The sequence below is a fragment of the Equus caballus genome, chromosome 2 (assembly GCF_041296265.1).
Source record: "Equus caballus isolate H_3958 breed thoroughbred chromosome 2, TB-T2T, whole genome shotgun sequence".
NCBI lineage: Eukaryota > Metazoa > Chordata > Mammalia > Perissodactyla > Equidae > Equus > Equus caballus.
This window is the reverse complement of record NC_091685.1, coordinates 75,841,264-75,913,352: the sequence shown is the minus strand read 5'-3', so window position 1 is coordinate 75,913,352 and position 72,089 is coordinate 75,841,264. Positions and strand designations below refer to the sequence as shown.

General features: G+C 40.6%; 1 protein-coding gene across 2 annotated transcripts; it reads right to left on the bottom strand.

Moving 5' to 3' along the window:
* Window positions 1–12,962: 12,962 nt before the first annotated feature.
* On the bottom strand, window positions 12,963–40,918 carry TMEM192 (transmembrane protein 192). 2 transcript variants are annotated; one of them, XM_005607745.4, is made up of 6 exons: window positions 40,747–40,918; window positions 33,150–33,296; window positions 28,234–28,498; window positions 21,612–21,746; window positions 14,606–14,708; window positions 12,963–14,291 (listed from the first exon to the last, which is right to left on the bottom strand). In XM_005607745.4, exons 1-6 carry the CDS (start codon window positions 40,771–40,773, stop codon window positions 14,153–14,155), a joined length of 816 nt encoding a protein of 271 aa, XP_005607802.2. In that variant the 5' UTR covers window positions 40,774–40,918; the 3' UTR covers window positions 12,963–14,152. The 2 variants fall into 2 exon arrangements, with proteins under 2 accessions (XP_005607802.2, XP_005607803.2); XM_005607746.4 differs by lacking the exon at window positions 21,612–21,746.
* Between the last annotated feature and the right edge of the window lie 31,171 nt (window positions 40,919–72,089).

Here is a 72,089-nt window from a genome sequence, read left to right as displayed (position 1 = left end):
ATTGGAATTGGCCACCTGAAGACATGTCTCTTTGGCATGAGGATTATTTTGGGCTGCTTACTATTAAAAACAGCAGACATGAAACTGTGAAAAGTAGAAGTTACCCTTTGTTAAGAGACATTTACATTGTAAAGGAAATCTCCATCTATAAAGGTGTCTCCCTCTCTGCACCAGGAAGAAGGGGGGATGACCTTATCTCTAGAAACTCTCATCAATGTGGAAGGCAAGGACTTAAGTCTGCATAATAACCTGACCCTCGTTTACTGTACTTGTCTGGTAATCTCCCATAACTGACTCCCCCCACCCCCAAAATCCTCCTTTGTAGCTGATGATGGTATTTAAGATGAGAACCTCTGCTATTTTGGCGAGTTACTGAGTTTGCCTGAATCTCTCCCATGTATACATGTTATAAAGCTTTGTTTAATTTTCTCCTGTTATTCTGTCTCTTGTCAATTTAATTCATCGTCTGGCCAGAAGGACCTAGAGTGGGTTGAGGAAATGTCTTCCTCCCCTACAACTACAAATGTAAGGGGTCCTGAGATTAAAAAGTGAGAACTGGGCCAGCCCGGTGGTGCAGTGGTTAAGTTCACATGTTCTGCTTCGGTGGCCCAGGGTTCGCCAGTTCGGATCCCGGGTGTGAACCTATGCACCACTTGTCAAGCCATGCTGTGGCAGGCGTCCCACACATAAAGTAGAGGAAGATGGGCATGGTTGTTAGCCCAGGGCCAATCTTCCTCAGCAAAAAGAGGAGGATTGGCAGCAGATGTCAGCTCAGAGCTAATCTTCCTAAAAAATAAATAAATAAAAAGTGAGAACCACTGCCTTAAAGTTTAGAAGGAAAGAGGATGGAGTTCAGATCACAAGAGGAATGTTTAGCCTTTGAGGTGAAGAGGTAACTCCTTAACTTAAAAAGAAGGTGAAGAGGATGGATGATACGAGATTAGGGTCTTCTAATTCATTATAAGAGGTGGAGGGCTTTCCCCACCTGATAGACTCTATTCTTTAATCTACTTATTTATATATTTATCTACATATTTATTCACTTAAAAATTTTCTTCTTGGTATAGGGCCAGCCCTGGTGGCCTGGTGGTTAAGTTCGGTGCCGTCTGCTTCAGGCGGCCCAGGTTCCTGGGTGTGGGCCTACGTCATTGTCCATCAGTGGTCATGCCATGTGGCAGCTCACATACAAAAAGAGGCAGATTGGCAACAGATGTTAGCTCAGAGCCAGTCTTCCTCAGCAAAAGGAGGAGGATTGGCAGCAGATGTTAGCTTGGGGCTAACCTTCCTCAAAAAAAAAAATCCCTATGAAGTCCCAGACAGCTCCTGAGTGGCTCATGCAAGAGGCAGATCCAAACATATAAAGAACTCTTAACAATCAACAATAAGCAAACAAATCAATAAAAAATGAATAAGTGATTAGACATTTAATCACAGAAGAGAATCAGATGGCAAATAAGCTCATGAAAAAATGCTCAACCTCCTAGCCATTGGTGAACTGCAAATGAAAAACACAGTAAGAGGCTACTACATACCTATTAGAATAGCTAAAATTTTAAAAAAGTGACAATGTCAAGTGCTGGTCAGTATGCAGAGAAACTGGAACTCATATGTTGCTGGTAGGAATGCCAAGCGGTACAGTTACTTTGGAAAACAGTTTGGCAGTTTCCTTTAAAGTTAAAGGTACACTCACCATATGACTCAGCAACCCCACTCCTAGGTACTCACTCAAATAAAATGAAAACTTCACTGGAGTGAAGGTCACACAAAAACTTTTATGCAAATGTTTATAACAGATCTATTTATCATAACTCCAAACTGAAGCAACCCAAATGTCCTTCAACTGGGAAATGGATAAACCAACTGGCACATCTGTGGAATACTATTCAGCAACGAAAAGGAATGAACTATTGGTACTGACCACACGGATGGGTCTCCAATGTATTATACTGAGTGAAAGAGGACAGACTTAAAAGGCTGCATACTGTAAGACTCCATTTATATGACATTCTGGAAAAGACAAGACTGTACAGATGCAGAACAGATCAATCCGTACCAGCAGGTAAGAGCTGCGGGAGGGTAGACTACAAAGGGGATGTAGAACTAGGATATTTTGGGAGAAAGGGCTGATGAAACTGTTATCTCAATTGCTCTACTAGTGTCCTACTGCTGCTATAACACAAATTTGTGGCTTAAGACAACAAAATTGGGGCTGGCCTGGTGGCATAGTGGTTAAGTTTGCGCTCTCCGCTTCAGCAGCTCAGATCCTGGGCATGGACCTATGCACTGCTTATCAAGCCATGCTGTGGCAGGCATCCCATGTATAAAATAGAGGAAGATGGGCACAGATGTTAGCTTAGGGCCAGTCTTCCTCAGCAAAAAGAGGAGGATTGGCAGCAGATGGTAGCTCAGGGTTAATCTTCCTCAAAAAAAAAAAGTTATCTTACAGTTCAGAGGTCGATTGTCCTAAAATCAAAGTGTTGGCAGGGCCACATTCCTTCTAGAGGCTCTAGGAAGGAAATGGATTATTTCCTTCTTGCCTTTTCTAGCCTGTAGACGCCACCTTGGCTCATGGTCCCTTCCTCCATCTTCAAGGCCAGCAGTGTAGCTTCTTCAAATGTGACTTCCACTTCCCTGGTCATATCTCCTTCACTGACTCTGACTCTTCTGCCTTCCTTTATCCCTTATAAGGACACTTGTGATTACACTGGACCCACCCAAGCACTTTGAGATGATCTCCCCATCTTTCATGGTACTTAATCACACCTGCAAAATCCCTTTTGCCATGTAAGGTAACATACTCACAGGTTCTTGGGGTTAGACACGAAAATCTTTGGGGCGGGGGTGCGCATTATCTTGTCCACCACAGCCTGTCCTCGGGCACCACATACAAAGATTCGCATCTGCCCCACATGCAAAATACATGATTCACCTCATCCGAACCTCCCCCAAGTCTCACCCTATCACTATAGTGGAATTGGTTACGTAACGTGATCTGCACATTGTTCACAAGTCATGGAACTGCATCTCCACAGTGAATTTTACTGAATATAAATGTTAAAACTGGGTATAGAAAAAGAGGAAACAGCAAAGGAGACTGAGGAGAAATCACCAGTAAGGTGGGAAGAAAACTAAAGATAGCGGTGACCTGGAAGCCAAGTAAAGAAAGCAAATCAAGGAGGGTGTGATAAACTTGGATGCTGCTGAGATCCAGGACAACGAGGGGTGAGAACTGGCTTAGCAGCCTGGAGGCCTCTAGTGACCTTGACGACAGTAGTTTCTGTGGAGCAGTGGAGGAAAAAGGCAGATAGAAATGTGAGTTTAAGAGAGAATTGGAGGAGAGGGTAGCCTAGAGACAGTTAACACAGACCAGTGCTATTCAGGCAGCCAGTCCTTGACTATCTGTTACTGGCCCTCCAGGAGATAAGGCGTTTGCACCAGAATGTAGACCAACACATCGCTTCCTTTACTGGGAAATCTTATTATGAGAAAAAAGTCAGCCGGATCTCAATGAGGCTTAGTGACAGAGTTGATTTACTTCTGGCTCAAGACTTGCCTTATCTTCCCATGGACTGGTGGCAGTTTGCCGAGCTGCACCAGGCCAGAGACCACACCTTGGGTGGGACTGGCAGCCTCCAGAAGTGCTTTGTTACTTTACAATCTCCACATTTTTTTTACAGTTGCTTCCTCTCCTTTCATTGTGAGTTTATACCTTAAAAAAATTCTTTACTATGATTTTAGTGGGGTTTAAGGAAGAAACAGTAGTAAATTTGTATATTCGATCCACCACCATCTTTTCTGGCAAATATCCTTTTCTTTGTATGTATGGCATATATTATTACTTAAAAAGCAGTTGTACTAAATATGAATTGTTACTTACATTTTTTATTTAATATATGTTGAACATTTATTAATTAGAAAATAATACACGGTCACTGTAAAAGTTTTAAATAATAGAGAAATAGAATAAAAAGCCCCAAATCCTTCAATTTTATTTTCTTCTCCTTGTTCAACACTTCCACCTTTCATTCTCCCACTCCATAGTTACGTACTCTTTCCAGTGTGAACTACTGTTTGTTTCATACGCTTCTGGACTTCCTTCTATCAATTTACACGCACATACACACACACACACCATTTTTAACTTAAGTGAGATGTCATGAAATTACACAAATATATTCAACAATCTTTTTTCACTTAATATTAGAGGCATTATTTCATGTTGGTATATATATATAAATATCTACATCAGTTTTTAAAATGCTGCAGCGTGTTTCATGCCATGAATCTGCCGTAACTTCTTTAAGGATTCACCTCCTGAATCTATATGCTATTCCATGTGCTTAATATGAAACAATAACGGAGTAAACCTTCACTCATAACTTTTCACGCATCAATACTTTTGTAGGAAAGATTGTTGGAGTCAAAATTACTGGGTCAAATTACCAATTATATGCCCACTGGCACATATCCACATGTCTATCTGTGCACACTCCTCCCAAACTGGATATAACTAATCTCTTCACTCCTGCTACTCTGGCTCGCAAAAACACCCGGTTTAACTTGTATTTCCCTGATGGATAATAAAGTGGCACATCTTCCTCATATATTTTTTGGCCACTGTGTTTCATTTATGAGCTGCATGTATTTATCCTTTGCTTATTGATTTTTTTTTTGGAAGATTAGCCCTGAGCTAACATCTGCGCCAATCCTCCTCTTTTTGCTGAGGAAGACTGGCCCTGAGCTAACATCCGCACCCATCTTTTTCCACTTTATACGTGGGATGCCTGCCACAGCATGCCAGCGGACCCCGGGCTGCCAAAGCGGAATGTGTGAACTTACCCGCTGCACCACCAGGCTGGCCCCCTATCCTTTGCTTATTTTCCTTTGCTTTTTTAAATCTCAAATTTAAAACAGTCAAGTTTCAAAATTCAAAAGGTAGAAAGGGATATACAATGAAGTCTCACTCCCACCCGTCTCCTAGCCACTCATTCCCTTTCTCAGAGGCAGCCAAAGAAAGAGACTAGCTTTTATAGTTTCAGTTTTTATAGTACAGTGCATATAGAAGGAAACGCATATATAAGGAAAATGTACACATATCTTCTCTTTTTACCCAAACGATAGCATGCTCTCCAGTGTGTACCCTGTTTTTACTTTTTTTAAAACATATTTGGAGCTTATTTCTTCTCAGTAAAAAGAAAGCTGCCTCATTCTTTTTGATGGTGTTATTTAACCAATCCTCCACGGATGGACATTGAATTTGCATTCCGATTTGGGCTATTACAAAGAATCATGTAATTAATGCTTTAGCATAAGTGGGAATATATCCCTAGGATAAATTCCTGGAAGTGGAATTGCTGGGTCAAAGGACATACCCATTGGTGATTTTGACAGATGTTTCTAAATTTGCCTTCCACAGGGGTCACCAATTTACATGTCCCAATAGGACACACGAGAGAGTGCTGGTTTACACAAATCCTTGCTCACAGGGAGTAGCAACACTTCCACATATCTGGTTTGCTATCTCACTGTAGGTCAACTGGCATCTCTCTTACTATGACTGAGGTTTATCATCTCAAAGGCCTATGAAGCATTTGCATTTCCTTTCCTGTGAACTCTGTCCATATATTTGGCCCTTTTGCTGGCAGTTTGTTCTTTTTCTTAGGATTTGTAGGAACGTTTATATTAGAGAATTCTGCTCTTGTCTGTGTAAGGGAAAACACACTTCCTCCTGTTTCTTCTCTACTCTCAATTCTCTACTACAACACTACTTCACTTCTGGCATCAGATGTGTGGGTTTTCCACACGTACAACAATTCTGCAACATCAAGTGGGTGTCCTACAATTTAACTCAATTCTGAAACCATCTACCTGGAGATAGTGTCAGATCCCACAGGTTAAGGGTTCAGTCCTACAAGACTGCCACCCTCGCCCCCACACACATTTCTGAAGCCAACTGCAAGTCCTGTTTGTTACCTGTGATTCCCAGGACCCCTTCCTTGGGTTCGATTAATTTCCTAGAGCGGCTCACAGAACTCAGGAAAACGTTTTACTTACTAAATTACCAGTTTATTATAAAGGGATGTAACAGGAACAGCCAGATGGAAGAGAAGCATAAGGCAAGGTATGGGGAAGGGATGCAGAGCTTCCATGCCTCCTCTGGGCACGCCAGCCTCTCCCCATCTCCAGATGTTCACCAGGAACACCTGGAGGCTCTCCAAACCCCATCCTTTGGGGTTTCTATGGAGGCTTCATCACACAGGCATGACTGATTGGACCACTGTCCATGGCTAACTGCTTCAACCTCCAGCCTCCTCCTCTCTCCCCTCCCTGGGGATGGTGGAAGAGGGGCTGTAAGTTCCAACACTCTCATCGTATGGCTGGTTCTCCTGGCAACCAACCCCATCCTTAAGGACTTTTCCAAAAGTCACCTCATTAACAGAAACTCGAGTGTGGTTGAAAGGGCTTACTATGAACAACTCTCCTTTTGGTGTTATGGCTCTGGAGCTATTTCAGGAATTGATGACAAAAGACCAAACATTACATCAAAAGATGCTCCCATTGCTCGTATCACTTAGGAAATTCCAAGGGTTTTAGGAGCTCTGTGCCAAATACATATTTATTATAAATCACAATATCACAGTCTGTGAAATGAATTGTAAATATTTTTTACCCAGTTCCTTATTTGTTTTATAACTTTTGTCTTGTTCATCTTATAACTGTGTTTGCCAAGGGGAAATTTTGATTTTTATGTAGTTAAATATACCAGGCTTTTCATTTATAGCTTCTGTGCAATCTTAGAAAGAGTTCCCTCACTGAAATGATTTTAAAAACCTCTCCTATTGTTTATTCTAATACTTTAATAGTCTCATTTTAAACAGTGAAATCTTTGAATCAGCTAGGGTTTAGGAGAGATGCACTGTCAGGGAGAGATATAACCTAAGTTTTTTCCCCTTGATGCTGTGCCCAGTTGTCTTAAGACCATTTACGGAATGAGCTAACTTTTCTGTGATTTGAAATGTCACCTTTTTTATACCAAATTCCTATATATAGTTTGGTTTATTTCTGTATTTCCTATTTTGTTTCATTGAGCTGATTATTCATGAACATTATCTCACTGTTTTAATTATTACTGTAATTACAATATGCCTAACACCTTATAGCATTAGTCCTTTCATAGGTCGATTAACTGAGGGAGAACCGCCAGCTTTGTGATGTAAGTTTCTAGTCGAGGACATGTCAAGCCTTTTTAAGTCTTCTTTCGCATCCTTCAGTAGTGTTTTTAACTTTTCTTCAGAAAGATCTGGGTATTTCATCTTTTTTGTTGTTATAAATGAGGCCTTTTCTTCAATTGTATCTTCTAACTGGCAGTGGTTTGTATTAAGCAACGGATTTTTATATACTAACTTTGCACCCAGCCACCTCACTGAATTCTCTTATTTCTGTATTTTTTGTAAGAGTTTTTCCAGTAGGTTCCTCTGGAGTTATTTGTGGACTCAATCATATTATCTGCAAATAACAGTAACTCTGTCATTCCCTTGTCAATCTAGCTAGCTCCACATTCTTTTTCTAATGCTTTGTTGGAACCTCCAGAACAGTCAGGGGGGACACACACATCTTGTTCCCGATGTTAATGGGAACATGTCTGATGTTTCCTACTAACTGTGTTTTCTGTTGCATTCTTTCTTTTGAAAAGAAATTCTTACATATGAATGCTTGACTCTGATATTCGAAATATTCTCCCATACTATTAGGCTTAGTCTTAATTTTGTATATGGTACTGAACATCTATGTCAGTATATAGAGACACACATTCTTTTTTTTATTTTTAAAGATTGGCACCTGAGCTAACAACTGTTGCCAATCTTCTTTTATTTATTTATTTTTAAAAATTTTTCTCTCCAAAGCCCCCTTGTACACAGTTGTATATTTTTAGTTGTGGGTCCTTCCAGTTGTGGCATGTGGGACCTGATGAGCAGTGCCATGTCCGTGCCCAGGATCCGAACCAGTGAAACCCTGGGCTGCCGAAGCAGAGTGCTGGAACTTAACTACTCGGCCACGGGGCTGGACTCTACACACATTCTTTTTTTTTGAGGAAGATTAGCCCTGAGCTAACTACTGCAAATCCTCCTCCTTTTGCTGAGGAAGACTGGCCCTGAGCTAACATCCATGCCCATCTTCCTCTACTTTATACATGGGACGCCTACCACAGCATGGCTTTTGCCAAGCAGTGCCATGTCCGCACCCAGGATCCAAACTGGTGAACCCCAGGCCACAGAGAAGCCGAACGTGTGAATTTAACCGCTGTGCCACCTGGCTGGCCCCTACGCACATTCTTTTTAATCACCTGAAACTACTCCAGTGTTTGTATTATTAAATCCACTTATCATATTGAAATATTTGCCCCTCCCTCATTTTTCACTATTATAATCATTACCGCCATGATTCTCTTATGTCTTTGGGTAGCTGTGTATTATGCCAGAGAATGCTTTCATTTTTTTACTTTTAAATCTTTGCTACATCTGAAATTGATATTATATTCTAGTCAGGGGAGAAAGAAATAAAGTCAGTCAATTATATAATATGGTGAGTGGTAAGTGCAATGGAGAACAAATTAAATAGGGTAAGGGAGATGGAAAGTGCCAAGTGTGCCGAAGGCTGAAGTTGTAAACAGTGGTCAGAGCAGGCCTCACTGAGAAAGTAACATTTGAACAAAGACTTGAAGGAGATAAAGGATATGTGGGAAGTGATCATTCCAGGCAGCGGGAAAAGCAAGTACAAAGGTCCTGAGGTGGGATGTGTCTCACAATCCAAAAAATAACATTGTGACTGAAGCAAAGTAAGCAAAGGAAGAGTGAGAAGAGATGAAATAGGGGTGAGAGGTGGAGCAGATTTTCTAGAGCCCTGGAGGTCACTGTCAGGACTTGGCTTTTCACAAAGATAAGGAACCATTAGAGTAACATGATTTGATGTACGTTTTAGAAGGATCTCTTTGGCTGCTGTGTTAAACATTGATGCTTTTTGTTTTGGGGTGTTTTTTTTTTTTTGCTGAGGAAGATTAGCTCTGAGCTAACATCTATGCCAATCTTACTCTACTTTATATGTGGGTCCACCACAGCATGGCTGACGAGTAGTGTAGGTCTGCACCCAGGATCTGAACCTGCAAATCCGGGCCACTGAAGTGGAGCATGCTGAACTTAACCACTATACCATGGGGCCAGCTCCTAGACATTGATGTTTTTTATGTGTGTGTGTCAGGGGGAGGTAGGGGTGACTAGAAGCTGAAAGACCACTTAAGAGACTATTACCATAATTCATGTGAAGATGACGGATTCTGGATCTATTTTAAAGGAAAAGCTAGCAGGATTTGCTGATAAGATGGTATCTGAGTGTGAGAGGAAAGGAGCTACCACAGTGGAGATGGAGAAGGCTATGGAAGATAGCTCAGCTCTGGATGTATTATGTTTGAGATGTTTTTAGACAACCAAGTAGAGATCTAGAGGGGACAGCCGGGTAAATGAGTCTGGAGTTCAAGGAGAAGACCTAGCTGGAGATGCACATTTGGGAGTGGACAGCTTGTAGACTGTATTAAAGCCATGAGACTGTGTGAGATCACCAAGGGAGTGAGTGTGGATGGAGAAGAGAGAGGCCCAGGGTTGAGCCCTGGAGCACACTAACATTAAGAAGAAAAGGAACCTGCAAAGGATACAAAACAAGAAGCCAGTGAGGGTGGAGGAAAACCAAGAGACAGTAGTGAACTGGGAGCCCGCATGAAGAAATTAATCAAGGAGGGAGTGATCACCGGAGATGAACGCTGCTGATCAGTGAAGAGAGAGGAAACTACGCACTCACCTCTCCCTTAAGCAATATGGAAGGAAGGTAACTGGTAACCTTGACAAGACCAGTTTCAGTGCAGCAGGAGGGTAAAAAGCTAAACTGGATTAGAGAGCCCAGGAGGAGAAGAACCAGAGACAGGCTTCCCTGGTTTACAAATAAACCATTCTCCTTAGGAAACCTAGGGAATGTTTTGAGATTTTTGTGATTTGTGATTGTCATATATTCAAGGTTTGTTTCCTCAAGAATTCAAGATCTAGCAGACGGGAGTTTTGTATTCAAGACTTTAAAAAGCCTCTGATCAGGCTGTGAGATCATTAAAGTAACAGTCTTTTCTGTAAAAATGATAGGGAAAGGAGAACATAAAGGTCATTTCATTTGCCATTTGATTTTCTGAATGGTTATAATACATAAGTTAATTTTTTCCATAAGTCACATTAACATAAGAGTTCTCTATGAGGTTGAACTTACAGAAGAAGAATCAAATTTATTAAGCCCAGTCGTTGGTTTATTTGTCTCTTGCGTTCACTTCCATTCTCCCTCTACTCCCCCCACCCCCTGCTTCCCTGCACCGTAAGAATGTAGATTCTATGAGAACATGAACCTTCTCTGTCTTATTGACTCCTGTATTCCCAGCACCTACAACACTCTCTAGAACATGGTCAGCTCTCCATTAAATGTTAAATGTTACATGAAATGAAATGAATGTGTATGGAGACATTTTTCGTTGTTAGAACTGGGGGCTGCTCTGGGCATCCTAGTAGCCAGAAATACTGCTAAACATCCTAAAATTCACAGGACAGCCCCCCATAACAGATTATCTGACCCAAAGTGTCAATAGTGCCAGGGTTGGGGAACCGTGCCTTAGAGGAAAAAAAGAGAAAGAATTAACTTAAGTCCTCTAAGACTTTGGTTTGAATGCCTGGAAGAAGAAAAAAGGCCTCCAGCAGAAGCCTGGGTATATTAAAATTCACTCGAGCCCCTGCTGGCTCTCATCTGATATGGCTTCAGGGACTCATTTGTGTGAACATCTTCACCAGCGCTGAAGTGTTCGAAGAGCCATGGAAAAGAACTCAAAACCAACCAGGAAGTGTGTGCAACACATATGAACTGAGGACTGTCCCTATATATTAAGGAAGACTAAGTTTAAGAAAAAGAATAGCCTAGGAGAACAATAAGCAAAACGCTTGAATATGCACATCACAAAAGATTTATAAAGGCCAAAGAATATGGGAAAAAAGGCTCAACCTCATTAATATTCAAAGAAATGCAATTTGAAACAATGACTGACTTTTTTTAATCCATCAGATGGGCTAGGATTAAAAAGACTCATAACACCCTCAGTCGATAAGGGCATGGGACAACAAGCAGTATAAATTAGTGCAATCTCTTGGTGATGGGATTTCAAATAATTTTTTCCTTTATATTTTTCAATATTGCCATTAAAAAATAACGAGCTTTTAACTTAATAAGTCATGATGCTATCTTCATTTGAAATAAAATCCCAAAATTAACAATATAGAAATATACACATATACACACATATTTACTTTTAATAAAATGTTACTATGCCCGCCTGAGTTCAGGGCCGTACCTTTGTGCCGCCCACCTTTCCCCCACATTGTGCTACAGTCTGAGCTCTGCCACTTCCTTGCTTGAAACTCCTCAGTGGCTCCCCCTCCAGTGCAGGCCCTTCAGCACAGACAGCGTCGAGGCCCTCCAAGATCTGACACTGTCCACCTCTCCTCCACGTCCTGCCTCACACTTTTGGTTCAAGCTGTCTCCCATGCTTATGTCCGGTTTACAGCTGTTTACCTTCTTTCCTCATTAATTTGCATGGAAATCCTGCAGCCCCCTTCCTCCCTAGGGCACTGTGCAACCTGGAGCTCCTACAGCACCTTGGTCTGACTGCCATTATTTCACTTAGCACAGATCCTAGAAATCTTAGTCCTCTCCCTCCTTAGAATGGAAACTATAAACCAGGTTCTGTCTTACTAATTTTTGTATCCACTGTGCTAGCATAGTACCTGACTGATGAATAGAAAGCTTAACATTTAAATTGTTTTATTCATTTTTCTTTTTTGCTAGTTCTAATACTTACTTTCATTTTCTTTTATTGTTTGACTTGTTCAATATTGAGTTTAGAAAAGAGTACTGGTGGGGCCGGCCAGGTGATGCAGCGGTTAAGTTCACATAATCCGCTTCTGGCGGCCCGGGGTTTGCCCATTCGGATCCCGGGCGCGGACATGGCACCACTTGGCACGCCATGCTGTGGTAGGCGTCCCACATATAAAGTAGAGGAAGACGGGCACGGATGTTAGCTCAGGGCCAGTCTTCCTCAGCAAAAAGAGGAGGATCGGAAGCAGTTAGATCAGGGCTAATCTTCCTCAAAAAAAAAAAAAAAGAGTACTGGAGGTTATACAGACACCACATCACAACTATACTTTTCTCTATAAACCAAAGTTCACCCCATAAACCTTGGAAACTAAGGTCCAAATTGAATTTAAAAATAAATAAGAATTAATTATCGGTCACCAGTGCTTTCCTCTTGAAACAGAAAACGGCTGAAGGGAAAGTTTATAGGCTCTTCCAGAACATAGACACAGATTTCTGGAAAGCAATAGCTTTGAAATGTACTCATTAAAAAAGGAGGAAAGAAGAAGGGAGGGAGGGAGTAAAAGTCAGGAAACTTGAATACAATCTGAATTATAAAAATACAATTTTGGGTATGGTTTGTGACTGCTGTCATCTTGGGGATTCAATAGTATTACCTGTAGAGGACACGCCATCGCCTTTATTTTAGTAGAAAACTTCCAGAATGCCCCAGCAATGGCTGTAGCTAATGTTTGCCCTCCATAACAGTGGATGTGACCAAGTGAATAACATCCCTTGCTAAACAGTTGTGTCTAGCTCAAGAGTTTTCAAATCACATATTGACCATTCAGCTAACGACCAAATACAATTAGCAGCATACATTCTCACAAGATCCCCTCCCCTCGTCATGTTAAGCTTTCAACCAAAAGTCTTTCTAAGGCAGCATGTGAAGGTGCCAATAGCAAATTGATCACTTAAAGGGGCAACCAGGAAAACTGGAGAAATAATGCCATTTACTCATAGAATGTTGCACTGTATCTGGAGAATTAGACATGTTTAATATCTGCATATAAGTTGATATGACAGTTTATTTCCACCGTAATTTTTAAATATAATCGAAGACTAAAAAAGGTGTCCCTTTTTTTCTTTTTAGACAAACTTAAAGCCTCAAAAGATCCCTTTCCTATAACTGAACTTACAGATCCAGTGAGGTTTAGTCAATACTGAAATACAGGGCAACTTTTTGAAGAAGGGTGAAAATAAAGAGAAAGTTTAAAGTCTTCTCTAAGTATTTCAGTTGTTGCCAATGGAAAGTGCTGCTGATGTAACAAGCAGCACTGGTCAGTCTAACGCTGGTCCGAGTCATTTCCATCTCTTATTTCTGGAGAATGGGAAGCTGTAGGAGTTTGCATAGTAAATCACCTAGTGACACCCTGTCCTAAGTGAGGAAATTCTTTTTTTTTTTTTTTTTAAAGATTTTATTTTTTCCTTTTTCTCCCCAAAGCCCCCCGGTACATAGTTGTGCATTCTTCGTTGTGGGTTCTTCTAGTTGTGGCATGTGGGACGCTGCCTCAGCGCGGTCTGATGAGCAGTGCCATGTCCGCGCCCAGGATTCGAACTAACGAAACACTGGGCCGCCTGCAGCGGAGCGCGCGAACTTAACCACTCGGCCACGGGGCCAGCCCCAGGAAATTCTTTATAAAAGCTACACAGGCCAGGCTGTCCTCCGACACCACACAAGCATATAAAACACACGACAAGGCTCCATGGGAAAAAACATTAACCACAAGAAATAATGACTTCTCTCCTCAGTTTAAAAGTGGGAAGATCTTATTTGATCACAGCCCTGTTTTAAATAGATTGTCATGTCAGACTTCCTCTAGCAATAGCCAAATTGTTAGAGGGTTCAAATGTCATGTGAAAGAAGTGTTGGCCAAGGAGATGTTTAAACGATACTTTTGATCTTAGGATAAACCAAGAGTTAAATAATTTCAAAATGTGCAAAACACTGTCCTTGAGTTATCAAGGCTCTACAAAGTATCTTTCAAATGATCCGCAAGCCCTTACATATTAAACAGCCACATAGGTGAGAACCAAATTCAGGTTTCCAGCAAAAGCTGTAAAATGCTACTTGGCAGAAGCTGCAATTCCCTATGACAGCTTGTCAGGTAGTCAGTCTTAAATTCCTCTGGCTTCCTCTGCGATCGCTGTCTGGACCTTGAGCCTCTCACATTCTACTTGGCTGAGAGCCTACGTCACAGGAAGTCAAAGCCAACAGCCGCTTACTCAACAGGGCATTGTGCCGCTTCAAATATACTATTATGTCTCCTTGCTTCTCAACAATTTCTTCTAGGCTTGAAATAGTCCTGCAAAGAATCAAGATATTAATGATGACATATATTCCCCGATACTTGTTAGTCTCTTTGCGAATGGGTCCCTACCAGTTTTCAGTAGAGCATATTGTATTTGTTACTTTTTCTCAGATGTTACAAGCCAAGGCATTATTCCAAAATGGGATTGGTTTCACCACAGCTGAAGGGAAGTAAACAAATCAAACATAATTTTAAATGCACACATGCAAAGTTGTAAACTACAAGCATTAGAATGGGTTCTAGATTTCCAGGGGGAAAAAACTTTTAATTCTCTTTCTATAATCTTTTGCTCTCCACCCACAGCTTACCTGAATCCAGTCTCTGAGGTAATATTGATGGGGTGAGCATAGATTTTTTCTTCTTCAAGTACATCAGGCTGAGGTTTGGATTTATTAAATCTTCGAATTTTCACTAAAATAATAAAGTCATTATTATCAGTTTATCTAATTATGAAAATTTTTCTATTTCCATTTATTCCAACTACATTAATTGGCTATTCTTTTCAAATAAGTTAATATGCAAAAAATTGCTTCATAAAGCAAATAAACAGATTTGTTTATTGAGGTACTCAAACATTTGAAAGTGTACCATGTGCCAGGCCTGTACTGAATACTGGGAATACAAAGGTTATCATTATTATTGATAACAATAGTAACAGCTATCATTTTTTGTGCACTTAAAACACAGAGGGCACAGAGGAACTGTTTCACATGGACTGCCTCGTTCAGCTCTGAGAACCACCCCCTGAGGTGGGTGCTCTTATTTCTCCTGTTTCCTACAATCGACTTAAGTGAAGCCCAGGGAAGTCAGAGAAGCAGCCAGGGCTCTGATCCAGGAAGCATGACTTCAACACCCCCGCTGTTGGCACTACCCTCTGAAAAGAGCCACTAGTCAAGGGGAAAATACAGACGATAAGCCCACATTCCAAGACAGTATGAAATGGACCATAAATCGAAGCTTGCACAAGGAGCTATGACAGCCCCAGAAAGCAGCCCCTTACTCAGCGGGAGCGGGGGTGGGAGGGAGGGTCAGAGAGAAGGAAGTGGGTAGGGCCTGAGTCCAGCCTTGAGGGAAACACAGGAATTAATCACACAGACTAGGCGAGTGGAGAAGAAGGTGTTTCAGCTGCAGGAAGAGCCTGAACAAATGCTGAGGATCTTGAGGTGCGTGTGCGTGTATGAGGGTTGTGGGAGGGGGGCATCAACAAGGGGCGAGGCTGGAAATTGGGCAGGGAAGACATCATGAGTGGCTGGTGGGGCACGCCGAGGCATTTAGATTTTATCCTGAGAGCAAATGGCAGTCACTGAAAGGATCTCACCATCACCGTGAAGAGTAGGGATGGGCAGGGGCCAGTTCATGGAGAGCCTTTTATGCCACACTAAGATTTCAGCTTTTCTCCCTTAGGCCATTAGAAAACTCTGAACATGGAAGTTGTTAATGATCAGTTACTCATGAACGTGATCACGCTGGCAGAAGTAAGGAATGTGAATCAGAGGACAGAGGGAGGGAGACCAGCAGTGTGCCTCCTGGAATTACCCATGCAAGATGTGACGAATATCTAACCAAGGCAGTGGCAGTGACAAAGGAAAGAAGACGGATTTGAGAAGCAGGTGGACTGAACAGGACCAATGGCTGATAGATGGAGAGTAAGGTGGAAGGAAGAATCCAGGATGACACCTAGGTAGGTGCACGCTGGCACTGTTAGCCGAGATAGGGGAGGAGGGGGAGGATGGAGGAAGGTTTTGAAGAAGAGGAGAAAGATGCTCAGCTCAATTCTGATCTTGTTGGTACCTATGGGACACCCCGATGTTAATTATCACTAAGCAAATGAATATAAAGGTTCTGTTCATTAGGGGGCTGCCCACTGGTGTATAGATGGTAACTAAATATGGAGAATGAAAAAGGATGAGTCTGGTGGAGAATGCTGATACCCACTCATATTTAAAAAGTAGGGAAAAATCTGCTAAAACGGAATGGAAATAAATATCCAGAGAGGCGGGAGGAGAATCAGGAAAGAGCAGTCAGTGTTCACTGCCAGAAAGGTGAAGACATGTAGAATCTGATCTGGTGAATTTGGCAATTTGGAGGTTACTGATGAACTTGGCAGTTTTGGGGGATAAGTGGTATGATGGACTGAATTGTGTTCCCCCAAAATTCATATTTGAAGCCCTAACCCCCAATGTGACTGTCCTTGGAGACAGGGACTGTAGTGAGGGAATTCAAATTAAATGAGGTAATAAGGGTGGGGCCCTGATCTGATAGAGGAAAAGGCACAGGGATGCAGCGCTTGCGCTGACCAAAGGCCATCTCGGGACACAGCAAGAAGGCGGCCATCTGCCAGCGAAGGAGAGAGGCCTCAGGAGAAACCAACTCTGTCAATACCTCTGTCTCGGACTTCTAGCCTCCAGAACGGTGAGAAAATATCTTTGTGTTGTTTCAGTCACCCAGTCTGGGTCTTTTGTGATGGCAGCCCTAGCACACTAATCCAAGTGGGCAGATAAGCAGAAACGATGAAGGCTGTCCCCAACTTCTCAGGTCTGAAGACAGACCGAGCAGGACAGCTTGCATCTCTGCATAACAGCTACTGTCCTGTCCGAATAAGTCTGGGACCGGCTGGAATGAGTAGTTTCCACCAGAGAAGCCTACAAGAGGAGAAACAGCAAGGGCTGAGCCAGGTCTCAATGAAGGCAGTGACTGTCAACCCAGATGAACATGAGAATCATACATCCAACTCCAAATGAGCCAGAATATTCAGCATGTGGGGAGGAGGAAGGAAGCGGGGCTAGACCCAGGTACCAAATGTTTAAAAAGCTCCATGTATGATTCTTTCCTTTTTCATAACAACTTTTGAGATATAATTCATGTATCATGCAATTCACCCATATAAAGTGTAGAATTCAACAGTTCAGGATATTCAAAGAGTTGTGCAAACCATCTCTACAATCTATCTTAGAACATTTCATCACCCCAAAAAGAAACCTGGAATCCACTAGCAGGATTCTCCATTTGCTGCCTGCCTCCCCAGCTCTAGGCCAGCACTAATCTATTTTCTGTCTCTGTAGATGTGCCTGTTCTGGGCATTTCACACACATGGAATCCTACAACACGTAGTCTTTTGTGACTGGCTTCTTCCACTTAGCATAATGTCTTCAATGTTCATCCACGTTGTAGCATGTATTAGCACTTCATTTCATATATTCAATCCTTTTTATGGCTGAATAATATTCTATTGTAAGGATATAACACATTTTGTTTATCTACTCATCAGTTTATCCTAACATCATTTAGGTTGGTTCCACTTGGCTCTTATAAATAACGGTACTTTGAACATTTGTGTACCTGCTTTTGTGTAGATGTGTACATGTTTCCAGTTCTCTTGGATACAGACCTAGAAGTGCAAGCGCTGAGTCATATGATAAGTCTATGTTTAACCCTTTGTGGAACTTCCAGGCTCCACATACGATTCTGATGTACACTCTCAGCTGAGAACTAGGCTGAAGAAGCTTAAGTGAAGAGGTTAAAGAGAAATGTCAAAAGGTTAGGAGATATGCAGAGGGTTCATCAGAAAGGACCATGAAGAACCAGGCAGTACGATGCCAAAAGAAGAAAGTCAGGTAATGTAACTAGAAGCCCTTGACTTTCAGGTACGGCTAGAAAGTTAGAAATGAGAAGCACCTATGGCTTCAAAGGGCACAGGCACAAAACCTGAGGTGTTATAGCTCCCAGGTTGGAGGAGACCGAGAATGAGCCCTGGGGCTCCACCACCAACAGATCAGGGAGCACACTCAACAAAGGAGAAGATGGGACCCCAGTGAGACAGGCAGAAAACGAGGAAAGCCAGAGTCCCAGAACATTTCAAGGAGGGAGCGATCAACCGTGTCAGCTGTCATGCAGTAAGATGAAGGCGGAGAATCAAGTATTATATGAGGGCTGCCAGAGAGTCTGAGTTGTTTATGTTCATATCTTCTCTCTCTAAAATGCTGTCTTCCACATAATAATTCCTAAATAAATGAAGAAATGTGGAACAATTCTAAGTGTCTTGAACTGGGGCACAGGAGATGATAAGCACACAGTATTAAAGTAAAAGTTAAGAGGCAGAAATAAAAGACATACCCATAGTCTAACAATATAAAAACGTCCGTCTTTCAGACTCATCTTTTCAGTATTTAAAATAAATTAAATTGGATGCATTCAGGACTTTTTAGATCACAGGTCAGGCATTAACCCCAATGCAAATCACATGGAACAAGAATCTTCCACTCTCTCCATAGTAACTCAAGGAATGCATGCATGCAAGATCAGCAAAGCACTACAAAGACAGGTGGACCCATGCGCCGTTTACATTTTCTTCCATCTTGTACTGAAGCTCTTACAACTTCAGGGCAGTGTTACTGGGTGCTGGAAGGCTGATAACTGAGCAGCATTTATTGACTATGTTACTTATTTTTAAATGGACAGAAAGCTAATCAAATTTAGTAACCTGAAAATGTTTTAAATTTTACCTTCCTAGTTTTCCCGTATAGACGTAGTCAAGCAAATTAGTGCCCAAAAAGAAAAGTTTATCTTGGTGTCTAGAGATTAACCACATACTTAGAACGCAAATAAATTAGTCAAAGTCAGGTTAGAATTAGTCTATCAAAGAATCATGTCTTAAAGAGTTACTTTCAACATTATCAAAACTAGCTATCTTCTAAAATCTTTTTTAGTATAGAGAAGCAAGAAAGATGCATATATCAGGAAACCAACCTTAAATTTTCTGTGACACTGAACAAAAGCCACTTTTGTCCCTGGAAGCTATGCCCTAAAGCTCTTGTCAGAGCCTACAGTACATTTAAAGGAACATTATAATTTAAAAAGTAAGCTTTGAGAATATGGAGGAAAAATAGTCACACTTGAACCTTCTAAAGAAATCCAACATTTGCAGAGACTCTACCCTATGTAAATTTATAATTACCATAATAATTATTAACCTTTCCTGTGTAAATCATCTATTTATTTTGCAAGTCTGAATTACCAATTATCAGTTTTTCTTAAAGTAGGAAGTATATTAATTTGAGATTTTAAAAGACAATTTGAATGGTGTATTTTATTCAGATAAAAAAATTAAAAATTAATGTAAATACAGATGAAATATGCTTCTAAGTCTTTGACTACAGACCAAAGCAATTCTTTTTAATTAGGAAGACAATGGATTAAAATAAGTGATGCATGCTAAAGGAAAAGGAAAATTCTTTCTGCTCAAGTCTAGGCATCATGTAACTAATATATTTCTGCCCAACTGTAAAAATTACCTCCTCTCAGGATTCTTGGACATCTGCTTCCTCCACCTCCTTCCAAACAGTCTCAGGTTTTTGTCATTTTGTTTTTAACATTACCTGTCTTATTTACAGTGTAATTAACTTTAAGTGTTACAGGAAATCCTTTAAAAAATGGTACAGTAAATCCTAGAGAAATAAATCTTGGACTACATTTTAACAGTATTAATTTCCCTCTATATACATGATGACATTCACACAATCTTTGGAATATTGTTGTCACCTCCTTCTGTGTCACAGAGCATCTTATAGGTATTACAGAAAATACTTTACTGAAGGCTTGTACCCCTTGTAGTAAATAAAAGTTGTAGATATTATAAAATAATATGAATTCTACTGCTCAGATCTAAATTATAACCCCATTTATAGTGCTTGACAGACACGATATGAATGGAGTGGATCTCAATCAACAAGATAATTCAACGTTCGTTTCTGTCACATGGATCACTTTACTGAAGAAGTGAGCTGTTTCCTATATTCTGAAAAATTAACCTTACTTTAAAGTCTCATCCCTTTTTATGAAGTTAAGTATGTGGTGTACATTTCTTTTTTTTCTTTTTCCTTTTTCTTTTGCTGAGGAAGATGCACCCTGAGCTAACATCTGTTGCCAATCTTCCTCTTTCTGTATGTGAGCTGCTGCCACAGCATGGCCACTGATGAGTGGTGTAGGTCAGCGCCTGGGAACCGAATCCAGGCCACTGAAGCAGAGCACACCAAACTTAACCACTAGGCCAGCGGGGTGGGCCCCTGTGCATTTCTTTTTTTAGAGTGAGGTGCAAATGTGATTCTCTACCTAATTTGACTAATTGTTAGCTGATAACTACAGAAAAATTTCTAAAAGTCAATTAAGAATGCAACATTCAGGGGCCGGCCCGGTGGCGCAGCGGTTAAGTTCGCACGTTCCGCTTCTCGGAGGCCCGGGGTTCGCTGGTTCGGATCCCGGGTGTGGACACGGCACTGCTTGGCAGCCATGCTGTGGTAGGCGTCCCACGTATAAACTAGAGGAAGATGGGCACGGGTGTTAGCTCAGAGCCAGGCTTCCTCAGCAAAAAAAGAGGAGGACTGGCAGTAGTTAGCTGAGGGCTAATCTTCCTCCAAAAAACAAAAACAAACAAAAAAAAAAAGAATGCAACATTCATTCACATTCACAAACTAGTCACTCGATTCATATTCTAAATACTGTTCTCTAGGCCTTAAGGAGACTCAGCAAAAAAATCAGGAAAATGAGATGAAGCTAAAGCCCAGATGACTTCTTCCTTCTTAACTAGAATAATGATTGCTTTCAAAATGACTAGATAAAGTATGCTATTGTCACAAAACATTGGTGCTCAATGCCACAAAGTTAGCTATTATTACGGGCAGATTAAACGTGCATGTCAGCATGGCAGCAGGAATGAAATCTCGATTTCTCCAGGGCTTGAATTTTTTCCTGTTCAAGTATCTTTCCTTCTATTTTTCATATTAGCATATCTGAAGCTTACTTTACCACTGAGAGTTTTAAGAGAGAGAGAGACAGACAGACAGACAGACCAACCAACTCTCAGGGAGCTCTAGATTTAGAAAGAAGTGGGTTCTTAAATGGTTTATCCCAAAGCAAGTCTGAGCTAAATGCAGTCTTGCATGCATTACTTATTTACTTATTTTTATTTTGTTATTTTTAATTTTAAATGCCAGATTTATATTTCAGTTGTCCTTGAGGAAGCAAAAGTTTGTGGGCCTTTTTAATTTTTTTTGTTTTGTTTTTTTAATGAAAAGCCTTCACTTTAGTTGACAAAAATTTGTTGATGACAAATTTAGAACTGTGACTCACTGGTATTTTCCTGATGGTTTGAAATTAGAGAAGTCTGGATGTGGTCAGCAGTGAGAGCTATAGACGCTAAATAGGTTCTCAGCTATGCAGACAAATTTCCTTGTCGCAAAGATAACGGGGTAGGCTTCAGGTGGGGATGAAACAAGCAGTTAAAGGTCTTTATAAGAACAGCCTAGTTGTAATTCTCACCTGTGTAAGTGAGCAGACACATCAGGGAACAGACCAGTTCCAGGGCCAGGACGGCCAGAATGAGGTCAAGATACAGTCTGCTGGGCTCGGGGAAGGAATGCTGCATGCACAGGATGAGGAGAAGGGCTGTGCTGCCTGAGAAGGAGAAATGCCAACACGGTGTTAGCCAGAGCCCAGTGCCGACAGCCATGAGGGCCTGCACACACCCAGACACACTTTATACTCAGCAGAGAAGGAAATTAAAGGATAAAAAACAAAAACTACTCATCTTTTGAGGGGGAAAAAAACCCACATCTAAGAGTTAACGATGCCCCATAATACAAATATACATATAAGAATCTGGACTTTCTTAAAAACTAAGGAACGATTTTTTGCTTTACGGAATGATGGATAATGACATTCCTTTGGGTCTTGTGTGCATTTAAAAAATGAGGCAGTTCTTAGAAATTTGCATCATCCCAGTTCTTCAGGATCCAGAGGCACGTGAGGGCCTAGCAGCCGGTTCTGGTCACATCGTACAACAGCAGCAGAGCTGCTCCAAGGTTAACATTGCAATGATCGAGGCTGCCTGGATGAAGACCCCGGACACACTGCTACCCTTGGACAGATGACCCAACGCCTCTGCTTCTCGACTTGCTCATTTGAAAAATGGGGATAATAGCACCTTCCTCACAGTGCTGTTGTGAGGAGCCAATGAGTTAATATGTATGAAATGAGTTAATATGAATGGTGCCTGGGCCTATCAGTATTCAATAAATATGAGCTATTTCCATCCTGCTCAGCATATCCATTACTGATTTCTGAAGGCTATTTTAACCTCGTTCTGCACTTTTATTCTAAAGAATGTCAAGGAAAAGTTTAGGGGCAGAAGTGATTCCTATAGCATCTTATCTTCGAATTTCCTAAAACTTATTTAACATATTTATCTAAGTCTGGTCATAGTGGTGGGGTATGCTTATCTGACTTATCTTCTATTTCTTGGTACAAAATGGATAACTGTAAGCCAAAGAGCCATGTTTAAATGATCTATCAGAAGTCACTCTACGCAAAGCTGTGTTCTAACAAGCCCAAACCCCTCCCCTTACACTCACAAATGTCACAGTGTTCTAGTATGCTGACGGATTGCTAAATTTGTAAGTTAGTTTTGTGGACAAATATAATTTTATAAGATTTAAGGGGAAAAAAACTAGGAAAATAAACCTCTGTATAGAAAGTGAAGATAGAGTTTTCAGAGGATTTTGTGTGTGTGTGAGGAAGACTGGCCCTGAGCTAACATCTGTTGCCAATCTCCCTCTTTTTGCTTGAGGAAGATTGTCCTTGAGCTAACATCTGTGCCAATCTTCTTCTAGTCTATGTGGGACGCCACCACAGTGTGACTTGACATGTGGTGCTGGCTCCACACCAAGGATCCGAACCTGCAAACCCCGGGCTGCCAAACTGGAGCACGCAAACGTAACCACTACGCCACCGGGCCGGCTCCCAGAGGATTTCTGATGTACGGGGCAATGCCTATGTGTCAGCAGTCTGTGGGTCACAGGGTGTAACTCGAGTTCTAGGGAGATGAAGTCTGCAGCCCGGTGGGAGAGGCATACTGAAATAAAACATTCCCCTAATGGGTCATGCCGCGGCCATTATACAAGTACCCTCGTTGAGGCAGCCCTGCCCAGGACAACGTCTTAGTTCAGACTGGGATCACCTGGCCACTGGCTTACTGCAGCAGCCTCCCCATCAGTTTTGCTCCAGCCAAACGCAGTCTCCAGCTAGAGCCCGCGGATCTTTCTAAATCTCACAAGTCTCAACAAGCTCCTCCCGTTCGATGGCTCCCCTCCGGCACCCCTCATGGTCTGGCCCTGGCCTAGCTCTCCAGCCTCCTCCTTCACCGTTCACCCCTCCCAGCTCACTCCTGCTGGGTGTTGCCCTGCTTACTCTCTCGGGGCCCAACAAATACCCGCTACATGGCAACAATACATGGTCAGGTGTGGGGTGTTTTCTTTTAATGGTTTTATAACCATAGGCATAAGCCTGTTTCTTGTTTTATTCCATTTGCCACTGAAAAAGGATTCTAAAAGTTAATGGAATACTTACTATTCATTAAAAACACGGGGAGAGGGCCGGCCCAGTGGCACAGCGGTTAAGTGAGCATGTTCCACTTTGCCGGCCCGGGGTTCAGCAGTTCTGATCCTGGCTGTGGACACGGCACCACATAGCAAGCCATGCTGTGGCAGGCGTCCCACATGTAAAGTAGAGGAAGATGGACACGGATGTTAGCTCAGGGCCAGCCTTCCTCAGCAAAAAGAGGAGGATTGGCAGCAGCTAGCTCAGGGCTAATCTCCCTCAAAAAAAAAAAAAAAAACTCAAGGAGGAACCAGGTCCCTGTGGGCAGGGAAGGCAGCAGTCATGCCTGAGCGCAGACAGCCAGGAGGCCCGGGCTCAAGGGTAGGACCTGCCACTTCTTAGGAACTAAAGCCATCAGCTCACCCTGAGCCCCACACTCCTCCTTTATAAAACTGGGGAATAACACTTTTCACACAAACCCTGTTGTAGAAGGAAATGAACTAACAATGCCTAAGTAGTGTTGGGGCCCAAAATATCCCACAATGGCATATTGATTATTTTCTGTTAAAGTTACTTGAGAAACAAAAAGGGCTTTCTGACCCTCCTGTCTCTTTTCCCCCAAGGGCAGGAAACAAATTTCTCACGTGAAAGGTGCTCTTCCTGCATCCTTATCACCAGAGCAAGGGGATTCTGGTGGCCAAGAAGCCTGCTAAACCAACTTTGCTAATTTACTACCTCAACCTAAACTCTGCTTAAATTCCTCACTTATTACCCACCTCAAATCTAAGTTTCTTTGTCCTGTCACTCCTCACAAATGTATTGTTTCTTTCTGTAAAAGATATGTAATATATATACTGCCTGTGTTCACCCTCTGAGCATCATTTCTCTATGATCTCTAATTCGTATGTATTAAAGTGGGTTTTTCTCCTACTAATCTGGTCCTGCGTCAAGTTTATTATTGGTCCAGCTATAAGAACCTAAGAAGGGTAGAGAGGGGATTTTCCTCCTGCCCCAACAGTAAGTATTCAATAAATGGCAAGTATCAGCACCATCATTATAGTAATTCTAGTTTTACAGAATCTATTGCAATTCCAGGCACATGCCATCCAGCTCCTCCTCCAAGAAAGGCACCTTCCCCCGACCCCAGGCCCTAAGTGGGAGCTAAGGGTGTACAGAACACAATCTCTCTGACCGAGGGTCCTAGAATTCCTACTCTGACTCACTTTTTTTTTTTTTTTTTTTAAAGATTTTATTTTTTCCTTTTTTCTCCCCAAAGCCCTCCGGCACATAGTTGCGTATTCTTCGTTGTGGGTCCTTCTAGTTGTGGCACGTGGGACGCCGCCTCAGCGTGGTTTGATGAGCAGTGCCATGTCCGCGCCCAGGATTCGAACTAACGAAACACTGGGCCGCCTGCAGCGGAGCGCGCAAACTTAACCACTCGGCCACGGGGCCAGCCCCTCTGACTCACTTTTATAAGTAAGTATTCCTTGCAAAATTTACAGTCCAGAGTAACCCCCTCTAGCTGCACTTTTGCATGTCCTCAGTCTCTGGATACACCCTTTCAGGGTGCAGAGAGAAACCTGTCTGGGCCCATCTGACAGGCTGAAAATTGAAGCTTTTCAGTAAAGGGCCAAGTTTGCATTTCAATGGGAAAAAACCACTAACAACTAAATATGAAACTTGTTACGCAACTAATAATATTTTATAGAGTTCAAGATGTATTTGGATCTAAGGAAAGAGAACAGATAAATCAGATAAATATTTTTGACTTATCTGGAAGGAAAGCAAAGCCCCTTTGCCCATCTCCACAAAATAAATTTATTTTTCTCTCTCTAGAGAATAACAAAAAGTATCAGAATGAAGTTAATCAATATTCAGCAATACTAGCACGAGCAATAAAAAGCAGAGTTAGGGGCTGGCCCAGTGGCACAGCGGTTAAGTGCGCATGTTCCACTTTGGCAGCCTGGGGTTCACTGGTTCGGATCCTGGGCGCGGACATGCACTGCCTGGCAAGCCATGCTGTGGTAGGTGTCCCACATATAAAGTAGAGGAAGATGGGCGCAGATGTTAGCTCAGGGCTAGTCTTCCTCAGCAAAAACAGGAGGATTAGCAGCAGTTAGCTCAGGGCTAATTTTCCTCAAAAAAAAAAAAAAAAAAGCATGGTTACAGCCTTTTGATTAGCTGGAAGTTTTATATCCTCAAAGATTTACCTTCTTTTTCTTCAAATAAGAAAAAAAACTTCAAGGAAATAGAAACAAGGTGAACGCCTGCCCCAATCTCTTTGATTTTCTGGGTCCTTTTATGAGCAATATAAAAGTGATGCCATCTGTGAGTAAACTAAGGGTCCAATTGTTTAGACACTGAGTATGATTAGTGTCACACGTTTAGCAAGAATGTGAAAGTCAGAGGAAAGGTAAAGATCAGACAATCTCTTGGTGGGCCTCAAAAATTCTATTTCCAGACCATCACTTGAGAAACAGCATAATTTTGGGCACAGCACATATAAGGTCTTTCAGTAGTCAAAAATAAGTTTCTGCTTTTATCTCTGTCGGGGGAGGAAAGGTTACAGGTGACATCTTCTGGCCAAAAAGGAGCACTACACATCAGCAGTTGAACAGATAAACCAAGCCCTTCCTCAGGGAGCAGTAAGTGTCGCCCCTTCAAGATGAGTCAAGATCAGCCATCTCTGTAAAATGCTGCCTTCTCTGCTATAACATGGCCTTCAGCTTCCACTGAGAACACCACTGAGTGGATGAACTCGCAGCTTGCCCTTTAAGAAAATGCCCTAACAGAACACAGAAGAAAAATAAAAGTTAAATGCTGTAGAGCTATTTTTCTGGGGAAGAAATTAATTTCTAATCTGGTTTCAAAATGTTTCAAGATTTCTTCTGAGCTCAGATTAAAAAAGAGGATCTTTTAAAAAGGTAGTAACTTTGACACTAAGGCAAAAATACCTAAAGAAGTTCAATTTAATTCCATCAAACCTTTAAAATATCTGCAACAATAAAGGTAGGCAAGTGTAGGGGAGGAAGACATTTCCTCTACCCTCTCTGGGTTCTTCCGGCCAGAAAATGAATTAAATTCACATGAGACAGAATAACAGGAGAAAACTAAACAAAGTTTTATGACATGTATACATGGGAGAGGCTCAGGAAAACTAAGCAACTAGCCAAAATGGCTGAAGCCACCACCTTAAATACCTCCCTCCTCTAAAGACAAAGGAGGATGCAGGGGGTGAGGGGAGTCAGTTACAGGAGATTACCAGACAAGTGCAGTAAACAAGAGTAAAATGATTATGCAGATTTAAGTCCTTTCCTTCCACATTGATAAGAGTTTCTAGAGATAAGGTCATCCCCCTTCTTCCTCTACAGAGCGAGACACATTTGCAGATGGAGATTTCCTTTACAATGTAAATGTTTCTTAACAAAGGGTAAGTAAACTCTGCTTTTCAGAGTTTCTTTGCTGTCTGCAGTTTTTAAAAGTAACCAGCCCAAAATAATCCTCATGCCAAAGAGACATTTCTTGAGGTGGCCAATTCCAGTCCCCCATACAGGCATTCACACACTCTAAGTCCTGTATGGACTTTCTGATCTTGCCTTCATAGATTGTTCTGGAAGGTTTCCATTTTGGAGAATGCATCATATTACGTAACAGTCTCTCTCAATGCAAGAAAAACACTGAGCTTCATGGAAATAAAACAATTCCCTCTTCTTATCCTACAAGTGCAGCATTTATATCTCCTTGAGATGAAAGCCTCTGATATGAAAAGGGGGGGAAATTCTACATTTCACACAGGGACACCAAGTTCATAAAGAAGGGGAACAGAAAATGCCACCCCAAAATATACCTTTTGGGCTCAAGGATTATTTAACTGATTATTTTGAAGAAGCAGCAGACACAGGATAAGCTCTGAAAACTGAGTAGAAGTTTCCCTTTTGTAAGAGACATTTATACTTACAAGGGAAATCTCCATTTGTGAGGGTGTCTCCTCCTCTGTACCAGGAAGAGAGGGATGACTCTAAATCTCTAGAAACTCTCAGCAATGGAGAAGGCAAGCAGCTAAATTTGCAAAACAACCTTACCCTTATTTACTGTGCTTTTCCTGGTAATCTCCCATAACTGCCCCACACACAACATCTTCTTTTGTCTTTACCTTGAATGGTATTTAAGGTGGGGGTTTGGGCCATTTTGGTGAGTTACTCAGTTTTCCTAGGGCTCTCCCATGTAGACAGGAGGTACACATGTTATTAAACTTGCTTGTTTTTCTCCTGTTAATCTTTCTTTATTACAAAGGGGTCTCGGCCAAGAACCTAGAAGGGTGGAGGGAGATGTTTTTTCTCCCCTACAACAACAAACACAGGTTTCAAAGGAAAATAAGGCTGCATATACTGTAAAAAAAGCTTCAAGACATTAAGGTGATCCAAATTTCAGTGGTCAAAACATACCTCATTATTACAAAAATGAGAGAACATCTTTGATTATAAAGTCAAACTTCGAGTTTTCTTTCTGTTGTCATTTTTGCCACTCAAGCAAGCCACAGACGAGCAGAGCAAGCCACTTAACTTACCCATAGAGTGTATCATCAGTGCCAGTCTTTTAAGATGCCTCGTCGATCGGTAGATCATGTTATAGCCTCGGCTCCTGACCTTGCTGTGGTGATACTGGATGTAGCGTTCAAGAAGGAAATGCAGAATCCACAAAATGACTTTTCCAAGGATTATGACCGTCTGAACTTTCAGTGGGTTGGTATAGTTTCCTGGACACTTGTCCTCAATTGGATTAGGGTAAGAACAAAGTACACCTGTTAAAAACGCTAAAATAACAAACACAACCTGGCGGAAAGGAAAGCAGTAGGATTAATAGTCGATATTTGGATTTAAGCAAGAACAATCACCATCCCAGCACATTCTTGCAAACCTATGACTCACAATCCTATTTTTTTTTTTTTTAAGATTAGCACCTGAGCTAACAACTGTTGCCAATGTTTTGGTTTTTTTTTTCTGCTTTATCTCCCCAAACCCCCCTGTACATAGTTGTATATCTTAGTTGTGGGTCCTTCTAGTTGTGGCACGTGGGACGCTGCCTCAACGTGGCCTGACGAGCAGTGCCATGTCCGCGCCCAGGATCAGAACCCTGGGCCACCGCAGCGGAGCAAGTGAACTTAACCACTCGGCCACGGGGCCAGCCCCTATCACTATCTTATTTTTATAAATGACTTTTAAAACACATTTTTTGCCATTTTTTACAAATGTTTTAAACAGAAAATTTGGAAAGTATAAAATCACAAATAAGAAAACAAAAATCATCCCAAATCCCACCTAACAGAGATGAGTACTTAACAGTAAATGTAGTTTCCTGCCCACTTCTCTTTTACTGAAAACATTAACAACAGTAATTTAGCGTGTCAAAGGTAACTAATAAGAATCATGGCTTAAAAAAGTTTATTTCTTGTTTCAGTTGTAAGAGAGCAAGAATAACTATCCAATTAGATTGACAAAAATTTAAAAGATTGGTGCCAAAATACAGGCAGACACCCTCATATATTGCTAACTGGTCTGGGAATTGCTGTTGAAAAATAATTTGGAAATATCTATCCCTCAGAAGTAAAAGCACTAGTGCCTAGGACATATGGGTACGAATATTTACTGCAGTATCCTCTATATTTGCAAAAAACTGAAAATTGCCCAAGTACATGTGTCCATCCATAGCAGACTGCTTGAATAAATTAAGGTACATCCACTCATATAATAGAATATTATATTCTGCTATAAAAGAATTAACTAAATCTCTGTGTATTAGTTTGGATTGATGTCTATGACATGTTAAGATTAAAAGAAGTAAGTTGTAGAGTTGTAGATCAAAGTGTGGTTTCCAGACCAACAGCACCAGCATCACCAGGGAACTTGTTAGAAATGCAAATTCTCAGGCCCACCCTAGACCAGCTAAATCAAAATCTTTGGGGGGTGTGGCCAAGAAATCTAGTTTAACAAGCCTGCCAGGGAGTCTGATGCACGCTGAAATTTGAGAAACACTGCTGTAGAGTAATAAATACAGTATTATCCAATTTTTTTTTTTAAGAAATGGGGAAATCCTTTTATATATATGCTAATCTTTTTGTATATATTTGTATGCACTTAAGAAAAGGCAATGGAAAGAGCTACAACTGGCCCCATTTATTAACTCAGAGAGAGGGGCTGAAGCAGAGACAAGGGAAGATTATGATTTAATCTTTGTACACTTCAGTAAGACTTTGTTACAATAAGGAAGTATTATTCTGCATTTTAAAAAATCAAAGAAAAATTTAAATGCTATCATTGGCACCCATCGCCAAGCATCCAATAGCAAGCAATCTTATATAATAAATCTAGGTAAAACATATGTGATTTTTCAAAGTGATTTGTCAAGAGCAGTAATATTTGCTACAGTGACTCAAGGTGCATGTCACCATGAAGCAAAAACTCAAAAAGTCAATATATTCCCTATGAAGTAATACATTGTACATTGAATCCAACTGATCCATTTCATGTAAGTAAAAAATAAAAACATTAATTTTTCTTGTTCTTTAACATAAGATTTTCTTAGTCCTAAAGTTAGGGACAATCAATCCCATAGTATCAAAGGCATGCAATTTAATATAAAAAGGTTTTTTAAAGAGGTGTATGCATGTGACATATATACATAAAGAGTATGTTATACAAAAAGTAAAAGGAAAGAAGAAAAACAGGCCAAAATCCAGGGACCAGGAGGCTACCTCTGCCATGTGGCGGTACCAGGAAGAAGTGCTTTGGTTGATATCTGGGGACCAGGAAGCCATGGCAGAACCAAACCAACCTACTAGATCCACACAAGGAAAACAAATACACGGCTCTCCTCAACGTGCTCAGTTCTGAATTCGTCTCCCACAGTGCACCTCACTGGAGCAGCTGCCGAGTGAGTTCATCAACCACATTTACTGTCCTCATAAACACACAGGGAGGGGCAAGAATTTGCCCTCTTGACTTTCCATATTGCAGCAGAAAACAGCAATAACACCCAGGGCTTCAGATTGCAATAACCAAAAGGGAGGAAATGAAACAGACTTGGAGCAGAGCCATCGATAAGCCTACAACAGAACTGCTCATGTGTGTGTTTTTGTTTTCATTTAGGGGTCTTTTTTTATTGATGTTGAATTTATTCATTTTTATTGAGACATAATTGACATGTAACATTGTGTAAGTTTAAGGTGTACAACTTGCACATTTATATATTGCAATAAGATTACCACTGAAGCACTGGCTAACACCTCTATCCCGTCACATAGTATCATTTCTTTTTTGTGTTGAGAAAAATTAAGGTATCTAGTCTCTCAGCAACTTTGAAGTTTATAATAGAGTATTGCTGACTATAATCACTATGCTGTGTATCAGATCTGGACTTATTTATCTACTCATTGCAACACATATGCTTTTTAAAATCCTCAGACATTTGTAATTTTATTATCATATACATGGGGCAACATTATACACATTGTTCTGGTGTAACCTGATTTCTCTGCTTAACATTATTTCCTAGGTGTGAACAAATTGATAAATTTTTGTGTCAAGATATATGGATTTATCTGTATCTTTTTTGTTTTTGTAATGGGAAAAGTAATATATGCACATGGTAAAAAAAAAATTCAAATAGTATGAAAAGTAAACAGTAAAATATATTAGGTGTGCCTTCCACCGAGGCCCTCAGTGCCAACTAGTGTTAAAAGGGTCTTGGGGCTGGCCCTGTGGCCAAGTGGTTAAATTCTCATGGTCTGCTTTAGTGACCCAGGGTTTACGGGGTTGGATCCTGTGCTCGGACATGGCACTGCTCATCAAGCCATGCAGAGGTGGCGTCCCACATGGCAGAGCCAGAAGGGCCTACAACTAGAATATACAACTATGTACTGGGGGGCTTTGGAGAGAAGAAGGAAAAAAAAGAAGATTGGCAACAGATGTTAGCTTAGGTGCCAATCTTGAGAAAAAAGGGTCTTTAACACTAGTTAAAAGGTTCATGTAACAATTCCAAGGCCTGTGAATGCTGCGAGTGGGGTGGTGGTGGGCGGGGGGGAGAAGGGTGGGGGAAGTCGCCCACACTAACAAGCAATGCTTCAACATCAGCTGGGTGTCCTACAATTGAACTCAATTCTGACACCATCTACCCAGAGACAGCATCAGACTCCAGAGGTTGCCCTCCACTTCAGATGCCAACCGCAAGCACAGCTTGTTACCTGTGCTTCTTACCAACCAGCCACAAACCAGATGTTCCCATGACCCCCTCCTTGGACTTCAGACACTAGTCACAAATCTAGGCTGTTACCTGTACTTCTGACAGGTCGCCTATAAATGAGAGGTTCCCACGACCCCGTCCTTGGGTTAGATTCCTTTGCAAGAGCAGCTCACAGAACTCAGGAAATCCATTTACTCACTAGATTACCGATTTATTACAAAGGATATTAAAGGATATGAATCAACTGCCAGATGAAGAGATACACAGGGCAAGGTCCCAAACAAAGGAGCTTCTGTCCTCATGGAATTTGGGGCTTGGCACACGGAAGGGTTCTGGTTCACCAACCTGGAAGCTCTCTGACTCCATCCTTTTGGGCGTTTATGGAAGCTTCATTACACAGGCATGACTGATTAAATCACTGACCACTGGTGACTGATTGATTCAACCTCTAGCCCTTCTCCCCTCCCTGAAATCAGGGACTGAAAGCTGGTTGGTTCCCCTGGCAACCAGCCGCCATCCTTAGGTGCTTTGCAAAAGTCATCTCATTAATATAAACCGAGTTGTGGTGGAAAGGAGCTTGCTACGAATAACAAGATACCCATTTCACCTTTATGTCTCTGAAGCATTTTCAGGAATTGAGGACAGGAGCCCAAATATTATAACAAAAGACGGTCTCATTGCTCCTATCACTCAGGAAATTCCAAGGGTTTTGGAAGCTGTAAGCCAGGAACAGTGGACGAAGACTAAACATCTATGAGAAATATATTTCGGTCATCTGAATAACCAAAGATATATATTGCTTACAAATCACAATATCACACACATACACACCAGCCCTCTTGACTCCCTTTTGTAAATAGGAACATTCTGGACACACTGCTGTAAACCTGCTTTTTTCTACTCAGCAATGTAACTGTGAAGGCTAGTCTACATTAATACATACACATCCACCCCACTTCCCTTTTAACTGTGGCACAGCATTCCTTCAAATGGCTGGGACAGATGAAGTGTCATGTGAGTGGTGGTGGTTTGCAGTCTCTTCATATTATAGACAACATGCTATCATAAACAGTATCCTTACACGTGTGCAGATAGGCCTACAATAAATTCTTTGAAGCAGAGATGTGAGTAAAAAGTATGCACACTTTAAATGTTGACAGATATAGCCACATTGGCCTCTGAAGAGCTTGTGTATTTTTTAAGAATATCACCTCTGGATGGATCACTTTCACCCAGCCAACTTACGTGTATTAACGAGAGAAGATTTGCTATGATGACTGTAGGAAGAGGATGGAAGCTGCGCCTAAAATGAGCGTGTAATGAATGATGTGGGAGATGCTGGGTGTCCAGAAGGGGGTCATCTTCAACACTCTGGGTGAGATCCACAGAACCCTAGGGCGCAGAAAAAAACAAGCAAGCTATAATTACCACTTCCTGGATTATGTTTCTAAGACAAATCCACTAAACCATAAAGCTTTAAAAACCATTACACAAGTAATGGTTACGTACCATTGGTTACCAGTTGGTGTACCAACAGCTACCATTACACAAGAGGCAGGAAAACACACTCTCTATCTGAAGCCAATTTTGAAAAAACACCATAAACCTCTAGATAACTACTGTATACAAATTGGTGGAAACAATTATTAAAACAGGCAGAGGAAATCTTAATTCACTTATCTTCAAACAAGGTAATATATAATGAGATTAAAGCAAATAATTTTCTTCAAGCCCTCAAAACTTGGAGATTGACTTAACATTATTTATACTATTGATAAAATAATTACATATGGTTGTGTGGTGGATGAGAAGTGGCCACCCCAAAATGTGTCTCTTTGGCTTATTCTTTAGAACAAAAGACTCTGAAAGAAACTTTGACCTTTCCCCTAACTGCCTAAAAGCATTTAAAATAGAAGGGCCTATTCCAGGAAGGAGCTAATACCATAAGATAATAGCAATGTAATGAAAATGTGTCTCTCAGGTCACATTGTCTATAGTTGGCCCATTTGCATTTCCATCTCCATGTAAATTGCCTTCCTCCCCCTTGAAGTCCCAAACCACTAACCCCAAACTCCTCCTTTGTCTTTAGTTGAAAATGGTATTTAAGGTGGTGTCTTCAGCCATTCTGGTGAGTCACTCAGCTTTCCTGGGTTTCTCCCATGTATACATGTTACAAAGCTTTGTTTGATTTTCTCCTGTTATTCTGTCTCATGTCACTTTAATTCATAGACCCCAGAAGGACCTAGAGGGTAGAGGAATTGTCTTCCTCCCCTACAGCTGCAACTCTTAAACTATATCTCAATGTTCTACAAAATTTTGGAAAGTTGGTGGAGGCTTTACTAAGGGGTCTTAAAACAAACTTTCAACTATGACAGAAATATTTTAGAGTACTAATGAAAACAGATAGACCCTCGAGGAGACTAGTGTGTAGATGCCAGATTCTTAGCGAAAACAACTAGGTGCCATTCCCTGAAGTAGCCAGCAAAGGTTGAGCTGCAACCTCAAAGTCTAGTTAGCCATGATAAACGTATTGTCTCAACAGGAACAGTACCTTCAGGTCTCCAGTGCATACAGCGACCTCGCAATCTCAGACCCTCACTGAAACTATTATATATAAGGCACTGTGCCTGAGATAAAAGGACACAAGACAGACTCTGTTCAAAAGGAGATTATGTTGTGATGAATAAATGAAAAGCAACAAGAAATGTTAACATATGGAGGTATATGAAGAAGCCATTTGGTTTAAAAACCAACTCAGCCTGACTGTTTTTTCCAGAATGGCCTGGCATGGCCTGTCCAGCATGCACTGTACATCTGCTTTAAATATTTACAATATGCCAAAGCAAAGAATGATGCCCTTAAAGACAGGGATGTATGCCTCCCTCCCATATCAGTATTTCTTCCTTTCTTTCTTTCTTTTTTTAGTGAGGAAGACTCACCCTGAGCTAACATTCGTTGCCAATCCTCCCTTTTTTTGCTTGAGGAAGATTTGCCCTGAGCTAATATCTGTGCCAGTCTTCCTCTACTTTGTATGTGGGATGCCTCCACAGCATGGCTGATGAGTGGAGCAGGTCCACACCTGGGATCCAAACCTGCGAACCTGGGCCGCCAAAGTGGATGCGCAGAACTTTAACCACTCGGCCATGGGGCCGGCCCCCAGTATCTCTTTATAGATAAGCATTTCTTCCCAGAACCTAAGGGTCAAACTTACCTACTTGTAAATCTTGTGACCACTGACCTACTGTGCTCATTTTGTGACCCACTGACATGCTACGCTAGCAAAACATCTTGTGACTGTAGTCAAAGAGACATTCCTGTCATATTTGATGCATGTTCCTTGTTCTGAGACAGTATGGAAGCATGATGTCCACCTCACTTCTTCGGAGTGCTTCCTTCCTTAGGGAAGGTCATCCGCTCAGGCTATATAGCCCTCAGACTGGCTCATATAACAAACTCACCCCAATTTTGATTTATAGATTGATTACTGATTTGCATCAACAGTTTTCATTAGAGAGGTTATGAACAAAGGCTTGCAGAACTAAACAACAAGAATATACAATAGAATATAGTGCCTAGAATACTACAGGGAAGTACATAATAAATTAGCAAAGGAATAGCACAGATGATGCAACAAATGTAGATTAGCTAACTGCACTAGAACAAGAGCGAAATGAACAGTCCATGGGAAAAAGGGGAAGCCTGAGAATAGGATTTGGAGACAGAGGATAAGGGTCTTGACTTTGGAAGGGGTAGAGAGTGGGACAAATGGTGTAAGTGATGGCTGTTGGGCACTCTGATTACAGAGATAATACAGTAACCTGGGGCATGACCCAGATCCAGGGTGGGCTTCTTGATTTCCAATCTCAGGCATTGAATACTGCTTTGCAGGGCTTTTCTTTTTTTTTTTTTTAACTCAATGCCTACATAGCTTCCTGTCTGTCATAACTCATGGTGCAATTCTGATTATTTCTGTTCTTTTCAAGACTCCTCTGCCTCCAGCTCTTTCTCAGTCAGCAGATGTCCCAGCCTCCACAGCTCTTGGCTCAGCTAATGTTCATGCATCCTTCTGGGCACCCAAGCATCTGGAGCATGCCACCCCTCCAGGTCTTCCCAAGCATTCTGTGTTCACCTCGTTTGATACTATTCTGTGATGGTCTTCTTACTTGCCTGTCTTCCCCACTAGACCTCAGGAGACCCACTAACTCCCCACTTCTGTCTTTGTAATCCTAGCGCCCAACAGTGACTCATGGTCAGCACTCAGAGAACATGTGATGAATGACTGTTCAAAGCCTGTCCTTGCAGCGTTCCCTAACTCAGTTATGGTAGCATCAAAGACTAATCAAGGGCTCATCAGCAGAGAGCTGTGGAGAGAATCCACTCTGACCAGAGGCAGTAAGTGCTGTGGTTAAGGGAGGCCCCTAAGACAAACTGCCCTGGTTCAAATATAAGTTCTACTGCTTCTGAGCTGTGGGCAAGTACTTCATCTCTCTGTGCTTCCATTTCCTCATCTTTAAAAGGAGGATAATAATAGCACCTGCTTCATAGCTTTGTTGGGAAGATTAAATGAGAAAGCATTACTACACAGGAAAGTGCTCAGAACGCTGCCTGGCCCAGAGTAAGCAATCAGTAAGTATTAGCCACTGTTATCTCGAACTCTTGTTTTTCCCATGCTCCCCGCAAAAGATTCATTACCATTCTAACTCCTAAATCTGTTCTTTCCTTTCTATTCTACCTCAGTCCAGGCCCTCATCATTTCTCATGGCCTTTGCTAGTACGTTCCAATCTCCAGACCTGAGCAACCTCTCTCACTAGAGTCAGAGTTCTTCCAAAATGAACATTTCTGTTTCTCTCCCCAGATCTTGGGTACCTTGCCATTATCCTCAGGACAAAGTCTGAATTCTTGGTCTGCCTATCTGCCTTACAATCCATTCCCAAGCTACTTTCAGGGTTCGCCTCTCGCCATCTCCCTCCCTCCTGATGCTGACTGCTCCTCGTTCCCATCTCTCATGAAACCCCTTCAAACTCTGGGCGTCTGCTTCTTCTTCCCACCTGTCACATGCTTGTCTCAGCCAAAATGCTGCCTTCTCTGATGCCTCAACGCTGTTCCTACTCCCTTTGCATCTGACATTGTAGTTTTCATCTCTACAAGTTTGTCTTGGATCTATTTTATTTCTTCCATATGTCTCTTTAAACTTTTGAACATACAGAAAACAGTTATAATAATTTAATGTCTTTGCTATTTCTAGCATGTCATCTCTGAATCAGTTTCAACTGACTTATTATAGGTCTATTTTCCTGCCTCTTTGCATGCCTGACAATTTTTTCCACTTTATTGAGATACAATTGACATATAACGTTGTGTAAGTTTAAGGTGTACCACGAGTTGATCTGACACACTTACATATTGCAAAATGACAATCACCATGGCAGCAGCAGCATTAGCTCACACCTCCATCATGTCACATAATTACCATGGTCTGGTAATTTTAGACTGGATGCCACACATCACACAATTTACCTCGTTGGGTGCTAGACACTTTTATATTCCTATAAATATTCTTGAGCTTTGTCTGGGATGCAGTTAAGTTACTTAGAAACAGTTCAATCTTTTTTGTCTTGCTTTTAAGACTTATTAGGTGGGAGCACACCATATTTGGTCTAGGGCTAATTCTTCCCCACAAGTAAGGCAAAGCCTTTCTCACTGAGTATTCTACCTAATACCCCATGAATTATGAGGTTTCCAGTCTGGCTCGTGTAATCGGCACTATTCCTGGCCGCATGTGAGCATCAAGTACTGTTCCTTCTAATCCTTTCGAGTGGGTCCTTTCTAGACCTCGGGAAGTTTCTTCATAGGCACACACAGAACAGGACTCTGCTGAATACATGAGGACTCCGCACATCTTCAGAGTTCTCCCTCGGTGCGGCTCTCTCCTCTGGGGGTTCTCTGTCCTGTGAACTCTAGTTGCCTCAGTCTCCCCAGACTTAGCTCCATCTCCTCAACTCAGAGTCCGCTGAAGCTCTGCCTGGGTCCCTCTTCCTCTGTCACAGTTTACAAACTCTCTCAAGGCAGTAAGCTGGGGCAATCAGAGGGTTCACATCATTTGTGTCCCATCTCTCAGAGAGCACTATGCTTCATTGCCTGATGTCTAATATCTGAAGAAGTGTTGTTTCATATATTATATACAGTTTTTTGTTGTTTTAGGCAGAAGAATAAATCTAGTCCCTGTTACTTCATGTTGGCTGGTAAAGAACACACACTCTTACACATCTCTATTGTAACTCAGAATACTAAGCACAAGGTACCAAAGTGGTTGGAATAAGGTGTGCTCCACAAGGGCAGGGCTCTCTATTATACTATGTTCTTTGTACCTTTAGCACTGGATATATGGCAGGTGCTCACTGTGTGCGTGAAGTGAATGAAAGACTGCCCAATATCTTGAACACTTGAGACCTGGGAATTTAAACAAAGCTAGCATTGAAACCTCAACTGTTAAGACAATGGTCTACTTTATTTATCTCCCACTTCCTCCTCATGCCCCTTCTCATCTAGCCTCAATGACCTTTCTGGAGTGCCCCACAAATATCCCCTTATTTTTTTCACAATCAACTCATCTTTCAAGGTCCCAACCAAGACTTACATTCTCTATAAAACTTGTCCTGCCAAGTGTTTTCTTTCTCCTTTAAAACTCCCATAAAACGTACTGCCCATAATATTAATTTGGAATATTTCTTATGCTGCCTTGTGTTACTTCCTTTTTTGTGTATGCCTTTGGTTTTTCCTGACTACACTGAAGAGGTTGGAGACTATAATATGGTTTCTTCTCTATTTCACCTATTAGATAGTCAGTAAACACTACATATTTGGTGGCTATAGCAAATACACGGCCCAACGGATCCTATAGGAAACGTAGTATAACCACACACACAGCACCCTGTCATTCTCTGCAACTCACATCTGCAAGTGAAAGGTGGAAAGGAGAAGACTCCTTAATCCAAATAATTTCTTCATTTCCACTATTAATAATACATTACTACCCGAAAAAAGATAACCGCTGTTTTTGCTCACATGGTATCTCTTCCCTCTTCTTTCACGACAATAACTCTATTTCCTTTGGGGACCCACCATCTGCCTCTCTGCATTTAGTCTCAATGAGAACGTCCTTCAATACTCTTCACCCTCCTCTGGCCTAGGGGTGTCAAGGAACCAAATAGGGTTGGGCCAATCCAACTCTCTGCAAGCAGCACAGCAAAGGGAGACCACCGCTGAGGCAGATTCATTCCAGGGCAGGCCCTGAAAGGACTCCTGTCACTTAGTTCCCTTGCTCAGGGCCTTTCAGAGGCCAAGATGTTAGTCAACCCTATATCCTTTCAAATAAATCCCGTTATTCCTTATATCAGCCAGAGTCGGTTTCACTGCTTGCAAACAATGAACCCTGACTAAAAAGCTTTTGCCCCTTTTAACTCATTTAAGTGTCTGGGCCTATGACATGGCCCATAATTTTTAGCTTTCTACTGAATGGTAGAAATTATATCCACAAAATACCAAAAGCAGGCAACTTCCTAAGTAATTGTTTGGTGAAACAGATTTCTAGGGTTGTACTCATCCTTAAACTAAAGGCTACAGATTGAAAAACCTGGGGCAGCTTTACACCAACCAAGAAGCAATGCCGTATGCATTTTTTTAAGTCTCTCATTTTCCTCTTAGATGTTCACTTTTTCCATAAATTGTCAACCCATGAATCTCACTCAAAAATTCAGAAACAATGAATTTAAAAATATATATATATGAGTCTCAAACCTACTTCCAGGTCTTAATGTTAGTTTCCATTTTCTCAACTGAAAAAAAATTTTTTTTAGTCTTATTGTTAGAAGTTGTTTGGTCTTAGTCAAGATAATTTACGCTCACTGCACAAGAATCTAAGCTCTTGTAAGGCTTGAACGATGTTGCATGTGTCTTGCCTGATCCACCTCATTCACTGATAGGATCATAGAAATATTCCTATTAATTTATTAATCCAAATTAGTGCTTTAATGTAAGCGTCAAATTCGCATTTCACAGGGCAAAAATTTTATTATGTGTCAATGGGGCAACCCAGTTATTTCTGGGCACAAATACATGTTTCCCCTAAAAATGTTTTAATATACTTAAGCAAAGACTTTTGCAATTACGCTATCACTCCGTACTATATACACTGTAAACCAGGCCACTAGTTTTTTTAGGAATCTGGTTTGGATCCATCTAAATAAGGAGATTTAAAAATCCTTTCATTCCTTCCATGTCTAGATTCAAAACATCACGACACTGTTTTTCTCCAACGTGGGTTTCCGGGTGATGACAGCGACAGGTCTGCCCGTGGGACGCCGGCGGCCGGCCTGTGTATCGCAGCCGCTCCAGGTCCACAGCCCTCCAGGGCAAAGGCAGGGGACCCACGAGGAGGGGAGATTCGCCCCCGCACCCCAGGAGCGTCCGCGCGGAGCCCAGCGGCCCGGCGCCCAGGGACGCGCCCCGAGCAAGGGCTGTCAGGCCAGGCGCGTCACGTGAAGCTCCCAGTTCCGGGATCAAAGACGCGCGCTGCACGTGCGCTGGGCGCCCGTCTGGGAACCCCGCGCCCGCGCGCCCCCAGCCCCGCAGCCCACGCCGGCCACCCCCCGGGAAAATAAGCCCGGAGCCGGCGCGTCGCGGACACCCCGCCGCCCCGGCGCCTTTTCCCTCAGCTCGGCGCCCCCTCCCGCCCCGCCGCGCCAGTTAAGGGTGGCTTGCCCCCGCAGTCTCCGCCCAGCGCGCCCAGCACAGGAAGAAGCGGATTTCGGGGCCAGCCGCCCGCCACTTCCGCGCACTCACGTCCTCCATCCTGCCCCCCGCCGCCATTTCCCGACGCCCGAGACCGAAGCAGCGGCCAGCGCGGCCTCTCCACCTGCGCCCGGGCGCCGCCGGCCCAGGAAAATCGCCACCTTTTGGGACCTGCCCGCCCCCACTCCGGACACACCCCCTGCCGCGCCCGCCCCGCCTCCTCGCTCTCGATTGGCCCAGGCGGAGGGAGGGGCGTGTCCCGCTCTAATGACCGAAAGTGTGGGCCGCAGCCGCGGCTGCAGCTGGGACCTCAGTTTCTGGGGATTCCCTACGTCTCCGCCCGGGTCCGCTGTTGGCCGGAGACTTGAGCCTTCAAGCATGCGTTCCAAGTCCAAGAATTTAACTATTTTCGCCTGTCACTTGCTTCTTTTTAAAACATTAACTTTCTTCCGTCTTGCTTAGTGTTTGTTTACAGCTAGGTAGAAGCAGCTGTAGAATCCTAGGGTTCCCATTTATGGCTTGAAACTCTAGTGGGATACGAGGGTCCCGCTCCAGAGGGGCACGATAGAATAAAGATTCCAATTTCGATGACATATTTACAGATTTCACCATGGGAAATGAAGCGGTTCAGAATTTTTAGGGCCTTTGTTATTTTTCCAATGGAATTTTTAAAAAAGAAAATTTTCATGAAAATTTCTCAAAGTACACAATCGTGGTAAAAAGGTAAGGAAAATAAAATGTTCTGTTAATACAACCACCCAGAGACAATAACTTTCATACTTGTGTGTGTGTGTGTGAGAGAGAGAGAGAGAGAGAGAGGAAGATTAGCCCTGAGCTAGCATCAGCTGCCAATCCTCCTCCTTTTTTTTTTGCCGTGGAAGACTGGCCCTGAGCTAACATGCATGCCTATCTTCCTCTGTTTTATGTGGGACACCTGCCACAGCTTGGCTTGACAAGTGATGGGTATGTTGGCTCGTGGGATCCCAACCGGGAACTCTGGACCACCAAAGCTCACCGTGTGAACTTAAGCACTGCACCACCAGGCTGGCCCAAACTTTTATATTTTTTAATGCTTATTTGTACATTATGTATAGTGTATTCCTGTTTATGCCTTTGGTGAAATAAAATCATTTAAATAGCAGCGAAGGAAAAGATAGTATAAGACTCCACCAGATGCTTAAAATTTCATAGTCCTGAGATTCTATGAATTATTTTTCAAGAGCCTTTTCTAGACATGCATTCCCCCTCAACAGTTTATTCTGAAATTTTTCAAATCTACGAAAATGTTCAAAGACTAGCACAGTGAACATCCATGTATGCCTCACATTGATTTATCAGTTGATAATATTATGCTGCAGTTGCTGTGTGTGTATGTTCACACGCATTTTTTAAATGAACCATTTGAAAGTAAGTTGTGGATATTCATTCCTGGATACTTCATTGTCTAAAAATAAAGACATTTTCCTAGTTAACCATAATAACATTATCACACCAAAGAAAACTAACAGTAATTCCATATTTGCTAATAACCAATCCATGGCAAAAAGTCTCCAAATTGTCCTCAAAATATCTTTTCTAGTTGCCTTTTTTTCACCATCCAGGATCCAATCAAGGTTCACACATTGCACTTAGTTATTATGTCAAGACATATACTTTAACTGGTACAGTATACTGGTTAAGACCGGGGCTCTGGAATTAGTTATGCAGGTTTGAATTCTGCATCTTCCTAAGGGTGCGGTCTTGGGCACTTTATTGAAGTTCTCTAGGGCTGTTTCCTCATCTATAAAAATAGAACTGTTTCTAGTTCCAATTTCAGAGAGATTTTTGATTAAATGAACTAATGCATGTAACGCTCTTGGTCCAATGTTGTCTCTACTTAAACACTCAGCAAATATTAGTCACTTTTTTGTCTAAGGTTTACTGAAGCATTATTCACACACATAGTTACTGTTTGTTTTTTAAGATTGGCAACTCGCTAACATCTGTTGCCAATCTTCTTTGTTTTTTCCCATCTTCTTCTCCCCAAAGCCCCCAGTACATAGTTGTATATTCTAGTGGTGAGTGCCTCTGGCTGTGCTATGTAGGACCCCACCTCAGCATGTCCTGATGACCGGTGCCATGTCTCTGCCCAGGATCCAAACAGGTGAAACCCTGGGCCACCGAAGCAGAGCGCATGAACTTAACCACTCAGCCATGGGGCTGGCCCCCAAAGTCACTGTTTTAATAATACATTAAAATATTACGATATAGTTCAGCAAATCTCTTTCCAGAGGTTGAAATTTTTCAAAGTAAAAAAACTTTGGGGGAAGAAAAGATGATAGTGTATGTAGTAGGTTAAATGATTTGCTTACACTTTAGGGGAGGAATAATCTGTAACTATCCAGCATAAACCAGAAGGGAGCAATGGTGTTTGGAAGTAGAATTCTGAACTTTACAAAGTTGTATAGGAGGGGGTTAGTGGGAGAGTGAGGTTGTCAGGCTAGGAGGTGTGGTTCAGTAGGAGACATTGACCTCCAGGAAGCAGAATGAGTGGGAGAAAAGGATGCTCTATAGAAAGATAACGGTGAATATTTAGAAGGAAAAAGAAGAATAAGATCTATCTTTGTCTCACCATTTTGTTTTGGCCTAGCCGTGCAAGAATGAGTACTATGTCACATTTACTATATCCGGGTAAAAAGTTAAAAATAAAGAGAAATAGATAATTGCCACTAAAAGTCATCAATATTCATACTCAGAGAATGTCAGCAGCAACAATGGACTAGGTGCAGGAATACAGTTCTGTGGAACTCTGTCCAAAACGGACCCTCCCAAAGGAATTTTTATAGAACTCGGGCACAGACAGTATGTATGGGGAATTAAAACTTAGTCATTATGAGGAAAGATTATTAAAATCTTATGTCCTATAATGTTCTAGCGATAGTCAAAGCAACTTAAATAGGCAAAGCCCTGTAAAGAAATTTTATTTATAAAAGTGTCTGACACTTCATTTTTGCATAATTGAAATATTTTTAGTAAAAATTCTTGCATTTGTTTACCCCATGAGGAGTAAGAGGAGACATAGAGAATCTGTTTTTCTGCCAAACAGTTCACCTTTAGAAGATTTGAGTCTGAACCTCCATCTTTCCTGTAAGTGTTGTCACCTTCAATATTATTCCAAGCACTGTGCTTAGCCCATTACAGATGACAAAGTGTTAATAGCTTATTGGGTTTTTCCCATATCAAACTAATGTGTCCTTAATTCACTTTGCAATGTTACTAATGTACCTTCCGTTATTCAGCCTATGTACCTAGTGTCACGTATCATGCAGACAATAGGTGCCTGATTAATATTTATTATTGATTTTAAAGTGGGATCTCTTTAGCTACTGATACTGATTTTAACTTTTCTTTTTAATCAGTTTTAGATTGAATTGATCCTAGCTAGACTTTTCTACAATTCTCTTAAGCTTCCCTGTACCTCTGTTAGGAATGCGCATTTCCTAAACTCAGGCTTTGGATAGTGCTTTGTAGCTAAGTCTCTCTTAGATACCCAGAGAGATGCCACTGAAAATTTCCCTCTCAATGAGCAGATGGAAAAAGTAAGTTAACAGTTATTTTAATGTATCTAATTATTTTTGGTTTATATACTTTTTCTAGAAATTTTTTTTTAAGATTGGCGCCTGAGCTAACATCTGTTGCTAATCTTTTTTTTCCTTTTTCTTCTCCCCAAAGGCCCCCAGTACACAGTTGTATATTCTAGTTGTGAGTGACTCCGGTTGTGCTATGTGGGACGCTGCCTCAGCATGACTTGATGAGTGGTGCCATGTCTGTGACCAGGATCCGAACCAGCGAAACCCTGGGCCACGGAAGCACACACACTTAACCACTCGGCCACGGGGCCGGCCCTAGAAGTTTTTTCTTTTGAGAGAAGGATTTGCCATGAGCTAACATCTGTTGCCAATCTTCCTCTTTTTGCTTGAGCAAGGTTGTCGCTGACCTAACATCTGTGCCAAGCCTCCTCTATTTTGTACGTGTCTTACCACCACAGCATGGCTGCTGATGAGTGGTGCAGGTCTGCACTGGGGAACTGAACTCGGGCCGCCGAAGCAAGGCATGCTGAACTTAACCACTAGGCCATGGAGCTTGCTCCCTAGAAAATTTTCTTTCTACAAAGAAATTTAAAGATATCGTGAGCAATTGGAAATATTCTACAGTTTCCATTTATTTGTTCCATACATGTTTATGTCTTTCAGAGCACCATGTGCCACAAATCGAATCCAATTATAACCAAATTTCAAATTTGGGTGAAAAAAATCCATTATTGGTCCTTAGAATCTGAGAAATTTCAGACTTGTTATTCAGCACCTCTTCTCACATTATTAGATTGTATCCTGCTAAAATTCTTGTGCCTGACATTTAAAAACACACTTGCCTTTGAAGGCAGAGCAATTTTATTTTGGTTTCACTGACTAATTCAGGAGTGGGAGAACGATTTTGCTAAAACTTCCAAAAACATAATTTATCTTTGTATAAGATACCAAATATGTGAAGTTTCACACCAAAACCAAAATTTCTCTGAAAGTTTTAGAAAAACATTTACAGAAACTCAGGATGAAAATAAATTTTGTAAACTTCATGAAAATAAAAGCTACTACTTGGTAATTCTAGAGCTGATCTCATCTGATTCTATTCCTGATTCTACTCTATGCTAAGTTCCAGCCTCTACGGTCCAGCCAATTTAGTTTCCAGCATTTTCATGGGAAGATTTCCTTATTTCAGAAATAACCAGAAGATGGGGCGTTCAGTCTCATTTAATTAAGTTCTAAACATTTAAGGAGTAAAATTTATCTTTTAAAATACAATTCATAATTCTGTGTGCTGAGTTTTAAAACACATTTGAAAGTGTCCCCCAATAACTTATAAGACAATTATCTTGACTTTCCAATATTTAGAAAAGTTTGGTACTTCGGAGTCTCTTTGGAATTTGTTTGGACTCAGGTGAAATAAACTAGGCCAGGCAATGATTTGTTGTCTGCAACACCTATGTTAATATAAGCTAGAGATGGATTTATTTTTTAAAATAGTGAAAATTAAGTTACTTAAAGTGTTAAGAAAGAGTAAAAACAAGTAATATGTAACTTTGTTCCTAGGTGAGTGCATACCCTGCCTGTCTCTAGGAAGGATCCTAGGTACAGTGTTTGTGTGGGCGTGACAATTTACAAAGCACACATCTTAAAGCAACATTTCCATTTTGGGCCTTATGACAATCCTCAGAGGTAGGGTTGTACAATATTATTACTTACATTTTATAGTTGAGAAAATTAGTAAGGGAATTTAAATGATTTGCCCAAGGTCACCTATTAATACAGGGAAAACTGGGGGCTGGCCCGGTGGCACAGCGGTTAAGTGCACACGTTCTGCTTCAGCGACCCAGGGTTCGCCCGTTCGGATCCCGGGTGTGGACATGGCACCACTTGGCACGCCATGCTGTGGCAGGCGTCCCACATATAAACTAGAGGAAGATGGGCACGGATGTTAGCTCAGGGCCCGTCTTCCTCAGCAAAAAGAGGAGGATTGGTAGCAGTTGTTAGCTCAGGGCTAATCTTCCTCAAAAAAAAAAAAAAATAGGGAAAACTGGAGTTTGACTTCATGTTCAACACTCACTCATTCATTTATTCATTCATCAATAATTATTTACTAAAGTCGTCCAATATGGGACACTGGTAGGGACTATAAGAAACTAAAAGATCAATAGGCCAAGTCCTGTGTTTCCTTGTTTCTGTTCCTGGACTCCTGCCTAGCCTTTGTAAATGCTGACCTCGTATTTCACCCTTAGACTCTCATTTTAGACTTAACTTCTACAGGGACTGAGTAAATTGCACTCACTAATTCCCATCAGATCTCAACTTGCTCCTAATTATACTCTGAGACCATGTTCTGGTTTCCAGCATCAGCCCAATTCTCTTGTATCTCCTTTCAGCTCTTTCCCATTTCCAGCTTTCTGTTCTCAGAGCTGGCAGTAGAAAAGGATAGCTGGATGTTCTGATGTTTGTTTGAAGTAGAGCAGAAGCAAAAAACAGAAACTTTCAGAGAACAAGGAAATATTTCATTGTGAATGGGGTGGCAACTGAGTTGGATTTCAGAGAGAAAAGTAGAAAGGGAGGGCTATTTGGATTGAAGGGCATGAGTAAAGAACTCAAGTTAGAAGCCATGGTCTCGCACACTGAGCTGAGCAGCAGCTCCCTAATCCGGCTGATTCAGTTCCAAATGATAAGCAGCCTTCAGCTTCTTTCAGGAGCCTCACTGTCCTGAGTCTGAGTTTTGTCTGTATAATCCTTCTAGGAGTAAAAAGCTCCTAGTCCTTTTTCAACTTGAACTTATATTTCTTTTATAAGTATTCCCCAGTTGATAGATTACTTAGTGAATGGTGTTGGAAAAACCAGGAGGCCGTTTAGAAGAGAATGAAATTGGCTCACTCTAACATTCCTTAAGCCAAAATAAATTGCTAAAGGTTTAAAGAATTAAAGATAAAAAATAAATCAACAAAAGTTCTAGAAAAGAGAGCATTTTTAACATAGTCTTACAGTAAAGAAAGACTTTCCATGCATGACCCCAAACTCAGAAGTACTAAGGAAAAAAATGTAATAAATTTGACTACATAAAATGTTTGAAACTTCTGGGCATGGGAAAAAAAAAAAAGACAACATAAAGTTAAAATATAAATACTAAATGCCAAGTAACTGGAAGCAACCTAAATATCCATTCTGTGTGGAATGGTTAAATAAACTATGGTAGCTATAATTACAATACTATTCAACAGTTTAAAAAATGAGGTAGATATAAATATGCTGGCCAAAAAAAGCAGCTCTGTAGTATAATGTGGCACAAAAGCAAGCTGTGAAATAATACTCATGCTATAATTCTATTCACGAAAAAGAGTACACACAATGCAAAAAGAAAATTTTGATATGCAAATATATGTTATGAAAGTATACAGAGCTGGAGAAATTAGGACGAAAAAGAAATAGAAGGCATTCAAATTGGAAAGAAAGAAGAAAAAGTATCTCTATTCACAGAAGACATGATATTATATCTAGAAAACCTTAAAGAATCCACAGAAACATCATTAAGGTTAATAAACAAATTCAACAGAGTTTCAGGATACAAAATCAACTCACAAAAATGAGTTGCATGTCTATACACTAGCAATTATTATTCCAAAATAAAAGAAATTAAGAAAATAATTTCAGGGGCCAGCCCAGTGGCACAGCAGTTAAGTGCACACGTTCTGCTTTGGCAGCCCAGGGTTCACCGGTATGGATCCTGGGTGTGGACATGGCACTGCTTGGCAAACCATGCTGTGGCAGGTGTCCCACATATAAACTAGAGGAAGATGGGCACAGATGTTAGCTCAGGGCCAGTCTTCCTCAGCAAAAAGAGGAGAATTGGCAGCAGATGTTAGCTCAGGGCTAATCTTCCTCAAAAAAAAAAAGAAAGAAAAGAAAAGAATTTCACTTACAATAGCATCAAAAAGAATAAAATACTTAGGAATAAATTTAACCAAGGAGGTGCAAGACTTGTACACTGAAAACTAAAAAATATTGCTGAAAAAAATTAAAGAAGACAAATAAATAGAAATACATCCCATGTTCATGGATTGCCATATTTAATATTGTTAAGATGATAATTATATCCAAAGTGATAAACAGATTCAATGCAATCACTAGGAAAATCTTAACAGTATTTTCTTCAGAAATGGAAAAACCCATCCTAAAAATCATATGGAATTTTAAGGGACGCAGAATAGGCCAAATAATCTTGAAAAAGAACAAATTTAGAAGACTCATCCTTCTTGATCTGAAAACTTGCTACAAAGCTATAGTAATCAAAATATTGTGATAATAGTATAAGGTTAGATATACAGATCAGTGGAATAGAATTGATATCCCAGAAATAAACCCATACATCTATGCCAATTGATTTTCAGCAAGGGTGCTAAGATCATTCAATGGGGGAAGAATGATCTCCTCAACACATTGTGCTGAGAAAACTGAATATCCTCGCCATATACAACAATTACTCAAAATAGATAAAATGTCAAATTTTTTTTTTTGGTGAAGAAGATTTGCCCTGAGCTAATATCTTTTACAAGTCTTCTTCTTTTTTTGCTTGAGGAAGATTTGCCCTGAGCTAACATCTGTGCCAATCTTCCTCTATTTTGTATGTGGGTCACCACCACAGCATGGCCCCTGATGAGTGGTGTAGGTCTACATCCAAGAACTGAACCTGGGCTGCTGAAGCAGAGAGCACCGAACTTAACTGCCAGGCCATGGGGCTGGCCCCTAAAGATCTAAATTTAAGAACTAAAACTATAAAACTACTAGAAGAAAATATAAAGTCAAATCTGCATGACCTTGGATTTGACAGTGGTTTTTTAAATATGACACCAAAAGCACAGACAACAAAAGAAAAAATAGATTAATTGGAATTCATTAAAATGAAAAACTTTGCATAAAAAGATGCTATCAAGAAAGTGAAAACACAATCCATGGAAGGAGAAAATATTGCAAATCATGTATCTGATAAGAGTTTAATATCCAGAATATAGAAAGAACTCCTACAACTTAACAACATCAAAAAATATCCTAAACACCACAATTAAAAAATGGGCAAAGGGGGCTGGCTCCATGGCCGAGTAGTGGCCCAGGGTTCGGATCCTGGGTGCGGACATGGCACCACTTGTCAGGCCACGTTGAGGCGGTGTCCCAGATCTCACAACTAGAAGGACCTGCAACTAAGATATACAACTGTGTGTGTGTGTGTGGGGGGGGGGGGGGGGAGGGGGGGAGGGGGGTTGGGGAGATAAAGCAGAAAAAACAAAAGATTGGCAACAGTTGTTTGCCCAGGTGCCAATCGTTAAAAAAAAAAAATGGCCAAAGGATTTGAACAGAGATTTCTCCAAAGAAGATATACAAATGACCAATAAGTGCATGAAAAGATGCTCGACATTATTAGTCATGAGGGAAATGCAAATCAAAACCACAATGAGATGCCACTTCACACTTAAGTATGATATTGGATGGCTATACTCAGAAAAAGGGAAAATAACAAATGTTGGCTACAATGTGGAAAAACTGGAACCCCCATACATTGCTGATGAGAATGTAAAATGTTGCAGCTGAAAATAGTTTGGGAGTTCCTCAAAAAGCTAAATACAGAATTACTATAAGACCAAGCAATTCCACTCCTAGGTATATGCCCAAAGGAATTGAAAGCAGGCACTCAGACAGGTACTTGTACTATAATGTCCATGGTAGCATAGTTCACAATAGCCAAAAGGGGGAACTCTATTTTTTTTTTTTTTTGGCCATTCTCCATGTTTATTTTGGAATTGCAGACAAGAAAGACAAACATCATTACATAGGGTGAGTAGAAATAATAGCAGTCTGGTTAAAGGCAAATAATGGTTATATGTGCATACATATATTATACATATAATTATTTACACTGTATATGTACACATAGGATAGACATTATGTATGAAGGGAGTCAGGGAAATTTAATCTCTGATTTTTCAGCTGGAGTTATGATTTCCTGCCGCAGAAATTAGGAAGGCTGACAGATGAGGCTCTGAAAACACCACAAATTTAAATGAATGGAGCCAAGAGCTTTAGTGCTGAGCTGTTCCCCGGTGCCTAGCAAGATACTTGGGGCAGTCATAACGTGCACGTAATTAACTGTGAAGTCCTCTATTTACAAGTCCATTTTTAGCAATTTCTGTGCCAGTCCAGCCCCTAGCACCTGACCTGAACCCCTTGGATGTCTCTGGAGCACTAGACTGTCTCTGCAGGGGTGAGGGTCTGAGGGCTGGGCCTCTCCCTTCTAGCCGCTCCTTTCACTCACAACCGAAGTGTCCATCAACAGATGATTGGATAAACAAAATGTGGTATACACATAAAATGGAATATTGTCCAGCCACAAAAAGGAATGAAGTTCTCGTACATGCTACAACATGGATGAACCTTAAAAATATTATGCTAAGTGAAATAAGCCAGATACAAAAGAACAGATATTATCTGATTCCACTTATATGAAATATCTGGAATACGCAAGTTCATAGAGACAGAAAGTAGATTAGAGGTTACCAGGGGCTAGGAAAAGGAGAAAGTGAGGTATTACTGTTTAATGGGTAAAGATTTCTGTTTGGAGTGATGAAAATTTTTGGAAATAAATAATGGTGGTGATTGCATAATATTGTAAATGTAATTAATGCCATTGAATTGTAAGCTTAAAAATGGGTAACGGCAAATATGTTATAAATATTTTGCCACAATAAAAATATAGTTTAAAAAAAGTCTAAATACACACACAAAACTGCTTACCAGGTCATTATGAATCGTTGCATGATCCTAACCTAACTCACATGCTAAGGGGCTAATTTCTTTATTATACAAAGAGTGCTTCAAATCAACGTTAAAATAAAAAAGTTTAAAAGTGGAGGGGGGCAATGAGAAGAACTTTAACAAGGAAGAGTAGAACTTCACTTGTCATGTTAAAAGTACAAATTAAAACAAAAGATGCCATTTTACTTATCAGATCGGCAAAGATGAAAAGTATTGGTGAGCGTATGAGAAGCATTCACACACTGTTAGAAATTGTGTAAATTACTGCAGCATTTTGAGAACAGTTTGGCCAAATCTGTCAAACCTACCAAATCAACATTTATCCAAGTTTTAAATATTTATCCTTTTGACTCTAGGAATTTTTCCTGCAGTTATACTAGAAAAAGTGAGAAAGGTATTTGTTTATGGACATTTGTTGCGACGTTGTTTCTAAAACCTCCTGTTTGGGACTGGCTCCATGGCAGAGTGGTTAGGTGCACACGTTCTGCTTCGGTGGCCCAGGGTTTGAAGGTTTGGATCCCGAGTGCGGACATGGCACCGCTTGGCAAAGCCATGCTGTGGTAGGCGTCCCATATATAAAGTAGAGGAAGTTGGGCATGGCTGTTAGCTCAGGACCAGTCTTTCTCAGCAAAAAGAGGAGGATTGGCAGCAGTTAGCTCAGGGCTAATCTTCCTCGAAAAAATTAATTAATTAATTTAATTAAATAAATAAAACCTCCTCTTTATTAAAAACAGTAACAGTCTAAATATCCACCAATAGGGGACTAGTTAATAAAATATTGTACCAATGAAATTAGCAATTAAAAGCATAGCTATAGATCTATATGAACTGGTCTGTATGTGCCGCAGAGTGATATAGCTAAGTTAAAAAACTTCAATTTGCAATTATATATATGTTTCCATCTGTGAGAAAATAGCTATTTGTGTATTTGTTTTTGTATACTTACAAAAATTTTCTGCAAGAATATACAAGAATCATTCACGGTTACCTCTACTGAGTATGTAGAAGAATGTTTTCTTTCCAGTTTAAATTTTTCTGCACGCCGAAATCTTTACTATTTATGACTTTTTAAATTTAATTTATAATTTTTTAATTAAACAGGTAAGTCATGATTACACAGTGAACAGTTTGGTATTCCTCCAGACATTTTTCTGTATACTTTTGTAGCATAACCCCGGGCCGCCAAAGCGTAGCGTGCGAACTTAACCACTATGCCACCTGGCCAGCACGACACGATTCTATATGTAGAAAACCCTAAAGAATCCAGCAAAAAAACTATTGATTGGGGCTGGCCCAGTGGTGCAGCAGCTAAGTTTCCATTCTCCTCTTCAGTGGCCTGGAATTTGCCAGTTCGGATCCCGGGCACGGACCTATGCACCACTTATCAAGCCATGCTGTGGCAGGTGTCCCACATATAAAGTAGAGGAAGATGGGCATGGATGTTAGCTGAGGGCCAATCTCCCTCAGCAAAAAGAGGAGGATTAGCAGCAGATGTTAGCTCAAGGCTAATTTTCCTCAAAAAAAAAAAAACCTTAGAAATAATCAGCAAATACATTAAAGTTGCAGGATACAAAATCAACATACAAAAATCAGTTGCATTTCTATACACTAAAGAACAAAGTAGTAGAAAGAGAAATCAAGAATACAATCCCATTTACAATCGCAACTAAAAGAATAAAATTCCTAGAAATGAGTTTAACCAAGGAGGTGAAAGGCCTATACACGGAAAACTATAAGACATTATTGAAAGAAATCAAAGAAGACATAAGGAAATGGAAAGATATTCTATGATCATGGATAGGAAGAATAAACATAGTTAAAATGTCCATATTACCTAAAGCAATCTACAGATTCAATGCAATCCCAATCAGAATCCCAATAACATTCTTCACAGAAATAGAAGAAAGAATCCCAAAATTTATATGGAACAACAAAAGACCCCCAATAGCCAAAACAATCCTGAGAAAAAAGAACAAAGTTGGTGGTATCACACTCCCTGAATTCAAATTATACTACAAAGCTATAGTAATCAAAACAGCATGGTACTGGGACAAAAACAGACACACGGATCAATGGGACAGAATTGAGAGCCCAGAAATAAACCCACACATCTATGGACAGCTAATCTTTGACAAAGGAGCTAAGAACATACAATGGAGAAAGGAAAGTCTCTTCAATAAATGGTGTTGGGGAAACTGGCCACATGCAAAAATTTGCCACATGCAAAAGGATGAAAGAAGACCATTATCTTTCACCATACACAAAAATTAACTCAAAATGGATTAAAGACTTGACTGTAAGACCTGAAACCATAACAATCCTAGAAGAAAATATAGGCAGTACATTCTTTGACATCAGTCTTAGCAGTATCTTTTTAAATACCATGGCTACTCAGGCAAGGGAAATGGAAAAAATAAAGAAATGGGACTATATCAGTTTAAAAAGCTTCTGCACAGCAAAAGAAAATACATGTATACACAATGGAATACTATTCAGCTGTAAGAAAAGACAAGATCGTGCCATTTGCGACAACATGGATGGATCTTGAGGGTATTATGCTAAGCGAAATGACAGACAGAGAAAGACAAATACCATATGGTTTCACTCACATGTGGACGATCAACAAACAAACACATAGATAAGGAGAATATATTAATGGTTACCAGAGGAAAAAGGGGTAAGGGGAGGTTGAAATGGGTAAAGGGGTACATGTGTATGGTGACAGATAAAAACTAGACTTTTGGTGGTAAACATGATGCAATCTACACAGAAACTGAAATATAATGCACACCTGAAATTTACACAATATTAAAAGCCAATGTAAGCTCAATAAAATAAAATTAAATCAAATTTTAAAAAGAGAGAAACAGGACATTATGGAAAAGAACATAATTTTGAAGCAGCAGCAATAGAACTCCTAGAAACACAAAAAAATATTCAAAATTCAGTACCAGAAAGTATCAGAAACTCAGTAGGTGGGTTAAACACTGGATTTGAAAAAACCAAAGAGTGAATTAAAGAAAGTAGACTTGAGATTGTTCTCAGAGTGCAGCACAGTGACAAAGAGATGGAAAATATGAGAAAACATCAAGAGTTGGGAAGCATTCACGATACTGTCCTATGGAGATCTAATAGAAGTTCTGGAAAGGAGGAAATAAAGAGAATGGAAGAGATAAATTTTTGAAGAGATATAAGCTGACATTTCCAAAATTGATGAAGAGGACATTTTCCAAATACAGGAAGCACCAGTCAGAGAAGGACGAATAAGAATAAGTCCACACTAATCACATTCTGAGACTGTAGAACACCAAAGACAAAGCACTTTAAAGCCAACTAAACAAAAAAGACAGACTATCTGAAAATAATGACAGTTATAAGGACAGCAAACTTCTCAACAACAAAACAGAACACAGAGAGCAGAAGAGGGAAATCCCCAGTGAGCTGGGAGAAACTGACAAAACCCTAGGTGTCTTCCAGGCTCTTAATCTTTGCCTTTTCTGCCACAAACCCATTTAGTCCCTTGGTGAAGCCAATGGGTCCTTTAGAATAATGCCTTTAAATGGATAAAATAAACTTCAGACGAATACAAAGGAAATTAATTAAATTGAGCACATTCTAATCTATTATGTAAATTGAGGGTGAAATAAACATAGTTTCAAAAAAAAACCTACCTTAGAATCTATATGCCTGAAACGTGGTCGGTTTTCGAATTACATGTATTGAATCAAAGTTGGTGAATTGCGGGGCTGGCCCAGTGGCACAGCGGTTAAGTGCACACGTTCTGCTTCGGCAGCCCAGGGTTCACTGGTTCAGATCCCAGGTACAGACATGGCACCACTTGGCAAGCCATGCTGTGGTAGGCATCCCACATATAAAGTGGAGGAAGATGGGCAGGGATGTTAGCTCAGGGCCAGTCTTCCTCAGCAAAAAGAGGAGGATTGGCAGCAGATGTTAACCCAGGGCTAATCTTCCTCAAAAAAAAAGTTGGTGAATTGTAACTGGAGAAATAAAGAAAAGGAAAACAAACATAAACAGAAATGTGGGGAGGAGTCCCCCAGGACTGCAGAGAAGGGGAAGTCAGAGAGTAAAGTTTTCCTCAGCAACGAGCAGGCTGTGACTCAACAAGAAAGACAAAACTCGTTCATCAGAAACAATGCCTGTCCACTCTGTAACACGCTGACAAGGGCGGTAACATGCCAGCTCCCTCCTCTTTCCCTAATAGCAGCCTTTCTCCAGCCACTTGAAAGTAACAAACCTGAATTAAAAAAAAAAAAAAAGGTATCTTTTGTCATACTTTTCACATTTTTAATTGACCTTTATCCTTTAGTGAGTGAGAAATTAGCAAAGTTTAAGCCCAGGATTCAGAGTTTAGAAGCTCGAAAAGAAGACAGCATTTCTCATCTCTTAGATCCTAGTTCACACTATTTTTCCATCTGACCTCCAATAATAATAATTTCCTGTCACCACCAGGGGTTTCATGGTTTTATCTTATCCTCCTACCTAAACCTGAGACGCTTTAAAATGTGATCCATCACACATAACCCAGAACTGACCCCCCCGCAACACTTGGTGGCTGAATGGAACCCAGTCAAAGAGAAATAAGCGGAAAGGTGTAAAAATCAGATACTAATGAAGGTGGGATAAACAGAGTGAGAAACCCCGAGGTTCTGGGGAGAGGTATGGAGAGGAGGAGGAGAGATGAGAGGAATGGTGGAAAAAGAGAAAAAAGCACTTGCAGAAGTGCAGGAGAAGAGGTATGGAAAAGCAGTGAGGAGAGTCCTGAGGGGCCCTGAACTGGGGAGTCACTCGTACTCTTTACTAATTAGATCAAGATATGGGTGAGAAGATCCATGTGAAATATCCGAAGGGCTGGCATGCAGCACAGGGAGATAAATACTGTAGGGAGACTGAGGCAGGGAAGGGGAGACACCAAACACACGCTCAAACATGTGGCAGACTGATGCCAGGCAGCGAGTGAATGGCCACACGGGTGACAGGGTCCTCGGCTGGGCATCTCAGCACATTGCTGGGCCAACAGCAGTGGATTTCTCCCTTGGGTAGGATTGCTGTGGCTCCTGCCATAGCCTTGCAGCTTTACTCCCAGAATGCCCTAGGGTCTGTGGCAGATTCACTGTACAGCGTATGTGTAAGGATTAAACCCTAAAGGCCACCTCAGAATCTCTGAAATAGCCTGGTGGGGCAGAAGGAAAAGGGGCAGCTACTTCTTAGGCCGCTGCTTTACGGTGCACCTCAAGCCTGAGATAATAAAGTGTTTTAATCTCAAATTTCAGGATCTGAAAAATGTGTTTACAGGACTTAATTTCTTTGATCCCAAATCATGTATGACATACATGTCTCTGCTTACCATCCCCAAATGCTTAGAAATCATCTTATGGTTTTAAGGAGTCCTTTTATTCAGAGCCCACTTTCCCGTGTCGGCCTGTCCTTCTCCTGGAGGCAGTGTGGTGTAGAGGAAAGAGCCTTGGAGTCAGAAAACTCAGCTTGAATTCCAGCTCTACAACTTGCCCCTCTGAGCCTCACTTTCCTTATCTATAAGATGGATCTACAAAATGATACTTATCTCATAAGGTGACAGTAAGGATTAAATCACCTGTCGAACCCCGATATGGGGCTTGGCACATCTGAGGAACTCATGAAATGTTAGCTTCCTTCCTGTCTCCGCCTCCGCCCCTCCACTTCTCCGTATTGTAAACAGCTGGAGAGGAGGGGCCGGGTGCGCAGAGTTCTCTCTGTGGGCATCCAGCACAGCACTGCATGTGATTAAGTACTTAATAAATGCTTTTTGATTAAGTTCAGCATCATCATAGCAGGCGAAAAGCACTTTGCTCAATCACTCTGATTAGATGTTTTTTCTTGGCAGAAGTTCAGATGGCACCAGTGCTAAATTCAGTGTTGTTTTGGCAGGTCACATAATGATACTTCAATTCATTTCTCCCCCAAGACAGGATGATAATTCTCACACCTGTCTCACAATTTTGCCTCTGTACCTTTGGACAGGCACATATCTAGAATTAAAGGGCCTGCCTTTTGGTGGGTAACATAGTTATCTAACAGAAAGGCCAAGAGGTTAAGCAGGGGCCAGGCAGAGAGACTGGTGGAGTGGTTTGTTGTTCATTACCATCACCCACTCCTTCAAAAGTCAGGAAGAGAGAGTGGGCTAGGCAGATGCGGCTTTAAGAAGGACCCCAGATGTTAGCTCGGGTGTCCTTGCCCTTCTCCTGTCATTGATTACAAAAAACTATTTATATCAGGTGTTGGTGGATTCTGCGGAATTTTCTGAAGATTTGGGGATGTCTGGGGCTTTCTGCCATTCTACTGGCTCAGCCCTTTTTATCTTCTCTGCTTTCCCCTCCTTCTTCTCAGGAGCAAAAGAATTGTTTCTCCTCGCTTCATGCATGTCTGTTTAGCTTACCTTTTTGTTGCCCGATCAGACCCCTGATGGCCGATCATCCTCCGCAAGTAGCTTCTCAAAGTATTTCTTCCAAACAAACTCCAAGCTCTTTTTAGGAGAAACTCTGTGGGATGAAATCTTCTTCACCTCATAACCCCAGCCTATTCCCTTTCTACTCCACACCACATCCCCTACATGGCTCTGGTGGCTGCTCCCTAGGAGCACGCAATGAGGTTTCAGCAGGACAAAGTGCCCATCCCAATGCTTTTAGGATTGCAAGCTATCTAGAAGCTTTCAGGAACTGACTTGTTTCATAATAGCTAAAAGATTTGGATGTAATTTCCCCCAAACCACTCTTGGATTTAGAGGCGCAGTTCTCATCCAGCCCACTGAGCAGTGCTGTTCCTCTGTTCGTGCGATGGAGACAGTGGACTCACAAGTATAATCTGTCTCGTCAAATGGGACAAATATTTAGTGTTTCTGGCTAAGCTTTTACAGACAGATACTATTTCCTTTTACTGACGTGTATGAAGAGGCTCTTCAGTGGATACTAAATAAGTAAGGAGAGCATTTTATTTTATTTGAATAGCACTTAGAGTGGATCAGGCATTATGTTAGGAGGTTGACATTCCTAAGTATCTAAAGACAGAATTTCAGAATGTGAGAACTTAACTAATGTGCCTCAACTATGATCACCATCATCATCACCATCATCATCCTCATCATCGCTAAGGCCAGACTCTTAAGTACTACATTAAGCTGCTGCTGTTTACCTGGATAGTTGATTCTTTGTGCAGGTGGCAGAAGCATGAAGCCAGATAACATAACCAAAATTCTTTAACTGGGAGTTTGAGTGCCTTTGTGGGTGACTTTATTTTCCCTTTCTCAAAAAGGAGAGCAAGGAAGGAGGATTGATATTTCTTAAATGCCCACTATACGTTACATATTATGTTGCTGTCTTATAAACACTATCTCGTTAAACCTCGTAACCTTTTAAGGTAAGTGGTATTATGCTCGTTTTACAGAAAAGGAAACCAAGGCTCAGCTAAGCCAAATGACTTGACCAAAGTCACACAGCTACATCAAGGTGTAAATTCAAATATATGTGACACCAAAGTCGTGATTTTTCACCATACACATGCACAACAACAACAACAAAGGGAAGGCAGATGTTTCTTACGGGAGAGAATATTTTCAGTTTTCTGGAATTATTTTAAAATTACAAGATTAGGAAATTTGAAGAAGGTTATTGTGTTGTTTAAAAATGAATGTTGCACATTCATTTTTTAAAACTATTTTCTCCAATATTGCCTTTAGAGAAATCTTAGATGATGGAAGACTTCAAGTATGAAGCAATAGAAAACTGTTTCATAGCAGATTTTGAGTTCCAGTTCATTCTTCTAATTATTCAGCAGATATTATATTCAAATGGACTCTGTAAATTTTAGGGAGCTTCCTTTTTGCTCTAGGGAGAGATTAAATGACTCTTACGTACTAACATAGCAGCAAAACACAGATAGAGGCATCGTTTCACTTGGTTCTCGGCTTCAGGTTGTCAGCCTCTCAAGAGAGAGTTAAGAAGGGAATGAAAGTTGTTTCCTAGCCAGAGAATCTGACTGATTATTAGAATATTTCTTTTCCCTCCACTGTTTTCGTGCTACATCTGGGTACGTGAAGGACTGGGGGGTATCTGATGCCTGTTGCAGACATCCTTGACAATCTCAGTGACTTTTGTGAGTACACACCCCCGTTAACTAAATAACGGTGCTGAAATCCATCAAAACCAAAGTTGATTGGAATATAGGTATTGCAAATATTTTCTTCTGCTTCAGCCATTTATAAACAACTCTTAAGATTTTCTAGCTTCTGTTTCTGAAAGGGGAAGGAAAGGGAAATGATTTGCAAGTATTTGAAACATGATGTTTAGACTTTGGTTTAATCTCGCGTTTCTGTGGTATCTTCGGTCTGGGAAAGAAGGCTTAGCTACTTACCGTGGCTCCAGATCACTGGGGAGTTTTCTAACAGGACTGGAGGAACACGGGATGAACTGTTTTCATGACACAAGTATTTCTGAGCTCCTTTTGTTTGCAAGGCGTGATATTAGATGCTACATGAGGAAGTATATCAGTGTGCTTGCGCTGCCATAACAATTACCACTGAGTGGGTGGCTTAAACAATAGAAATTTGTTTTCTTACAGTTCTGGAGGCTGGGACTCCGAGATCAAGGCGTTGACAGGGTTGATTTCTTCGGCAACCTTTCTCCTTAGCTTAGAAGACAGAGATGGCCATCTTCTTCCCCGTCCTGCCTCAGTCTTTCCTCTATGTGCATACACGTCTGCATCCACATTTCCTCTTCTTATAAGAAGACCGGTCATACTGGATTAGGGCCCACTCTAATGACCTCATTTAAACTTAATTACCTTTTCAAGAACTTATCTTCAAATATACCTCCATTCGGAGGTATCGAAGGTTAGGACTTCAACATATGGATTTTGAAGGGACATAATTCAGTCCATACCAGGAAGAGAATAAGTGAGCAAGAAAGATATCACGCAAATACTTACAGAATTTCCAATCTAGGGGAGATGAAAGAAATAAACAAGAGATGATGATTCAGTGTGATAACTACCATAACAGAAGGCAGTACAGAGCTATGAAAGGGAGTCTTCTCACGGGAAGTCATATCTAAACTGAGGCCCGAAGAATGAGTAGGGGCTGGCCTGGCAAAGGGTAGAGGTTGGTGGGGGGAGGGTTAGGAGAAAGGAGTATGTTCTAGGTTGAAGGAACAGCCTACAAAAGGCTCAGAAGGTAGTCGGCCCCGTGGCCCAGCGGTTGAGTTCGCACACTCCACTTCGACAGCCCAGGGTTTCGCCGGTTCAAATCCCGGGCTTGGACATGGCACTGCTCATCAGGCCATGGTGAGGCAGCATCCCACATGCCCCAGCTAGAAGGACCCGCAACTGAGATATACAACTATGTACTGGGGGGATTTGGGGAGGAAAAAGCAAAAAAAAAAAAAAGACGAGATTGGCAACAGTTGTTAGCTCAGGTGCCAATCTTTAAAAAAAAAAAAGGCTCAGAAGGAAGGGAAAGAATAGGCTGTTTGAAGAACTAAAAGCAGCAGTGTGATTGGAGAGTAATAATGAAAGCTATGCTGTTAATTGAGTGTTTATCGGGTGCTAGGCACTTTGTCACAGAGTTTGCATATATTATCTCAGTTTATTCTCACAACAACTTTGTGAAGTGGATACTATTACCATTCTGATTTTACAGATAAGAAACTGAAGCACTAAGAGGTTGTGTAAATTGCTCAAGGTCACACATCTGAGTGAGTGGCAAACAGCCAATTAGTCTGACTCCAGAGGTAACACGTTGAATTTCCACACCAGGGTGAGTAAGATTGCGTGTAACCGGGGAAGCAGCAGACGGAGAAGGACTGAAGGGGGAGATTTGAGAGGAGGTTGAAGACAGGCAAGAAAGGAATTTTGAGAGGTAGGTGCCTGATCAGTAAGAACCTTGTCACCCACTTTAAAAGCTGGGATTTTATTCTATAGGTGATAGGCACTCAACTGAACGATTTAAAACGGGTAAATAAATTTAATGTAGAAAGATCACTGTAGATTCACTGTGACAAATAGATTTTGTATGTGTGGGGGGGGGAGAGGGATGTGGATGGAATGTGGCAGGAAGCCCAACAGTGTATTCTCGGAAATCAGATAGGAGTCTGGCAAAAATCCAAATGAGAGATGATGGTGCTGATCTATGGCGGATGGAGCACCATTGGTTGGATGGGAGTGAGGATGGGTAACAGGGAGGTGAAAAGATGCTCAGATAGCTGACTGGGGCAGTTGATGGTATCAGTCACAAGGAAGGAGATAACAAGAAGAGGAATAGTTTTGGGGAGAGTAGAAATGACTTCAGTTTGAGTTACCTGTGGGATAACCAAGCAAAGATGTTGAGTAGGCGGTCAGATGTATTTTTCTGGAGCTAAGTGAGAGAGATCTGGGCCAGAGATTAAGGTTCAGGAGGTATCAGCATAGACATGATTACTAAAAGCATTGGAAAGGATGAGATGACAAGAGAGAATGTTTACAGCAAAAAAAAAAGAAGGCCCAAGATAAAAACCTTAGGAATGACAATACTTTAAAAATGGAGATGGAATAAATGGAGCTGCAAGTAACTACACTGTCAAAGAAATTAAGATAAAGTAAGGTGAGTCCAAGTAAGAGAGTGTTTCAAGGAGGGATTGATCTACATTGTTGAATGCTGAAATTTCATGAAAAGAACCAAGCCACATCTGTTGTATTTAACAATAAGAAGTTGTGAGAGACCTTGACAAGAGCAACCCAGTGTAGTTGTGTGAGTGAAAGTTACATTGCCAAATGGAGTAAAATAATCACAAGATGGAGAATTGGAAACAGTCGAGTGGGACAACTAGTTTAAGTTTGGTTGCAAGGGATAATAGAGAGATAGGGTACTAGGTTGAAGTCAAGTTGTTATTTTAAGAAGGAAGATGTGGAGATTACCTACATGGTAACAGGAAGAATCAATAGGGAGAGAGAAGTTGAGGATGTAGGAAATGGAGGAACAGCTGATAGAGAAAGATCCTTGAGATAAAAAGAGGGAGGAGTGGCAACCTATACCATGAATGTGGGAGAGGTGCTAAGAGATTATGGTAGACTCATATGGGTGCCCCAAGGAGCCACGTCATTCTTATACAGTCCCTTCCCACATTAACTTTTAGCTTAGATATGTGATTTGTTTTGGCCAATGGAACATTAGCAAGTGTGATATAAGCAAAGACTTTATAAGTATTTGTACACTGGGACTTGTGCTCTTGGAACATTTCCTTTTGAAGCATCAAGCCACCACATAAAGAGGTTCAGCTATCCTGCCAGAAAGACTATGTAAAAAGAAAGCCATCTGATCAGGCCCTAAGCTGTTCCAGCCATTCCATCTGAGGTGTCAGGCATATGAGTGAAGCTATTTTGGACTTTCAGCCCTGTTCAAGCCTACAGATGGCTGCGTCCAACACCATGTGGAAAAGAACCACCCAGTTAAGTTCAACCCAAATTGCAGAATTGTGAGCAAATAAATGGTTGTTATTTTAAGCCACCAAGTTTTGAGTGGTTCATTGAAATAGCAGCAGACAACTGAAACAGAGATCTATGGGGAATTATGGTTCCGGTAAGGCAGAGTAAGCTAATAGATCAAACTGCCTGCAAGTAACAATTATAAACTCTGGAAAATATATAAAAACAACTACTTGAGGGCTACGAGGAGTGGACAAAAGCAGTAAGTTTTTGTAGAAGAGTTGAAACTCCGAGGAAGGGACTATGACAGGGTGAGCTTCCTGTTTCTTTGCAGATTTTCCCTGAGTACAGGCCACAGCCACAACAGGGGGCAGAACAGCTGAGACTACAATAGAAAACTAGCCATAATTCTGGTCTGAAGAATAAGTTTGGGGCAAATAGGGGGCAGCCAGAACATGAGAGGGGAATCCCATAAAGGAAAGTGCTAGAGAAGTGAGCCAAAAATTTTGTATATAAACTTTGTCCACAACTTTGGCTGAGTCCTGAACTATCCATTGTGTCAGACTGCAAGCAATGAAGTTAAAGACAAAAGAATAGAACTGATATTTGAGCTGCTACCCACTGCAGGTGAAATTAAGTTTGCATTGAGTCTAACCAAACTAGCTACTAAAACAAAACTGTCTACATTCTTCAGAGAAATATAATAGAACCCAGAATCTCTACAACACAACGTCTACAATATCCAGCATACAATCCAAAATTGCTTGACATACAAAGAACAAGAAAAATGTGAGCTATTCTCAAGAAAAAGATAATCAACGACGGTCAACTGTGAGATGACCCAGATGTTGAATTAAAGGGACTTTAAAGCATCCATTTTAACTGTGTTCAATGGGATAAGTGAAAATGCACTCAAAACAGAGATCTGTAGGTAGAAGAAGGAAATATGGATAAAATAGGGACAAATGACATACACAGACAAGTTCTTCCCTTTCTTCTGTCAGGCTCACAGAAAGCATTTAATTGACCTTTCACCTTTGGCAAGGGTAAGTATCTTGGAAAGGGCAGTGTGTATTCTCTTTAGAAAGACTGTATTGATAGAAAAGTCATTGTTTCAAGGTAGAGAAAAATGGGTCAAATTTGAATGGGTATTGTGGGTTGGTAGGAGGAAAAACACAAAGCAGCACCATGGTGTGGAATCTGAAGAGCTAGAGTATAGCCTAGCTTAAAACCATCAACTGATTATATAATCTACACATATCACTTAACTTTTTTGAGCCTCAAATTTTCTCACTTGCAAAATGGGGATATTAATAACACTTGCTTCAAAAAGTGAGACCAACTACATAAATATAATGTATGTGTAAGTGTATTTTGTAAAGCATCATGCCTTAGACATGTTAAACACAACACCAAATTTACTGGAGGATATAAGATAAGGGTTTTTTTTTAAGAAGATTTAGGAGTAACAAACATAAAAATAAAATAAGTGGTTTCAGCAATGTTTTCTGTTGGACCATTTTGGAGAAAGTTCTTTTTCTTCCTGCTGAAAATCCAATTAAAGAAATTTAATTTAGCTATTGAGAAATACAGTTAACTTTAAGTATACTCTACAAAGAAAATTTGTGGCTTTTTTGCATGTAAAAAAGTCTGACTTTAAAACATTTTTTATATACTATATTTTTCTCACACATTCTAATATGGTGCTATGATTTTTGTGTCTTTATGTATTTCCTGGTAAAGTTTTAGCCTGTAAAAATATTAGCTACCACTCTCTTCATCCATATTAAAAAGCTACCATCATTCATTGAGCAAAAGGAAATGAGTTTATTTTAAGTACCATTTTACCAACTATCTGTTTAATCTAAGAACATATTTAATCCAAGAAATTTCTTTTGCAAAGTGATAAAATGTCAAGATACTCATTGACATTTCTATAAGAATGTCTGCTTCTTGAACATTGAGATTACCATGCGGGCTGACTACAAGGTTCTATAATTACCTACTTATGTCTTATGACCCAAGCAGCTCTTAGATGCCCTTTTTATTCACCCCAAATTGGGGTCATATGGATATTTGAAATTTTGCCACCAGAAAATGGCATGACGCTTTCTCCCTTATTGAAATCAAACTATTTTTAAGGAGAGAATGTATAAAATTTCCCCCATAATTTGTAGCTTGATGTGAGTTGAATCTTTGCCTGAGAACGTGGTGGGAGGAGGAAGAAAAAAAATGTAGGTACCTCTCCTCTAAATTACAGACTCATATTTAAATGTCTACTTCATGTTGCCACTTAAATGTGTAAAGGGCATCTCAAACTTAAAATATCCAAAAAAAGAACTCTTGATTTTCTACCTTTCCCTTCCATGGACTTCTTCATATTATTGAATAGAAAAACTACCTTTCAATCAGTTTCTAAGGCCGAGAAACTTGGAGACAGCCCAAATCAAGCTATTATCGAATCCTATTGGCTCTAGTTGTAAAATATATTTAAAAATCTATTTCCCACTGCCTCCTGTACCACCTCCCTAATCTAGACCATTATTACTTCTCACTTGGACTATTTCAATGGCTTTCTAATGAGTTTCTCTGTTTCAATCCTTACCCTCATTCCAATCTATTTTCTACACATCAGCCACAGTGATCTGTGAAAAGCAAAAATAAAATCATGACGTTCTCTGCTCAAATGCTCAAATGGCTGCCATCTTACTCTGCATAAAGTCAGAAGTCCTACCACGGATTTTACATAAGGAGAGCAAAGCATCAGAGCTCACTTTAGTCTGAGAGATTCTAGATCTCTACCCACAGAATTCCTCCAGAATCACGATGGTCCTAGACGATTTAGATGAGGCATTCAGGGTAACATACCTTAGAACTGACACAATGAGACAAGACTCAGAACCTCCAAATTTTAACAATGGAAGGAGAATTTCTAGGGAGAGGAGAGTAAACAAATCCACTTGCCTTCTTGAATTTTACTTTAAATTTGGGATCTTCCTGCAATTTATTTTACTTCTGCCACCATCAGGCTGGTCGTGTTTAGATTAGGAATTAATTTCCTCTTTTTGTAAATGGAGGTACTAAGAATACCTATCCCACAGGGTTGTGGTAAAATTTAAATGAGTTAGTATGTATAATGCTTAAAACAAATCCTAGGACATTGTAAGTACTCAGTAAATTTTAGCTGTTATTATTAGAACAATTCTATCTTAATACCTAACCATAATCACTGCATGCATGTAATATAATTGGTCTTCTCTCAAGCAGTAGCTAATTCCATTTATTTTTCACTGCTCATAGGCAGTCATTTACACGGGCAAAGATAGAGGCTAGGAGAAATTTATCCCAAAACATTTTGATGAGAAAGTAACCCTACCTAAACTCACTGTGTACATACTGGATTACAAAGTCATTACTTAATCCTCTACCTGTAAGTTCACTTTAATTTTGGATGAGAACATTGATACCATTTTAATTATTTTTTACAGATTAGTAAGTACTATTTTTAAAGAATTCATTTTCATTATGTTTTCTGAAATAAGCCTTTGTTTGGAAGAGGGTCTGACTTAGTGAAAACGTTAGTGCTTGGTTACCTGTGTAACTAAGACTTACCCATCACACCTCGTTTAGGAAACCCCATCCCATCATTCTGTAATATGGCAAGAATTCAAACAGTTCATGTACCACTCAGAGAACAAAGAGAAACGTAAGCTGCGTGATCAGCAGCTAACAAGCAGAGAACAAGTATATTGTCAGAGGGATAAAAAGTCCATTCTGTTTTAGGGACCATTAATAATTTAGTTTTGTTCTAAAATTTGTCTTTAACATCAATTTCCATGGAAAGCACAGGATTCTGGGAAAGAGGATGGCAGGCCGGATCCACTCTGGGACAGTTACCAGGGAGGTCAGGTGCGGCTTAAGCACTTTTCTACTTCCCTGAGGTTTTCTGTCCTTTTTTGACGTTCCCCATTCCTCTTCCTTCTTCTCCCTATCCCAAAATCGGACCCCCTGCTAACCTATCATAAACCCCAAACACCAATGCTACCTTCCAGTTATTCAGGACCTAGCATGACTTGGTCCGTTCTTGACCATTGCCCACCTTCTCACCACTATGCCTTCCCCTATAACTGTCCACATTGAAAAGAACTTATTCTTTTCTATCATATTTTCTCTCCTCAAGGTCCTGACAAGTGACTGATGCTCACAGGATAAATTAACTAAAGGAGTGAACAGCCAACACTGGCTTTTTATACAACCCTGCAAAATGTGTTTGCTTATTAATAGGGGTTTCCAGAAGCAGCAATGCCTTAAGTAAAAGACCAATTTCTCCAGTAATAGATTTAGAGACATTTTCGGCATGGCAGTTGGGGAGAGATTTCTTTTTTCTGCATTAAATCATCAACAAATTTAATTTTATGACATCATGCTCTACTTTAAACATATATTACTTAAGTGGCCAGGTTTTTGTTGTTTTTTCTATTAATTTTTATTGAGGTTTAATTTATGTGCCATAAAAATCACCAAAGTGTACAATTCAGTGGTTTTTAAAAATATTTACAAAGTAGTGCAACCATCACCACTATCTAATTCCACCATGTCTCCATCACCCCAAAAGGGGAAATATTTTTGAATAGGAAAATCTTTCGAGACATTATGTCTCAAAACATTCCTACTTTACTTTATAAGACTGTGCCTAGAAAAATAATTACTTGGAATGCCCTTTACAAGATTTAGAATTCTTTTGAGTAAGAGGAATATCCAAGGTAATCATACAATAACATCTTCCCACAATTAAATTGATTACATTTACTAATTGAATTGGTCACATTTACAATTAAATTGATTACATTTCCAAGAACAGTGTGATAATAAATGGTTTGCAAGTATTTTGCTCTGCTAAAGAAAAGAGAGCACATGAGATAAGGGCAGTAGGGGAGAAAATAGATCCATTCCTCACCAGTTTAAAATAATTAGCATCTTTATTTTCAGGTAGGGTGGTAGAACAAAGAATTTGGGTGGTTGTATTATTTAGAATTCTCTTGTTTGCAAGCATTAGAAACCAACCCTAGCCAGCACTAAGAAGAGAGATGGAGAGAGGGCGAGAATGAGAATCTGAGAAAATTGATTATAAAGATCTAGGCAGGGACTTATGCCAGCGAACTGAAACTATGGCCTGCAGCATCCTAATGAACTAAGGAAATATTTTGCACCATTTCTCATCTGCTACCTTCTCTCTACTTGCTGACCAAGTTTCTCTGTTCCCCAAGCCACATGGCAGAAAACTTGGCTACCAAACTTCCCAAATTTTTGTGAGCCTAAAGATCCAGCCACCTCATGAGAGAATTTTCCAGTTCCCAAGGATTGGGATTAGTCCAGTTTTGGACAATTGTCCACGACAGAACTAATCTGTTGGTGATAATTTAGATAGACTGCATGGGTAAGAAGAGCAGGAAAAGTTCCCAGAAGAGAAATTCGGGGAATCAAATAGGTTTTCACTCTAGCGATCTTTGTGGTCTCGTCTCTCTAAACAAGATTGTTTCTGTTTGAAATTCCCATAGTTCCTCACCCTTACCACCACTAGCCATGAAAAAAGAAATATACCCACTTCCTGGTTTGAAAATTAATTGCAGTCAACACTTCCATTGTCCAATGTCTTATTTCCAATTTGAAGCAAGTGGTGGAGCTTAATCATACATGGTAGACAAATATACGGTATATAGTCTATTCAACCTAGCCTTTTGATGAACTGCCATGAAGACTGACTGGAACATAGCACTCAGGAGAAGATAACAAAGGCTCTGCTACTGACATAGTCTCAGATAGCCACTAGAGTTTTCCATCCTATCATTTAAATAATGAAGAGCTATTGGGAATTGAAGCCAAATGCTTCTATTACCCATCTATAAGCTTGAAAGGAACCAGAACGAAGCCCTTTTAAGATTTTGCAGAAAGCATTATTTCTGGGGTTCTGGTAATGGTACTTAAAAATAGACTTCTGTGATTGTCATATTTTGTCTTAAAAAAGGTTTTAAAAAGTACTCTGTGAAAAACACATGGCCAATAAAAAGTTTATGTGTGCAATATCATTAATAGTAAAATAAATAAAAAATAAAGCAAAACCCATTGTTTTGGTCAGCAATTTGGCAGTAAATTTAAGAAAATGATCAGTGTTTATTATTGATGCAAATGTGTTGAAACAGGCCCTGTCAGGCTCTGCTGATGGGGTAAAAACTGGCACAAAGTTTCTAGAGGTAAATTTGGCTGCCTGTATCAAGTGTTTTGGGCTTTTAAAAGATTTTTAAAAAGAAATGTAGTGGAAAAGAAGACTGGGGGCCGGCCCCACGGCCGAGTGGTTAAGTTCACGAGCTCTGCTTCGGCGGCCCAGAGTTTTGCCTGTTCGAATCCTGGGCACGGACATGGCACTGCTCATCAGGCCACGTTGCGGCCGTGTCCCACAAGCCACAACTAGAAGGACCCACAACTAAAATATACACCCATGTACTGGGGGGATTTGGGGAGAAAAAGCAGAAAAAAAAAAGAAAGAAAAGAAAAGATTGGCAACAGTTGTTAGCTCAGGTGCCAATTTTTTTTTTTTAAAAAAAAGAAATTTATTCCCAAAACGCACAAATATGTACAAGTATGTTCATTATAACATGTTTCAGTAACAAAGATCAAAGCAGAAAAAAAAAATCATAGAGAACTAAACTAACAACTAGGATACACAATCATGCCCTGAAGCTTAAAAAAAAATATCAAGTATGAAAGGACTAAATGGCTAATTAAATTAAGGTTTAGCAACACAATGGAATGCTAGGCAACTGTTTTAAATGATGCAAGGATATTAATATCGCACCAGTACTTATATTAGAGAAAATTGAAAACACTCAAATGCTCAATAGTAAGCTATTTGATAAATGAAGTTTAGTATATCCATAAGATGGAGTATGAAGAAAAGCTATGATATAATGTTAAGTGAAAATGTAGGATTCAGTTTGTTACCCCCATATGCACTTGTATATAGAAAACAAAACTGAGGAATTACCCCACCATTTTAATCATGATTATCTCCTGCATATGGAATTACATAACTTTTTTGAGTTCATTTTTTATGTTTTCTGGATTTTCTAATTTTTATATAGACCACATGTATTAGCTTTATAATAAATATTTTAAAATTGAAATGCTATTCAGCTGTTCTCTTTGATAGCACTGTTGACAGTATTTTCTAGAAAGTATCGAAGGCTATCTCACCAGCTCTCTTCTGCCTTAATGTTGACTTCTGAGTTTTTTCATTCCTCCTTTCCTTACCCCATTCCCTCGGAACCATGGTGCCTTAGTGCTCAGATGCAATCCAGCCCTGTACCCCGACACCCTTGTTTCTCTCCTTGTGCACTTCATGTTAATAATACTGGCTGTCTATTAAGTACTTCCTGAATATCAGGCACTTGCTTTTACAGGCATTATCTCACATACTTCTTACATTAACACTATGAGGTAGCTATTTATAGAGGGGAAAACTAGAGCTTCAAAAAGTTAAATAACTTCTCTAAGGTCACACAACTAGAGGGTGACAGGACAAGTTTTCAAATCCGGATCTGTTTTGACTTCCGAGGCAACGTGCCATTGTGAATGACCTGGTCTGCCCTAACCATTGGACCCCTTCTTGCACTTCTTGCAGACCCCTCGTAGGATCCCGTCTCCCTCACCTCCCTGCCCCACCCCCGCTCCAGCCTTATATTTACCTACACTTTGACTGGAGTTGCCCATCTTGTACTTGATTAGTAATTAGCAAATCTTCTTTTAAGGTCACATCTACCCTGAATTTTTCGCTGCTCCTGCTGCTCACTTACCCCAGCTTGCCCTCCATTCTGCCTCCACCATACCTGAGCACCTAACTGACAGATTATTACTCTTTCTGGGTTCTTTCTGACAGCCTTTTGGGGAGCACCTTCTCACGCCATCTTCTCCACCTTTTCTTACTTTCCTTTGACTGTTTCATGTGAAACATTTTTTTTTTCCACCTAACATGCAGCTATGAATATAATAAATGCTCCTTAAATGTTTCTTCATCAGCCTTAGTGGTCTAGTGGTTAAGATTCGGCTTTCCTGTGGTCAGGGAACCACACCACCCACCTGTCGGTTGTCATACTGTGGAGGCTGCATGTTGCTGTGATGCTGAAGGCTATGCCACTGGTATTTCAAATACAAGTAACGTCCACCTATGGTGGACAGCTTTCAGCAGAGCTTCCAGACTAGATAGACTAGGAAGAAGGACATAGCCATTCACTTCTGAAAACCTTGTCCATGAAAACACTGTGAATTGCAGTGGAGCATTGTCTGATACAGCGCCAGAAGGTGAGAGGATGGTGCAAAAAGACAGGCAGGGTTCCACTCTGTTGTATACAGGGTCTCTAGGAGACAAGATTGACTCAAAGGCACTAACAACAAAAATATTTCTTCAATTAAATTCAATATTCTTTCCCTAACAATTGTCATTCTATTGTTTTATTGTCTTCCAGGGTTACTCTTTCCCTATGACCTTACTAATCACCTTTTCTTCCCAGCAATTTGCCATCCATCTTTACATCTTCACTAAAATTACCCATTCTTATCACCAATGATTTCCTGATTATCAAACATTGAAATCTTTTTTTGGCATGTTCTCATCCTTTTTATCTTTTAGCTACGTTTGACAGCACTTCTGTCTTTTTGCCTCTTAGCCTAAGATCTGGGATGCTTTTATTTTTTCCTTTCCCTCTCCCATTCTCTCTTTCTCCTTCATTAACATTTCTCCTGTTCTTTAATTCTGGGCTATCTGTTAAACTTGGTCTTTGACTTTGGTCTTTCTCTCTTTTATAATCACCTTGAAAATTAAGTAATTTTCAACACCCTCCCTTTCTCCAATAACCTCATCATAGCCGGAATGAGTGCTTTCAAGCCTAGGATTGCCTCCATTCAATAAGAAGTTAGCAAAAGCAAAGAGGATGTCTGCTGTGAAACCAGAGTTTACCAGGCATGTTCCATGAGGCTGTATTTGCAGATCTTGTTGGGTAGATTAATCATTGCTATTTCTCCTTCCTACTTTGGCTGATGCCCTGCTTGCTGAAACCTTCACTATCTTCTACATTCCTCCTGCCTGGCTAGAGCTCCCTTTCTGGCTACTTCTGGGTGGCCCTCTTCAGTGCTTCTTATGCATGGGCAACTCTATTCTCCAGATTGTCATGATCACCCAGCTAAATAAATGGCTTTCAGATATAAAGGTCTAGCACTCATTTCTCACTGTTCTCCAGATTTCTACCGCCAACTCTTTATAAAAGAATTTCCCTTGATTATTGACATCTGAAGTTTACATACCAGCACATAATTGGCTAGGTCATCTTTACCCACCCTCTTAACATCTCCCCTACTTAGTAGCATCGCCATTAGCCTGGTACATTTGATATAAATTCTTGGCATATATATTTTGACTCATTCTTCATTCCCATTCACGGTCCAAATGGTTCTTCTTTCCAGGGTCTTGAGAATCTTCCTCTGCTTGATATTTCTGATTCTCATCATCGTTTGCTG

Coding starts and splice junctions, on each gene's coding strand:
- TMEM192 (XM_005607745.4), bottom strand. CDS start 40,773: ATGGCGGCGGGGGGCAGGATGGAGGAC. Junction 33,297..40,746: donor CGGGGGGCAGGATGGAGGAC/GTGAGTGCGCGG, acceptor TCTGCGCCCTAG/GGTTCTGTGGATCTCACCCA. Junction 21,747..28,233: donor ACTGATGATACACTCTATGG/GTAAGTTAAGTG, acceptor TCTCCTTCTCAG/GCAGCACAGCCCTTCTCCTC.